The sequence below is a fragment of the Gordionus sp. m RMFG-2023 genome, chromosome 5, assembly GCF_954871325.1.
Source record: "Gordionus sp. m RMFG-2023 chromosome 5, tfGorSpeb1-WG-v2, whole genome shotgun sequence".
Classification (NCBI taxonomy): Eukaryota; Metazoa; Nematomorpha; class Gordioida; order Chordodea; family Parachordodidae; genus Gordionus; species Gordionus sp. m RMFG-2023.
Window position 1 is genome coordinate 28,473,109 of NC_088779.1, and position 66,228 is coordinate 28,539,336.

The 66,228-nt window shown below is 26.7% G+C and overlaps 1 long non-coding RNA gene and 1 other non-coding gene across 2 annotated transcripts; both read right to left on the bottom strand.

Annotated features, from left to right (window-relative positions):
• Positions 1–721: 721 nt before the first annotated feature.
• On the bottom strand, positions 722–793 carry Trnaa-ugc (transfer RNA alanine (anticodon UGC)). Its single transcript has one exon. It is a non-coding gene; the product is annotated as a tRNA-Ala (tRNA).
• Positions 794–36,187: 35,394 nt separating this feature from the next.
• On the bottom strand, positions 36,188–47,548 carry LOC135929524 (uncharacterized). The gene is made up of 3 exons (XR_010572607.1): positions 47,355–47,548; positions 45,438–45,609; positions 36,188–37,289 (listed from the first exon to the last, which is right to left on the bottom strand). It is a non-coding gene; the product is annotated as an uncharacterized LOC135929524 (long non-coding RNA).
• Positions 47,549–66,228: the final 18,680 nt, after the last annotated feature.

Genomic DNA, 66,228 nt, shown 5'->3' on the forward strand with positions numbered 1-66,228 from the left:
TGAGTTTAGGTATATGTCATTGGGATTACTCAGCCTTTTTTAAATGATAAAAAAATTCGATAAATTTAAGCAAAAATATTTATTAAAATATCGATTGTTAATTTATTGTGAATAATATTTCATAGTTTTTTTCAAAATATTTCTTTCATTGTTCTTCCTAAATCTCCTTTTTAAATATTTTAAAAAATATTTCCTTTTAAATGTTTTTTAATGCGGGTTTTCTCTAAATATATAAAAAAAATTTTTTTACATAAAACCTAATTAAAAAAATTATAATTTATAAAATAATTATATAATGAGTCCCCAAAAAGGAACCGCAATTGTGTCTAAAAATTTCTATTTGAATTATAAATACCATACTAAATCCCTAAAAAATTATCAAGTCCTTTATTTTTATCAGCAACCTGGAGTTTCTCCCCGGACTAATTTTTAAATATTTAACGCCATCTTTTAATAAAATTTTAATAATAGATAATTTATTAATTATCACCTCAGTGAAACTAATGTGATTAGATAGAATACAGAATTCCAAAATTTTAGTAATTATAACTTAATCTCATCTTCAGTTTTGTTCATTTTAAAAATAATTTACAAAATAATGTATAATTAAAGTTTAATTATTAAAAAAGTCTACAACTATTTTTTCTATTTAATTTGACAAAATTGTTTTATAAAAAAACAATGTAAAACTACTTTTCCTATTTAAAAAGCAAAAAAATATTGGAGGTACGGGGTATCGAACCCCGGGCCTTCCGCATGCAAAGCGGACGCTCTACCGCTGAGCTATACCCCCAAGTTCCATAATCTTCTTTTTTAAGTGATTTTATACTTTTATTATTAAAATTTATTTTTATTTATAGAATTACAATGATAATAAAAGGTATGTTTATCTATAACTTAGTCTTAAGCAATTTATAGGTTATAAAAAGGAACACTTTATATCAAGTTTTTTAATTTGAATTTGGTTTTCCTATTAAAATTCTGTTTTTTTTTTAAATTTCAATTATTGAAATGCTATCTGTTATATTTAGATTGACTTAACTCTTTGTTATGATTTTATTCTTTTTGCTATTTATAATCTTTTACTATGTAACTAATTGCCATGTTATTACTATTTATTTGACTTTATTTTTTTTTAAATTTCAATTATTGAAATGTTATCTGTTATATTTAGATTGACTTAACTCTTTGTTATGATTTTATTCTTTTTGCTATTTATAATCTTTTACTATGTAACTAATTGCCATGTTATTACTATTTATTTGACTTTATTATTGAACCCTTTTGAGTAAATATTAATTTGCTTAAACTATTTTAGACCATGATATACTTGATATAGTTTTAAAATTGTTTATTTATAGATTTACAGTTTACTCAAAGCATGGATATTAATAAAGAATTAATGGTCTGAGATCTAGATATGATTTTAAAATAGTTTACTCATAGATAACAGTTTACCAAATGCACAGATATCAGTAAAGACTAAATGGTTTTAGGGATTTAGACATTAAATTAAGTATCAACAATGCTAATCAATAAATTAGCTTATAGATGAAAAAAATATTACAGGAGAGGATAACTTTTCTCTATTTTATTTGTTGCTATAAGGTAAAAAATATCTTTTAGGGTTATATTAATAAAAGAAAGGAATTTTAAAAAAACCCCAATAAGTTTAGAATTATGAATTTAACCAATCAATGGGAAAGACACAACATTATCCTATAAAAGAGAATATCCAAATTAAAGATTTTAAATTAAATATAGGCATTTAATTTCTTTGGCACACCCATTTTAATATATAAAAATAACTAAATTCTTGAGAATAGCTAATGTGCTTAATTTTTGCATATATCTATTTACGACTATGACGTTCATGTGGAATCCCTGACATAAATGTCCTGGACAAAAAGACGCTGGACAAACCGGGCTAGGTTGGGTTGAAATTTAAAAAAAAAAATATTTAGCAGGTCTCTGATGAAAATTTTGTATAAATTTTTTTTTGCCGTGATCATATTATAGTCAAATTTCTTATAATATTTAATAACCTTACCACCATATGGTTCATTAATTCGGCATATTTTTACATTCTCTCACATCCTTTAGCTTACTCAATTGAAAGATACCTAAATAAAATAAGATATTGGTCTTAGAAGAGAAAAAATTTATTCAATTTATTATATAGTTTTTAAAGTCAAATATTGGAAATTTTGAAAATTTTTTTGATTATATTTAGCAACGAATTCAAGAAAATATTTTTTTTTTTGCTAAAATAATGTTTACCCTTGTCAATATTTATTTTTTTATAAAATTATTCGATGTATGGGCACAATTTTTAAAAACAACGTTCAAAGTATTAATTTATGATTTCGCCAAACAGTTTTAAGAGCTATTTAGAAGTGACCAAAGAAAGCAAGGTAATTAGAAAATTATACACTTTTAAACACTAGAAAATAAAAGTAGAAGCCCAAACCTTCCTGTCATCTATGAACAAAATCACTAAGCTTAAACAATATTATTTTGATAGACCCATATCGGGGCTTTTAACAACACTATATAAACACTATAAAAGCTTTAACGTAGTTAATGGCATAAAAACAAGCAAATCATATATGATTCGTGATAAAATAAATTTAGAGCAACCCTAGATATTTCCCTATTTGAATAACCACATAAATTTTTCCCCAATTTGAACACGAGATCATTAATCTATTTATTACATTGCCAAAGGTTTTTTTATACATAAATATATTTATAAATTTGAGTATAGTATATAGTATGTACCAGGCCTATCCAGGAATTTTCCAACTTTCCTATAGGGGAGGGGAGGGGGAAATACGATTAGGCCGGGGTTTCCCCTCATAGATTTTATTGGAGGTCTTTAGGTCCACCTATTGTATCCATTTAGCTATATTATATTTTTATAAAAATAATTTTCACTTATTTTTATATTTCTCTAGATATTTTAAATTATAGCCGTTATTTTTAAGAAAAGTTATTAACTTCTATTAATTTTTATTTCAAATTCTTATTATACATTTTTTTAGGGGAAGTGGGAGGGGGGGGCGGGTAGGGGAAAAATTTTGATCAGCCTAAAATGATATTTACGAGAACAGACAAATTTGCAATGACCCTTATAGAAACCTTTACTGAGTTTTATTATTTTAACTGTTTATAAGTTAATAAATAATATAATGTTATATGCGTTATGGTTTCCTAAATATTTTAAATATAATATTAAATTATTATGTAAAGCAGAGATCTGCAAAGCCTGACCCGATAAGTCCGAAATCCCGGGACTGGTGCTTTAAAAAAAAACCTTAACGGGTTGGGGCAAGACAATTCATATATAAAAACATCGGGCTGAGCCACGGAAATCTGCGATTTTGAATTTGATTAATATCTTTTGAAAAAAAAAACTAATAAATAACAAAAATGAGATAATTATTTTCATTTTATTTTAAGACCTATAAGGTAAAATCTTATAGATAATTATAGCAGGGGCACAGGACATTTCCTAAAATTTTAATAGACCAGCCCGACATTAAAATTCTTATATATTTTCTTGAATTTCAAGACATTATTTTCATTAATATCTATAACTAAATGTAAATAAATTAAAAATGCTTATTTCTTTGTTTTTTAGGTCTAACTATGATACGATATCTATAAAGAATATGGTAAATTCTCAAAAAATCAAACAGGTTATTTACATTTATAAAATAATCCAATTACAAAACAGAGATAAACACATTTGATTTATAAAACTGTTGGTATATATATATATATAGCCATATAGGAGAGATATAAAAATCTTGACTGACATTGGGAAAAAATAAATAAATATCATGACTAAATGAGCTTGGCCCTGCAAATCTATGATATAAAGTAATATTTTGCGCCCTCTATTGGTAACTTATTTATTTATATTTCTTAAAATATATAATATTTATTTACATTTCTATTGACGTTGTGCCGAACCGGGGAATAAAATATGTTGACTAAAATAGACCTATAAGTTCCTCACAGTACTTGATTTCCCAAGAGAAAAAAAAATTAAGATTTTTTCTTTTTTATAAGTTAATTTTAAAAGACGCAAAGGTAAAAAAAACTTTTATTAAATTCGAAAAAATAAAAGAAATTAACATATTTTGCCTAAAACTAGGCCTTTTTATACCTTATAATTAAATAAATAACAAAATAATTTTTTAAAATAAAATAATAGGACTCATCCTGAGTCTTGCAAAATTCAAAGCCAAAAAAAAACACGCCTATGTTACAAAGCCATATTATTCCGCGTAATCAAAAGATTATATAAAAAAAAGTATACAATAAAAAAAAACGATAAAGCACTAAATATGACAATTTCTAAAATTATTATATTATTAATTTCCATTTAAAATTAACAAATCATGTTAGTTATTAATGAAAGACCCCTAAATATTACAATGCATAAAATATTACAATAAAAAATATGTCATTTTTTTAAAAATATGACACAATAAAATTATAAATAAAAACTGATGATAAAATAATTTAGCAAATTTCAACTGCTGTATGTGGATGCGGAAACGATAACATGTCTAAAACTAGAATGTTACACACCCAATTTTTATCTATCTAATTCAATGTAAGAGCACAAAAGGACATGTAATTATTTGCTGTCCATATCTGTAGTAATCGAACGATTTGTGATTATTTAATTTTTCGATTTAAATTGTTATTTGCCAAATTATACACATTACCAAAGTTTATTTTTAATTGCTCTGTCTATGGAATATCCTATTAAAAGCTTGGTTATCTATTGTGTTAAAGGAAAATATTAGTCTTTATTAAGAAAATTAAGATGATTTTATATATCATAATTTCGTGCAATAATGCCTTCCACATCCCCAGCATCGCGTCATAAATCGAACCCTGTGACATCTCCTTACATATATGTTGGGATGTATCACCGATTTGAGATGTGTTTTTTCAAATTCGCTAAACATAAAAAAAAATATAATTCCATATATTTCATAATCCTACATTATTAGTGTTGTTAAATTAATACCGGAAGTTTTTTAAAAAATAATGTTTTTCGGTCTAAACCCCGGGTTGGGGCTCAGAGCAGGTCTGAGCACGAAATTGAGTTGTAAATTTTACGACCAAGCAAATTAACAACACTGATTCCACTAAAGTGATAAATGCGACGGAATTCAAGGTAGAGATCTGAAAACTTTGTGCCGGGCTGGGGCCTACTTTTATATAAAAAAATCGGATTCGGGCTGAGTCGGGCCCAATATTTTTCAAGAAAATCCGGGCCGGGCCGGGCCGGGTCGAGCCTTGGAAATTTTTTTTTAAATATATAAATTTATCAATTTTATATTAAATTTTTTAGGGAAACTAGACGCCATAATAACATATACCTTTTATTTTGAGTAATTATTAAATTCTATATTTAAATAAAATCGGGCCGGGTTTTTTGAAAAAAATTTCGGGTTCGGGCCGGTTTAAAAAAATTAGGCCCGATGCAGATCACTAATTTTAAGGCATAATTGGGAATTATTTATCTAGCTGAAATTTTTAAATCTAACCTATTTATCAGTTTACTTCGTTGGGGCGTTTCCCATTCCATTAAATTCCTTCAGAATCCTAACTTATGATTTGATTTATGGATATGATCTAGATACAAGTATCTAGATCCTGTATCTAGATACAAGTATCTAGATCCTGTATCTAGTATTAAAATGTGGTATCTGTATCTGCTAGATAGATTTTTGAATAAAATATCTGTATCTAGATATTGTTTTAGACAACGTATCTGTATCTAGATCCATTTAAAAAGTATCTTTTAACAACTCTGATGGGTATATATAAAGGATAGGAAATAGAATAAAGTAAAAAGAAATGATATCCACTCAGAAAAAATTTAATGACTTCTTTTACATTATTTACATACGATTCACTAACATTAACGAAAAAAAAAATATTTACGAAAAACTACCGATATTTATAAATAAATAATTTCGAATAATACAAATAATTCGAATCTATTAGACTTCGAAATTATCCTTAAAAATAAGAATCGAATCGAATTTTGAAAAACAAATAATTCGTTTTATGCCTATATAACTAAACTATGTGTCAGTTTTAAGAATATTTTTGAACTCACTTTGGCGCCATAAAATGATAAAATAGCAGTAAATTATTAAAATAACAATTAAAATCATTAATTTATAGTTTTATTTAATGAAATTTTAAAATATGAAACCTACATTTTTATTATAATAAAAGCAGCTTGATTTTTTTTTTGCACCTATGCAATGAAGGAGATTAAATTATTTTACAAAACAAATATTGCCAAGACAAATTCACAAAATTATCGTCACCACCACCCCCCCCCTCCCCTCATTCCAGCTATTAATCTTAGGAAGATTTGCTAAGGTATCAAAGATATTTTAAATTTGATTTTGTATAATATAAATAAAATATTCGCGGATCACCCTCATTATGGGGTTAAACTTAAAATGATTTTGATTAAACATTGTTTTTTTTAGTAAGATTTGACACGAAATGAATTTTAAAATAAATCAATTACTTTTCTTTTATAAAATAAAATGGAAGCCTTATTAGAATTTTAAGGAAGAACATTCTAGAAATAAAATGGGGGAAAAAAGACACTAAGAGATAATTATGTTATAAGTATTAGAAGTTAATATTAAAGAAATATTCCGCTTACATTTTTTTTTAGCTTAAAAAAAAGAAATTTACGAATCCTCCACTCCTAGTTCATACATCCCTCATTCAAATAATAATATTAGAACCATTAACAATGGTCTTCGTAAAATATAATTCGTTGCCATTTTTCCATTGAGGAATTGAGAAAAGGTAGTCATCCAAGTATAGATTTTACATTTTTGCAAAAAAACATCTTCTATAGTCCTTCGAAACTTTTTTTTTAGATGCCTAAATGGTAAGACACAAACTAACAGAGGTACTAATGAACTAAATTCTTAGTAGTAGTAGTAGAAGTCTGTTGATCTTCTGAATTAGTATTGTTAAGCGGGACCGATTTATAAGATTTTAGCCACTAATAATATTATGTGAGCCTCGAGATTTGGCAAATTCTAAACCTTTCTTACCACTTATGAGCAAAATATACAGGCTAGAATAATGTTATTTTGATTCGAACCGTTTAGCAACACTAATCTAAATGCTTAATGATTCTAAGGAAAGAATGATAAGTTGCAAGATATATTTTTCTTTAAAAAATAATTTTTATTATTATTTCTCGAATATACAATTTCCTATTTTAATAAAATAGTTGTTCATGATTATATATTATAAATATGTATAATTAATTGTAATATCCCTTGAGAATCCATATAGCGATAACAAAAAGTATTTTTATCCATTATAGAAAGAGCTTTTTAAATCATTATAAGCATCAAAATATCATATTATATTATTTAAGTTAATGTGCATTTTATTTAAATAAAATAAATGATTTTGTTTTTATATTTGCAATAACCAAAAATTTATACGCACTTTAAAAAAAAAATAAAATAGGCTTAAATATTTTTTAAGGAATTTGTTCTCCTGTTTTTTTAATATTAAAAAAAACAGTTTTAAATGTTTTTTAATTTTGTTTTATTGTGTTTTTTTTAAATATTCTTTACATCCTTAGGGTTTACACATTTCCCAATATTAGCTACTGTTATTTGATGGCAAATTAATCCGTCTTCACACTTTCCTTGCTGCCAGGCTACCCCACAGGGATCATTGATTTTCTATTTATTTACAATATGCATCATATTTTTATCAATAATGTATAAATTCTTCTTAAATGTCAATGTTACTTTTTTATATTGACTTAGTGATTTTTTTTCCCATTCCTATCTAGTAGGGATTTTCATTTATATATAAAAAAAAACTGTTTTCTTTAATGACACTACATGTCCCTAATAAAAATAAAAGAAAGGATAACTAGAAAAACGATACATTATATATTTTATGAAGTAACTCTTGGATATCTATCTACGCATTTTCCTCTTGATTGAATTGGTTTTCGATAACTTTGGAATTCGCATATCAACCCTCTCGAACATTTGCCCTCTGTAAAAAATGGTCCACCACACACCTCTCCTTTAATCTATTTATTAATATAATTTTATAATTTTATAATACTAATATACTATATTATAATAAATAGTAAATTTTGGTTAAATTATTATTATTTTATTTTTTTAAAATGAACGTTTATCGGATTAAAATAATTTATATTTAATATGATAATAAATTATTTTATAAATTAACTTTTGCGCAAACTAAACAACAATCACAAGCATCGCCAATAGTATCTCCTTTGCAATTAACAGGTGGAGGGGTATCGCATTTAACGGTTAGACTTTGACAAGGACAGCTCAATGCTTCCACGAATCTAATACATTTTATAAAAATTTCACAAAGAATCAATATTTACTCTAGTTTGTGTATATGTTAACGACAATGTGTTATTTTTTCAACTTTTTATCATTTTTTGAGAGAGTTTTTTTAAAATATAAATATCTGATTTTACCGGAAATGTATTGCATAATGTTTAGAATACCAATTGTCTGGAATTCATAAGATAGGTATTCTAAGCATGCTGGTTAAAGTTGAAAAAATAACACGTTGCCGTAAAAAACACATTCCCACTAACATATATAAATTTTAGAAAGTTTGATTAAGTTAAACGAGTAAGTTTAAGAGGGATTGTTATACAATAAACAATATTATAAGATAAATATCATCTTGTGAGCTAATCCTAAAATTACATAGCATTATAAGGTAAAATATATCGTCAAATTAATAAACTGATATACAATAATGAATAATTATAATCTCTTCCACATATACAAGTTATTCTTTTAAAATGAATTTCAAACTTAAGCATTGTCAGAATATTGAGTAGGATAATCTATCAATACATGCTTGTAGGGGGTCTAGAAAATCTGTGATTTTAGCAAATTTTTTAAAACTTAAATCATTTTTATAGCCTGCATTTTTTTCTTATTTTAAAGGGAATTGTACACCGGCATGTAAAAATTATTTTTCCCGTAAAACAATTTAAAATTTTTAGTATGAATTTAAAAAAAACATATACAAAAATTTATGGGAAAATTAGGTGAAATTCCCATGGTTGCTATATATTCTATTCTACTTCTATATACATTGCTTTAAATTTGCTAAAACTCCTATGACTTCCATTTTTATCGGAGCTTTTGAGATATTAAATTTTGAAGTTTGAAAGAAAAAAAACGTTTAAAGATCTATTACAAAGAAAAAGATTTGGAAGTTCAAAGTAAAATTCGATTCAAAATCCTGTTTAAGCAATCTCAAAAAAAATAATCTTCCTTTACAAGAAATTTTGATTTTACCATCCGAGATCAAATCTTTGAAGATTCTTAATCTTGAAGAGCATTTCAAACTCTGGATATATACTATATATATACACTTACGTGCTATAGAAACTCCCCAAAATTGTTGTATACATTAAAATTTTGTCGATTAACATTTTGATGAAATTAATTTTTTTGATACCAGTTACACCCAGATTTGATACAATTTTTCGATTTATATAAAATTTTATGACGAAATAATTATGATTAAAAAAAAGTAATATCTATTATTAGGGCGTGTTACAACTCCGAGATAAGTAATTTTTTTTTAAAAAAAGGGTGAGTTTTTCAATATTTTTTTCAATGACATATAAATGGGGGAAAAAAATAAACATTTAAATCTAGTTGATACTGCAAACGTTAACCATGCATTCATAGTTAGCGCAAAATACGAGGGCGGAGAGCGTATTTTGGGGAAATTTGTCGCAAATTTCCGCTAAACTATGAACGAAAAGGTAACTAAAAAAGAATTCATTAACGTTCGTTTCTTTGTTCATTAACAAAATACGTTTTCTTTCAACGTTCATACAAGGTAAGAAATCAAATCAGAGTAAAGTGTGTCCAACAAATTCATAACTTTTTCTCGAACGGACGCCCAAGTTCTTTTGTTTCGACAAACCCAAATTAAAAAAATTAATTAAAAAAATGAGCCGGTATTCATTATTCAAGATTTATTGACGATTATATCTTACTCACGTTATATCTTTCACAAATAGTAACTGTTTTATTTTAAAAAAATTCACTTGCAATTAGTGTTGTTAAATGCCTCGATTTGAGCCAATTTTTAAAAATGGCTAACTCAAGATTCTAGTCAGAAAATTTCATTGCTAAAGCCTTGAGATTTTGCTACTAGATGTCCAAACCCTTGTGCCATCTATGATCAAAATCTTCAGGCTTACGTTATTTCCTTTTGGATAAAGTATCGACTTGCAATGCCATTTAGTATCTAAAATTCATAGGGAGAGTATTCCAAACGTGATAGAATTCCATTTCCGGTAAAATCAAATTTCTAAATTTAAAAAAAAAACGCTCAAAAAGTTGATTTAAAGTTGAAAAAAAATAACACATTGCCTCTAACATAATATATTTTTTAAAATGAAATTAAATATTTAATATGACGAATGTCTACTTTATTTATTTAAAATTTATAAATTGGTATGATAATCAAAATTTAAAGTTCGCTATTTATGTTGTTAGCTATTCAATAGAATCAAAAACGTAGCAGCCTTGTTTAAATTGGAGAGGATATTATAAAACATGCAATGCAATAATAATAATTTTTTTCTTATTTAATTAATTTAAAAAATAATATATATATCTAAGAGAAATGTTTAAAGATATCATTAGACAATAAATAGCGCGATTGATTAAACAACTTTTCAAACAATGGCCATTTGTTGAGCGAACGACTCTTGAAACGTTTTGCAAGTCGACATCCGATTTCATTGCATTTATATCATCGCGGCAGACAGCATTTCACAATTCATCAGAAATCAAGTTTAAATGTTGGCGAATTTTAAGTTCTATGTGATTTTTCGGAAAATTATGCCTTTGAGGATCAGGACCACGTTCAAGGATTCCACTGAAATAATAACCAATCTACTCTTCATCCCTTTACTGTGTATTATTATGGTGAAAACAATATGAACAAACATAGTAATCAAGAGTGAACCCTATGGTATAACTTATAAAATCCTCCTGTGTCATTCTTTCAAAAAAAAATTTTTGACCGATAGTTTGCCCTAAGTTGGAAAATTTCCCCGCGGAATTGCCAACACGTTATCCTTGGCTGCCACGAATGCAGATACTAAAAAAAATGCTGGATACACGATTTTAAATTATTTAATTTAATATATAGCATATATACTATTATATTAAGTTGAGCAAATTAATATGCCTTATGTGGCCCTTTACTAAATGGGTTAGAATTAAGAAGCTAGGAATAAAAAAGGATTTATACTTAAAAAAAAAATTCTCGGAACTATTTTTATTTCTTAATTCAGTTAATGATGAAGGGGATTTTCTAAGTGACTAAAACTCGAAATGATCACACTGCATCCTCGTCTTAAATTTTTTTTTGCTTCTTAAGATTCATATTAGTAATTTGTTCAGAAAAGAATCCAAGAATTTTGACATAATGTGGACGATACCCTCTAAAATCTGCTGAGACTCATTTAGACTCTAGCTCAGATTAAATATCTAATTTTTCCGAAAATATTCACTCTTAATTGACAGGAAAAAAAAATTTAAATTAAAAATTAAAAGCATTCTAAAATATGTTGGGAAATAATTAGTGTTGTTCCGATTTTTATAAACGGCTAACTCGATATTTTATCCAGAAAAAATATTACACCATCCCGAAGATTTTGCTCAGAGAAGGAACAAAGGTCTAGAACATTATATGATCGAAATCTCGATAGGCAATATTTTTTTGGCCTAAAATATTGAGTTAGCCTTTTTAAAAAAAATCGGCTTAAAATGAGCCATTTAAACAACGCTAGAAATATTATACAGCGACGAACTTAGTAAATGCGGTGTAGACGCTAGAAACCTTGGTTGGGGAATAATTACTAAGCCTTTTTCTTCTTCTTTTCTTCTGATACATTACGATATCGAGCCATAATAATATTATAACTGGGAGGGTGCAATTTAGGTTTATATACTCAACTAGTGAAGGTCACGGTCTGGTCTTATCGGACCGGTTCGGACCACGGTCCTCAAAAAAAGATCGGTCCGACGTTGACCTTCACTATACTCAACATTAACCTACACTGATATTTCTGCAAAATGTGTATATTAATTTAAGATTCTTGGCATTATAGAAATCATATTATTTTCTTTATTGTAAAATTAAAATTAGGGTTAAAAGGCTTTTTTTAAAAAAAATTATTGGTATAATATATAAGAATATTATATGCTTAATATTAATATTCGTTTAGATGAAAATTGAATAATATTCTCATCTCCATAATGGGTTTAATAATTGTTATCAAAGACGGTTCCCTAGAAAAAAAAATAGGATTGTTTTTTAAATGTCTCACCTTTTTTTAATCTAATTAAATGATATTATTTTTATTTTTGTTTAAATCGATATAAAATTAAAAAATTGTATAAATAAATATATTAATAATAATAATGATATGACGTTAATCAAATAAATATATTTTTCCATTAAATTTAGTATTGTCTATAAAATCAAAATATTAACGACTAATAATTTAATTAATAATATAGTATATGATGATTATCTATTTATATAATTGAATATTAATTAGTTTTCTCGTTTCTGGAATTTGAGATAATGTAGAAATGTTGAAATGTGATGTTTGCAGTTTGGATCGAAAATGAAAAGCAAAAATACTTCGCAGCAATGGTTGAGAATAAACAAGTAGCCCATTACGTATAGGTATATAGGGGTATGAGTTGTAATAGCGTTATAAGTGAATATGATATATGATATCGTGATTAGACAAAATTCGATGTTTAATAAGTGAATCAATAGTAAAATTCTATTATTTTTAGCGTCCTTTGATTTGTTCGTGTTTAAGTTTCGAGATACACGATTAAATAATTTTAATGGTAAAAACGTCAGTTTACCCAAGATCTTGGACTCGTAATGCTCCGCGTTTATAGGATAATTGTTCATATTCGCAGTGCTTTTGAATGCTCGAATCCCTATAAAGGATACGTTATCCCTGGGAGTAGATATTAATGGGGTAATAGCATGTTTGTTTTTGTAAATAATTCTGATCATCGAGATGTGAGCTACCAACGTGATTACCATAGGTAAAATGTCATGAACCAACATTCTCATAATCGCAGGGACGAAAGAATTGTTTTTAATTAAGCAATCATAGTGAATCGGAAGATTACCCATTAGGTGCTTCTCTAGAACCATCCCACGCCATTCGGGAGTCGTTACTAAACAACACATTGTTACGGAAATAGTTAAAGCCCCCATAATTTTTCGAGATCGCAAGCAGTTCTTGTAACGGAACGGGTATTTGATAGCGACCCATCTGACTAGGGCCATGATAACCTTGATATAATTATTAATTCCGTGAAGCAGGTTGAGGATATTGGTGTGAAACCGGCAGCTGTAACTCAAAAAATGTACTGGCAGTGGAGAGTCCTTAAAAACGTAATAGACGGTGAACATAGAGGAGAAAATGATTACGGATATCATTAAATCCGTCAAGGATAAAAGGCGAATCAACGTGACCCACGTAGTTGTATCTTCCTGATCTGCCCAACCTTTCTTAGAGGCAAACCTTTGCACTCCTCTTTTCCTGGCGTTACACTTAGAATTTATCAAGCTCGTCTGACTAAGCGCGTAAAAATTTAATTTATTTGTCACCCACCTTATTTTCCCTCTGTTTATAGTGCGAAATATTTTGCTCAATATTTTATCCTTATCCCAAGATACGGAACAGAGAATGTAAATTATGTTAGCTACGATACCTATAAAGGAAATTAATAGAACTATTATCGGGAAACTGTACAACAAACGAATCTTTTGAGTATAAGAATAGTGAGGGCACGTAGAATTTCTTTCGTTAACTGTAAAATTGGCAACTGTCATTTCTGCTTAGAAGATTCTATTTTATTTTGCTAACTTGTCTTGATAGTAAAAAAAAAAAATTTTAAAAATGAATTTCGGATAATATAATTAATTTAATTCGAAAGAAATAAGTTGATTTTTTTCATTTATTCGTGCGTCACGTTTGCTATGTTTTAAATCTCATTAAAAATTAATTATATCAAAAGAATATTTTTTTTTAAAAAAATTTTCAATTATTTAAATGGGGGAAATTTGTATTAGCATTATGTTTTTAAATGATAATCAGTTTAACTGGTCCCGCTGGCAAACTCGGTAATGGAAGTGGGACTCAAAATGATAATGATTTTTTAAAAAATTCCAGTTCGGCAAAAATTTTGACCTTTATAAGGTTTCTGTGACATTAGAATATTTTTAATTGTGGAATTTGATGGGAATATCAACTACATATTCTCGAAGTTGGACTTTAGTTTATTTTTCATTTTGCTCAAAATATTCAATTTTAAGACTTCACGGATTCTTACATTTTTTTCTCTCTCTTTGCCCATCTTTATATTTAAAAAAAAAATATTCATTATTAATTTTTTTTTGAACATACCAACTTTATTTGCCATCTCGTTCGTATATCATTTTATGATTATTTTCAAATATTTAATTGTAATAAAATAATCGTATTATTTATTTTTTAGTGAAATAAAATGTGTTTATTTCTATTTCAATTGTCCAACACTTTGAATTCCTCCGTGGACAGAATATATGTAGGTATATAAATAGCAATATTTTGTATTTGGTTGATTGATTTCAATTTGTTTATTGTTAAAAAAAACATAATAATGATGTACCTTTAAATTTATCTAGTATCTTAAAAGTATTTTATTATTAGTCATCGAGATATCATATGTTTTAAAAACTTTGGGATAGTTATTCTAGAAGAATAAGACATAGTGATATAATATATTTAAGAAATTAATCTTATCAACTAGTTGAAAAAATCAATATATAATAGTAGTTTTCTAGGTATTTCTATTGGTTGGATTATATATCTATCCATTTCCACTCTTATTGTTGGGTGGACTATCAACTTAAATAACCGTTAAACGTATATCTTTAATAAAAATTTAAAACGAATTTCTTTTAGCTACATCGATCACTTGTACGTATAACGATCTCTTGTGACGCATTCTTTTTAGCTAAACGACTAATTCTCCGAAATACGTCCATTAATATTGATACCATTGTTTTATTGCTCTCATTCTTTGTCTTAGTGTCGATAGTCATCTCATACATCCCCTTCCCCCTTTATTTAGAATCTCTTTTCAGAGTTAATTAGACTGAATTATTGTAAAGGGTCGGTCTCCTCCGCTCTCCAACACTAATGTAACATTTAGAAGAATTAGAATAAGAATTGGAAGATTATAATCGTTGTCAAATAAGAAAGGTTAAAATAACATGATACTAAATCAGACTAATATCCTCGTTAGAACTAAACTGATACTAAATCTTTATTAAATAATAAGTTAAAAATATAATTAACTAAATTAAAAAAAATTAAAATAATATAAAAAAATTAAAATTAAAAACAGAATTCTTATGCAACATTTTAATGGGAATGCGCTGATATTACTTTTTTTATGAACCATAGGATTTTTTTCCTTCTAATCAACTTTAAGGCTTAAATAATATATATTTTTTTATCTAAGAGATATTATTATTTAGAATATGATACAAGTATCTTAAATATTGTATCTTTCTGATATTTCCAATAAAATGTTTGTATCTGTATATAAGATAGATATTTTTTATAAAGAATCTATATGTCTATCAAGATTTTCTGCATATTTCATTATTAGTTTATGGAGAAAATAATAATCGTTGATTCAAAATATGCAATTTAGATTAAAAAATGTCCTCATATTTTGTATAAAAACATCCATAACTTAATTTATGGGATTTTTGATATTTAAATTTTACAATTTTTTATAAACTATTATTGAACTATTGATTATTATATGATTGAAAATAATGTTATAATATGTGTCAAATTGATAACAATTAATAGTATTTGAAACTATAATAATTTAGTAATATATATATGTATATATTTTTAAATAAAATATCAAAAACATAAAATTCAAATTAACAAAATATTTAGTAAAAATATCATGTAAAAATATCATGTATACATGATAATGTTTCTTATATCATAAACTGAAGTGAAATTTATAACTGTACTATTTATTGAAAAATCATATCATCATATATTTAGAGGTAATTATTATGTAGGAAAAAAAATAATAAACTAACCTATTGCAGGATGAAAAGATTATGTTTAGCTCCGACAAATGGAATGGATTTCTACATGTAGGCTACTTTATTAAGTTCCCCCTCTCCCGTCATTAATATAAAAAATTTACCGATTTCTTACATAAATTTTATACCACCTTATCCGAAAATACTTATGTATATTGGTTACTATTGACATACATATAAAAATGAAATTCGTACAATTCATTCTTCGGCGCGTGATTATCTTTACCCGATACGGCTCATAAAATATATTTTCTAGGCAGTGGCGTAGCTACGGGGGTGGTTTTCGGGTTTGGACCCCTCCCAGAGCAAAATTTTTTTTTTAGACTATATGTTCAAAAGACTTAAAAGTGACTTTATATCAAATAAATACCATTATTATTTATATTTTTTTTGGTTTTGATGTTTGTGAAAGGATATTATATTACTATTGAAATTATTCTGGGTAGTATTATTATAAAGTCAATTGAGAATAATCTACTAAATTATGATAACATATTATTGATGCATTTAAAAAATATTTTTATTATATATTATCGAAGATATGGTTATGATTTGTAAGATAAACACGGCCGAAGGCCGGGCAAAAGGCCCGAAGGCCCGTTAAAGGGGCCTGTATGGACCCCCTCTAAGAAAAATTTCTAGCTACGCCACTGCTTCTACGAGTTGCTTAGCCAGGGGCCGACAATTTTTTGAAGGAATAGGGCATAGATTTACCTGACTAAGTTAAAAGATCCGTAAAAAAAGCCATGTAAATTTTTTATCGGCCCAAAATCTTTTTTGGCTTCTGCCAGTCTGGGCTGTGCCGACTTTTAGCAAAAAAAAAAAAAATTTTTTTTTAAATTTGTTTAATAAACCCCCCTTCCTCTTTTAAGTTATAAAAGAGTGTACCCCTAACCCTAAAGGGTTGCGATATATCCTAATACTAGTGTAATTCGGTCTAGAATTGGAGTGCCCCACTCGACATTTTCAAAATTTTTGAGTTTAGAAGTGAATAATAACTCATTTATTCCCGATATATATAAAAACAAAAAACTAAGATTATAAAATATTAATTCTTGCCAAAGTTACATAATAAGGTTGGTTTTCCTCTGTGTGATTTTAAACTTTACTGCTGATTTTTCTCATTTTAAACATTTGTGCAGGTGGAGCATTCCAATTCTAGGCCCGGCGATAAGACATTAAACATTATAGCGTCTTGGGTAAAAAAAAATAGAAATGTATCGAGTAGGGTGATGGAGGTTGGGTTAAAAAAATTTTTGATGGAGGACAAAATTTTTAGGGAGTGTGTAAAAATTTACAAACCGGAATTGGGGGTGACTTAGAGTTGAAACTGCGGACACTCACTATAGGGCAATTTATACAATTTTAAATGTATACTATTAACACTAAGTCATATACAATTTTTTTCTATTTAATTTTAAAAATTGTTCTTGTGAAAGGAATACCTATTATTAGTATTATCTTCTTTTTTTAAGTTTAATCTGGCAAAATGAATGCCTATGATCCGATCCGGAATCATAAGGGAAACAGTAGCGATGGATACGTTGATCTACAATTTTAATATAAATTCCTCTTCAATATGGCCAGCAATAAATATCTTGTAAGGGTTTTGTAATAGGTTGCCCACTTCTCAAAATTCAAAAAAATTTACAGATTTTAGATCTTCCGTGGACCAATTAAAATGAAGCAAGATCAAAGATTTATACAAATTTTGGGCAAAAAAAAGATTCTTCGATTGCTTATTTGAAGATTTTTTATTAAACCCTGGTTCTAAAGTGACTGAGTAGTTACATTTTCACAAAAACCTTAAAATTTTAATTTTAATTTAAAGAACCAAATATAAAAGACTAGACTATCACTTAATTTTCCAACTAATAATTTTCAGCTAAACTATTTTTTATGTTTAACGCCAACTATCGGGCAAAATTATATTAAATTTTATGATAGTTTACGAATTGCTATCATGAAAAATTTTAGCAAGCTTATTTAATGGAAGAATCAATATATATATAAAAAAAAAACATTTATTAAAAATTATCAAAAATATTTAAAATGGGGAAATTAAATTTTATAAAAATTAATAAAATAATATTAAAATGAAAATTGTTTAATTCAAAATTATAAACAATATACCACCCAAATATACAAATTTATTTATTCTTGAACATAACTTTCCTTTGCAACGTTATAAATTCTAATAATAATATCAGGGAAGAATCTGGAATTATGTAATAACATTTCCGGGAAATTTTTCAAATAAATTAAATTTCTATTTAAGATTATTAGTCCCTCTTGTGTTTAATTTGCTATCACATTTTCCATAATTTTCATCTATTTCTGTAAAAATCTATCATGTTTTCTTTCCAAGATGCCACAAATCTATACTTTTTATGCTATCTATATACTAAATTATAAATTAACAAAGCTAACGATTTATCAATTTCATATTTTTAGAATGCCCTATTTAATCGCTTAGAATTATAAAAAAAAAAATCCTTAAACTAAATCATCCCTGACTTTCCAATATGATTCCCTCCTTAAGTTTCTTCGAATTAAAATTTAAACATTTTATCGAATCCCTTTTAGTCCTAAAGTTATGGTCATTTGCCTATTTGCCGGCTTACCAGGGAGGACTTGAATTTCCACTCCCCCCCCACCATTTAATGACAATTTCTTATTTTCTTTTTTTTCGGATATCTTTTAATGACTATTTCCTCGCTTATCGAGTTAAACGATCCACTCTAGATCCGGTCAAGCAATCTTGGCTCACTTTAGTAATCCAAGTTTCCTACAACCCCGTTTCCAGCTATTTAAAGAGCTTCCTAGTTCCCATGTTTCAATCTGCACATTTAAAAAAAATTGTTTGTGTCCCGATCTAACTAACCTTCAACCACTTAGAAAACGCGAAAAAAATACTAGCAGCCACGAATGGCTAGACGCTATCCAGAGTAGGAAAAAGGAAATGTTACTCATGAATGATGAGTTATTGCCACGGGATAAATACGAGTCCCTTTCCCTCAGACAAAAAAAAACTCAAATTAAAAAGAAATTACAAGTGCTTCTTTTAAACAATCCATTATTCCCTTAATTCCTTTAACACACGTGACAAAACTCCCCCTCCCCTCTTATATTATACATCATTTATTAAAATAAATATTCTGCCATTGTTGATATTTTATTTACATTATACAAAAAATAAAAAAACATTATATACGGGAAATATTTTATTATATAAAAGGGTATGTTAAATTTTTTTTCTTCTTTTTTTAGCAATATACGCTTGTATTAATGCAATTTAAAATAATAGCTTATTCCGTCGATTTGGACCTTAATTTTAAAATTTATTTCGGACTGGGTCCAACTCCCGACAAAATTTTGAATTATTTAGGTTCTCTACGATGTTTTAGTGAATATTATTTTTTTTTATAAAAATAACCACGAAATTTTTCATTATCTTTCAAGCGTTATATGATTATTCAGATTTTTGTTAAAATTTGTTAATCTTCCGTCACTCCAATAAAAAAAAATTGGAACACGAATGAACTAAAAACATATTTCTAAAACTATCGAAATCGGTTATTAAAAATTTTACACAGCATCTACATAACAAGTGTGGGCATAAGCAGCTTGTTTTGATTTTTTTAAGTGGGGGGGGGGGGGGGGGGGGAATGTAAGCATCTAAGAGGGATAAGTTAAATTTATTGGGAGGCCAGGTATTAATGAAATAGTGAAAATATATTGCTGTAAAAATTTATTTAATACTTTTATTATAGATCTATTTTAATATACGTATATAGATTGGTAAACACAGACCAAATCTCTATATTTTATACAATATGATCATTGAGCAATTTAACAAAAACACTTATTTTTATATTTTTTAAATGTAAAGTGGAGATTAATGAGTATAAGGTTAATTTAAGATATTACTTGACAATTAAAAACTCGTAAAAGGTGAGGATCTGTCGAAGGTGGCGATGAAATAATACGTGTATAAAATTATAACTTATTAGAATGTATATATTAAAAGGAGAAAAAAATAATATTTGAAGATGGTTGTTATGATTTATGTAATATGCTAAATAGCCTGTATCCATAACTCATTGTAAATATATAGAAAGAATACTTCTATAAACACTCCTCATCTTCAAACTTTACTAAATCTAGTTTAGCAACCTCCTTGTCATAGTCATACATTTATTATTCAACATAAAAAACTAAAGAATTTATAAAAATAGGAATAAAAACCCTTAACCGAAACACTAATCCTAACTTACCCACAATCTTGAAGGTTATATTTATTGATTAGTTACCCTTTAAGATAAGTTAAATTTGAATAAATGACTTGTACTTTGCTGTGGTGGGGTGGAGGTGAAATGCCATGTAATTCAAAGATGCATTCTATATACCGTTTTAGAGCGCTTTGTCCCTAAAGCGAGCAGTTACTTTAACATTGGTCAAAAATTATGCTGTTAATTATATTACAAATAAGAAATTTCATTTATACTATCAAAGAGTAATAACTGTCTATCTACTTAACTTTAACAAGTCGATAATTATTTAAGTGTTAAATTTATTAATGATAAAATAGTCATTTCCAATATATGATCAAATAATAAATGCCCAACAGATGATTAATCGATGAAAAATATCTTTATATTTTTTAAAAAAAATAGGTTTAAAACATTATTGGTATATGATTAATAAAATGTCCCAAGTCTAATTCAATATAAAGCCAAAATTTTAATCACATTATTATCGTATATGAAGTAATAAATTCAAACCCCACGATTAATGAATAAAGATATCTAAGTTTTATAAGTTGATATATCTTCCATATTTATTGAATATTAATTCTTGCTCCTTTATCAAAAATAAAGTTAGTTTTATTAATATTAATATAATTTATTTTTTTATCCATTTCCAAATCCATTCTATTGTAATCATATGTGAATTAAGAGATCGAAAACAAATTATTTATTAATGTAAAAAAAGAAAACTTGTGATTGATAAAGTCAAAATTTAATAAAAACACATTTATAAAATTTTTATACTATTAAAAAAAAACGCAATGATTCCGTGTTTGTTTTTAAAATAAAAAATGTAATTTTAATTTTATAATGTAATGTCAGAAACCCCCTAATTAAACATACTATGTATAGGATAGACTTTTTGCTCCCAATTATAATGATAACACTAAAGAACTTGACTCTCAATCAATAAAAGATAGCAAGAATTAATATTTCCTACATAGATGGAGATTTAATATATGGTAAGATTCATATGAATTTTCTATTTTTATAAATTTTAAACAGAAACCTACTAATCGATTATATATTACATTGTTTTTATATTTTATAATTAAGTTCATATCAAAAGATAACTATTATTTTATTAGCATACCATATATTATTGTAGAAGGTATTTCTTAGCTGTTAAAGTTATAAATTGTTTTTAATGCGAATTTGAAAAAATTATATCTAATTATAATTTTTTTTACTTCCAATGGAGCCAATTTCGATAAACGGGGAAACTTATCGAAATAAATATTATTAAATGGATTAGTTAGTGTGCCTATTATATAAATAATATATACCTATTCCACGGAAAATTTCTGTTCTTCCTAAAGGAACAAGATTGAATTTATTTTTTTTATATTAATACTATTAAGATGTCGAATAAGTTGACAAAATTAGCCTTAATTAGACCTAGTAACCGGTATAAAAAAAAATGCATGGGGTTGACAATTAAATTTTTACCACTCCATGTTATTGTCAGTATTTTAATTTTAATATGACTCAAAAATTGCATAAAAAAATAGATTTGGCAACAAATTTACTATTTTTAAAAGTTAAAATTGTTTTATTTGGAGCTTTTAATTTTAAAATTCTTATATGTATTCCGGCTGATATAAATATATACAATATCTACCTTCTAAACTTTATATTATTACATACATCAAGCCTATTTATACATTGCCTGTTTACAAGAGATTGCCAGTCATATATATAACATATACAGACATAATGTAATTTCTAGATATATTGCTCAATTTCAATTTTGAAAAGCATAACTAATTTTTTTCCCCTATAGAACATAATATTCTTGAATAATTATAAGTCGATCTAATAATATCGATTAAATTTATCATTAGTCATTACATTTCGCATCTAATAGAACGTGAATAACAAACTTATCTCATTCTATTTCAATAATATTGATATTATATGCAGAAATATGAATTTTATTGAAATCGAGTTTATGATAACAGAATTAAGACAATTTGAATCAATTTGCTTTTGGAATCTTATGTGCATGCATAACAATATATACATAAAAAGTTATATACTAAATCAATGTTAACGAAAATGGCAAAATTTTAAGCATCATATTTCCCTAACACCGCAATAATATCCTAATTTTTAAGAATTTTTAATTAGTTTTATATTTTACTTTGATAATAGGCTTACATATTAGGTCTCTTTGAGCGAAAAGAGATCTTACCAAGTCTTTAGATATAATTAATTATTCTGTTTTGTTCGTCAGCAAAGTCCCCATCGTTATTTTTTTTTTTTTAAATAATATATTTTCTCTTTTATCTATCTCCATATTTAATAGAGTGTATTTTTTTTCGCTCCAGTAATATTTTCTAACAATATACTATGTTAATGACTAGAACTAGAGTTTAATTTTAATATTATGTAAAATTGACACTTTTGTTTCGCCAATTTTGGATTTGCTAATGGATATTCATGTATACTAATATATTTCACAATTTTCTTTATAAAATTGTTGATTAATAGAATTTCTTGAGGCCAAAAATATTTACTAAATTTTTTGAAGGTCATATCTAAAGCATAATTGATGCTCGCAATATCCTAATCTGATACTTCCTTTAGCATTAAAGGCTGCATCTGTTACCATTTACAATTATTCTTCTAGATAAGATAAAATTCTTCATTAAATGTCAAACTATTGCTTGGTTTTTCTGAATTTATAGAAAAATACTTTGTTTTTATTAGGCTTCTCATAATCTTTTTATTTCTTTCTGAAACAGGGATAGTAATAAAAAAAACTGGTGATTAGTATCTTTCTAGTTTACCTTCTTCATAAATTTTCCAAGTAGTTTCCAAACATAACTATTTTTGGTTTTATTACACGGAATGGCATATATCGTAGTAAATATTAAATATTTTTAAAATTATTAAAAAATATATAAATATAATAAATAAATGATGTTTGATATTTTAAATAATATTATTTTATAATAATTTTAATTTTATAATATTTATTTAAATTTTATAATATTTATTTTAATTTTTAATATTTATTTAAATTTTAGTATTAACGAATTATATTTTTTTTAACTAGGTTTTATGTAAAAAGAATTAATAAAATAAAGATTATTTCTTGAAAAAAATACAGAATAAAATGCCCAACACTGATGTTAAAAAAATAAGAACGGAATCCCCCTGACCCCTTGCCTGATCTAAATGGTGTTATAATATCATGTATTAAAATATATACCAATAAATATAATTATAACTTCATTTATAAAAACTAACAAATATTTATAATTGATTAAACATGATTACCTATATTCATTATTATGGTGCCATTTATATCTAGATTTATATTTAACACATTGTAACTGGTATAATATATATATATAATCATAACAAAATTATAATAATCATTTATATTAATCTTGAGTGTTAATAAGAGAGCTCGAATGGCTAGAGCCACTATTAGTTGTACTAGGTAACTTCTTATAAGAAGAGCAATCATTAGCTCACAGTTATGTTAGTACATTGTTCAATTTTATTGTCCATATAATTTGTGGAGATTCTAGCAAATACAGTTCCAACTCAGCTCCCTACAGAGCCAGCGCAATGAATAACCAGATATAAGCATTGATATCCCTTGAAGACTTTATAAAACCACGTTACCCACTACAATTCTGATAATAATTAGAATACTTTAATTTGGGTTGTATATGTTTAGCCTAATTTTGTAAATTTTATATTATACCCAATAGTAACATAGTAACATTAAAGACATTTTTTTCTTTCGTTTTTGCAAACGCGATAACGGAATTTTTTTTTTATTAGGAAAAATGTAAAAATTTTATATTTCTTTTTGATAATAAGACTAATCAATGTAAAATTTAATTGTAATTTTTATCTTAATCTTTTTTATAATCTCATATTTTTAAAATGATATAATCATAATGATTATGAGTTACCTATTCGTTCTACTCCTATATCTTTAATCATATTTTAAAAATTTCCATTAAATTATCAGATATTTATTTCTTTTATACTTGATATTCCATATACTGTAATGTTATATAAAATATTGCACATTTATATTTATATAATGTTAAAAATTAAATGTAGGCCTCCGAAAAATAAAAAAATATAGTTAAAAAATATTTATATAACCATACATAGCAAATAAAAGAATAGAAAGAATAATTTTCTCAAGAATGTTTAATTTATTTTATTATTGCTTTATTTTTTAGGTCTTATTTAGATGAATATATTTAAATTTCCTTCAAATTAAAGAATTTTAAAGATTAACATTAAAAATAATTCTATTGCACAACAATTAGTTCAGGGTCTTCCTTATTATAGACATTATTATAAAATGATAATAAATTTAGATTAAAATCGGATGTCGAAATAATTCTACGAATTTTCAGTATTATTTTATCTATCATTCCAAATGTGTAATTCAAATTAATTATATATACCTTATTCATCATCTTGTACTATATTATAATATATACTGTACAAGCAATTAATTAAAAATTTTCTACCTATGGTAAGGGTCACATTTTGGGTTCCCATTTCTAATAAAATCAATTTTATCATTATTTTACAAAAAATATTTTATTTTTTTCCTAATTTACTTATCAATATGAAGATATTTTGAGCTAAAAATAATATTTTTTCATATAGGTGAAATATCAAATCAAATGTTTAAAATCGTAATTTACCTCTGATAAAATATTCACTTTCAAAATTATAGGCTATACAAAATATTATACAGTTTTATTACAAAAAAAATTCTTATATAGATCTAACGGCTTACTATTATTAACTCTTTCTATAAAATATTTCAAAAAAATAATATTATATTTAAGATATAATAGTGCAGAAGCGTCTTAATACATTTTTTTGCTTACGAAAAAGTAATTGTAATTTAAAGAGTGATCTAAGAATTTTTTACCCATTATAACTCCTTCGCTGTCTATAAATAAATAATTATATCGAATGTAATTTCTAATTTTATATTTATAATTCAATAAATATACTTTTCTTGTCGCACTGAAGATCCATATCTGAAATTAAATCAATTTTTATTTTACATCAAAACTCTGTGAATTAAATATGGCTTACCCGAATCATATTCACAAATTACCGCTACAACTAAATAATATTGCATATGATATAAAGAAAAAATATAAAAATAAATTTTATCAATGATACTTTTTAAAAAAAAAATGAATTAATTTTAATTATGAATATTTAGCATCGAAAAATTAAAATTAGAATTTTAAAACTTTCCCGACATATTATAAAGATGATAGATTATCAAAAATAGGAGAGTGTTATTTTAGGTAGAAAATATCCAAAAAATTGGAGCTACAGATCTTTAAAAGAGATCTTTTTTGACAATAATTCTTACGATATTTATTTATCATTAATATGATGATACCTTGATCCCGAGAGGAAGAGTTATTATTTACTATTATTATTAAAATAATAAAAGAATTTATAATTAAAAAAAATTATTATCATGTAATCGGGATTTTTCCATTCCCTAAAAAAACATTGATTCCATTGAAGGATTAAACTTTTTTTTAAAAAAATGTCTAAATTAAGAAGATCAGCATGGGCCCGACCAAAACCTCCAGCATAATTTATTTTCCTTTAATGAAAGAAAACGTCCTAAATAGTTATTATATTTTGAGCTCATTTTAAAAAAAGGCTAACTCAATATCTAGCCAATATTGGCCTAACCCTTGAGATTTCGTTAATAGATGTTTGAACCTTTGTGCCATCTATTAGCAAAATCTTAAGGGTTTACGCAATATTTTTCTGGATAAAATATTGAGTTGGTCGTTTTTAAAAATTGGCTCATAATACGAACCGTTTAGCAACACTAAATTTAACTTAAAAAAATATTATAAAAACTTTATGCCGCCACCCGACCCAGCTAATAAAACAAATTAGCCCAAGTAGACCGGTTTAAAAATATTTAAGATGCCGATGTAGGGCCTAGCTGTACATGGCCTTCTTTCAAATTTTCCTTAAATAAAAGAAAAAATTATTTACTTGGATTGGCTTCCACGACTAATGATAAAAAAAAGATATTTAATATTTTTGAATAAAATGTATTTTTTAATGTAATAATTTTTTTACTTTGAGTACATGCTAAGATTAAAATGAGACCTGATAGATAAGTAAAAAATTTATTCATTTTATTTTCTTCTTTTTTTTGGAAAATTTAAAAAAAAAAATTTTAAGGGAAATTTTTATTGTTATAAATTTAATAAAATATTTATTATTTATAAAAATTTTTATCTTATAAATTTAATAAAATATTTATTTACAAAAATTTAAAAAAAAAAATTATTAAACTTGATTTGGATAAATTTAATGAACTTTTGAGGTCATGGGTTATACTTCAATTTCATAATATTTGTTTTAAAAAATTTATTTACGATTTTTACTATCAAGATCAAATGTTAAAGTTTTTTTTCAATTATTTTTGAAAAAAACATATTAAATACAAATTTTACCATAAGTTTCTCATATAATTTTTATACAAAATAATATTTGTAATATGTTCAAAGGTCGGAGTTCAATATGTGCGCAAACAAATATTTTAATATAATAAAATAATTTAAAAAAAAAAAATTTAAATTGAATGATATAAAATTATTTTAGATATAGAAAATATAATTTTTAATATACTTCTAATAATATAAATATTTTAATATATATTTAAGTTTATATGATTTTATAAATAAAATATATGTTTTTTTTTAATTTCATAAAAAGGACCAGATTATGATTTGGCCAAATGTAAGCCACTAGATTGGGCTTAGAGGTTCTAACAATTTTTTGTATTATAATTTCTAATCCAATAATTAGACATGAAGTGTGCCATTATAATTTATATATAAAATAACTGAAAAACTAACTGATGAATTGTAAGTATACCAATCAAGCATTAAACATTGGCGCACCCATATATTCAGTACTTATCTATTTATCTCTATAACATTATACAAATCAAGATATTTTCTTTTCTTCTTATATTTAGCCATAAACTATATATGGTTTAAGCATTTATAGTATACTAAATACGCACTAAATCATGTTTTAGGTTTTTAGAGTTATTGTTTTAGGAAATTTGGCTTGCCTTCACATTTCAAGAGTTAAGCCTTTATTTGATTATTTCTTTTGTGATTAGCGAAATTGATAAATATCAAACCAAATCTCTATTATAAATTTTAGCTTAATAAATTTTTTGAAATTAATTTTCTTACCAATATCTATTTCCCCGTTCCACCATCTACAAAGAGATTTGAGTAATAAAATGTATTAATAAACCACTACTTAATGCAAGTAGCATCGGCATATCTAGCCAAAAAGGAAGGGGCAGGAGAACCCCCTCCAACCTCAAATCAAAAAATTCCGTATAAGGTCAATTTAGCGAAACTTTTATTATACAAAACACCTAACCTTTTAATTTGATGAAAAATAAATTAGCCAATTTCTTTCTAGTCTCTTTTCCTCACTCATGGTTATATTCATATTACGTCAAAAAAATTACCCCCTTCCACACAAAATTAAAAATATTTTTCTAAATTGTTATGTAAATAATAAAAGGGAATTTCATTAAAAATTATTTTTTACATAAAATTGTTGTTCCTTTATCGGAACAGATAAAACTTGAAATCCAAATTATATATAACTAAACTAAATCTTTAATACATACATTCATAAAGTTATTAATCATATGGTATATTGCAGAAATTATAATTATTGATGCTATGGGTATTAGTATTAGGTAATTAACCTTATCCAATATTATATTAATCATTATAATAATTCATATTGTATAAATATTATTTTACAATATATTCCTACATTAATACATTTCCCCTTTATTGATTGAGAGGAACATCTATATCTCTCATTCGTTTTGGTGGCTTGTGTGCCCGCTCTCGGCTTGACGTTTCATCCGATTCCCTATGATCGCTGCCCCCATCACCTGTTCATTGTATCTGCTATCACACGGTTCCTTAACTGGTCAGTATGTTATCTCAGGATGTGATCTGCTGTCTCCATTACAAATGAATTTAACATATTCCTATCTTAGACTATTCCTTCTCTCCAGCCCTTACTTGTTTCGTTCCTTATCCAAACATGTTGACCAATATCAAATTTTCTTACACTGGAACTTGTGTCATGTTCTTGACTTTGTTTATCACTGGATTTATTTATCTCATTTACCTTTCTTTCAAGGTCCGAGCGTCTACACATTTGTTAGGATGGTATTGCGTAGAACGAATCTGGCAAATGTTTTTATCAGAATATAGTGGAAATTCTGTAGAAATTAATTGAGGTCCATTGTCAGTTACAATACTTTTAGGAACCCTAAAGGTTGCAAACCATTTTTTTAATATCGTTATTATCTCTCGACGATGTACTTATCATCAGTCTACCTCTGCCCATTTTGAATATAAATCTACTCCAACTAACCAATATAGAGAGTCAACCGGTCCTTTAAATCTAGATGTATATGCTCCCGTGGCTCTTTAGTAATATTCGATGAGCATAAGGGTAACTCCATTATATTTGGTCGATTTTTTTGACACCCAATACAAAGCTTTATATATCGTTCGATGTCCTCTTCACCTTTAGGCATCAACAATATAAAGATAGATTTTAGCGTTTATTCCAGGATGTCCCCAATGTGTGTTACCAATTGCATTTCTAAATTTAGTTGAAATCATCAAACCATTCCATTTGAATATTCCTATGGAATACTGAATCTTTCTTCCATCCCAAAACCTCTCCAACCTGGCACGATATGTCGTGCTACTCGTTTTAATATAGAATCTTGTACTGAAATCCTCTGTAGGTTTTTCTCTGAAACCTGTATATCCTTTAAGTTATCATGAATCGCCAAGGCGTGTTATGTTTCTCGATTCGATATAATATCGCGCAACGGTCCTATAATGCGTCGGCTATAAGATTCTCACGAACCGGTCTGTACTCCACTTTAAAATCTTTACGGCCATCTTCCAAGCCCAACGAGAGTCAGAAAATTGTTTGATATCTTAAGAAGATCCCTCTTTTCCTCGAACAACCGTTCCAAAAACTTATGGTCTGTCGGAAATAAAAAGTTTAGACGTGAAGAAATTATGAAGTTTTTTTCTTCCGAACAACAGTGCCCTTGCTTTATTGGAGCTTATTATTTTTCAGTCTGCAACAACATCCGAGACAAAAATTCTATTGATTATTCATGGTTTTTTGAAACTTGATGGCGTAAAACTACTACAAGCTCTGTATCTGAAGCATCACACTCCATAATTAACGGCATTTGAGCATTTTACGGTGTTAATATTTCTTCTGCTGATAACAGTGTTTTAATTTTGAAAAATGGTTTTATTCAGTTCAAAAATTTATAGTGAAATATAGTCGTTAGAATGGTATTCAGGAAATAAATATTTTCTATAGAATGTCAATGCCCTCAGCGTTAAAATTAAACATGAACAGGTTCTTATTCTCTTGCTTGGTCGCTGTCCAGTTTTTTAATCTAATTATTGAGTTCCATAACTGAAGGCTCGGACCTGTTTACCAGGGATTTTTCGATCTTATCTATATTTATAACATCATTGATTCTGGTTTGAGGAATAATTTTAAGAATTAATAAACTATTTTCTTACTCATTTTAATTAGAATACTAGAATCCTTAGATTGCGCCAATAAACTAATCCGCTTATACTAAACTATACATGCACAGGTTTATTCAATTTTTAATATATACATTCCACTAGGTTGTTAATCATAGTGCATTCTATCCTTCCACGCTCCGCCCGATCATGACTTGGAGACTCGTAGGCACCTCTTCAAAAAAAAATTGTGCCAACTTTCTTTGTTTAGTTAGTTTTTACTTAATTTTATTCTATTCTATTCGTTACCCTTTCAGCTTGTACATTGCATCGCTGGGATGGTTTTAATAGGTACTTATATAAATTTAATAAATTCGGTAAATCCAAATAAATTTTAAATGATTAATTTGCGGTATCTTCATTATATTCACTACCACTCTAAAAGCGGAATAATATATATATCGTTATATGCGAAACTAGATTTATATTTATATTAAGAAATATAGGTAATGGCCTATCATTTTTTTTTAAATATATATGTTTCATATAATCTGGAGTAAAATTTAAAAAAAAATTATGTTTGAGTCATGACAACTAAAAAGTTCCGATAAATTTACGAATATATCTAACTTACGCGACATAAAACACTCCTATTTTAGTGCTTAGGTAAAATTATAATCATAATATAAATATTACCGTGAATAGAAATTGTTAAGACTTTACTAATATTCACTTCTGGCAATTGGTATGGATGGCATTGATTGTCTATCAACACCGTTAAAATACATATATTTTTTCGATAATCTTTAGCTTATTTCTCAGTTCTTTTACAGAGTGTTCATATCCGGTATGAAGTGGAGAGGGGAGCATCTTCATATATCTTTAGGTGGTAGAGAGACTCATAGGAGATAGGGAGTAAAAGATATTTTTCGATTGGGGGATAAATCAAAACATGTCACCTTTATAAAAATGTTGACAAATTCTAGTTCTAGTAGTTCAAATACTTACTAACATTTTTTTTTTGAATTGTGTAAAACTTATTTACTAATAATACATAAAATAATTTACAAATCAAACATATTTCTACCGCAGCTCTAAACGGGTTTTGTTGTTTTTTTTTACAGCTATAGTTTCATGCTTTTACTTAATATCTTCAAGATTTAGTATGAAATCCTTTCCTTTGTAACGTGTTTAATCTTTAAAATTAATATAGCATATGGCCTAGTATTGTTAAACAATTCGATTTGGGTTAATTTCGTTAAAAAACAGGCCGATTTAAGTCAAAATAATATTATATAAGCCTCGATATTTGGCAAATTGGTGTATAAACCTTTCTGCCCTCTTTGAGCGAGTCCAGGCTTACATAATTTTATTTTGGCTAAAATCTTAATTCGAATATACTAATATTGCCATAGAAAACAAGAGCTAAGGTAATTATTATACTAATGCTTGTACTCTAAAAAATTTTAAAAAATATCTTTTTTTTATGAAAAATAATTATTTTTTGAAAAGGCTATCATTGATAATGTTAATGTAAGATATAACTTACCTAATATTCTGGATATGTGTGTATATATATAGAAATAATTCTCTCCTACCCAACATCTAATCTCGTTATAGCATATAACTCGTTTAGGATAGTAAAATTTAGCAAAAAAAGTTTAGACCAACGATTATACAAGGTTATAGAAATTACGATTCGATTTTGAATTTTGTAGGCAATTAATTCCATAGTCTTTTTATACAAAACATACGCTTAAAAGCCTTTATTAATTAATTTTTACAGACCATAATATTTTTTTTTTGAAACCTGAAATTTTTTTATGTGGAATTGACATTTTTATGCAAAAAGAAACCCATTTGGCGCAATCTTTAAAAGAGACCCTTTGTAACTACCTATTTCCAGACAATATAATTCACTGGTAAACATTTTAGACAGCTTCTTTGACACACATATATATATTTATTCTCAATTTAATTACTCGGAGTTTCAGAGAACTCTCTAGTTTTTTGAAAATGAGTTTCTAACTAAGACAGTTTTTTGAACTTTTAAGAGATTAAAGTTCCTTTTTTTAAGACAGCCACCTAATTGAATGTATGCTCATTGATTATGTAATATAAGGAATCATCTTGAATATTTTTTTTGTGAGAGTTCATTTAAATTCTCGTTCCATCATTTGGAACAAGATTTTAATCATAATCGTATCATACTATTATTATGATTTTTTTTGATTCACCTAATTGGATAGATGACATTCTTAAGATGTTAAAAGTAAGGAAAGGTAGACAGTGGAAAAGAGAGTTTTAAAGTTTATAACCTCCATGAAACTAGAATTGTTCTATCTCCTTATTTACTAGTTAAAAACGTACTTATAATATAATATTATTTTTTTAAACAAGATTTATTTTTTAAAATATATAGTTTTTAAACATAAAATATTTCTTCTTTCAAATACCTTATTTTATTTATTATTTTTTTTATATTTTAAACCCATTAACGATGAATAACTGTATATTTCAAAATTATATCGATTTGACGAAAATAGCAAACTATTTGAATATTATTGATGGATGAAAATCAATAGTTTTTAAAAGGTAGGGAAGGGGGGTGACAAATAATTTCTTTGACACCTTTTGAAAACGGTTCAAAGCAATTAAAGTCATTGATTTTTTTATTAATATAAATATCGAGAAAATAAAATTATTTGATTGTTTATCTATTTTTTCTAAAAAAATCATAAATAATTTATGATTTATAAGTAAAGTGGGCCTACGTGAATTTGAATTAATTTATGAATTATTAAAATGTTTTTTTCCCTCTTCTCTTCCTATAATTTGAAGGAAAGCTTTTATATTCCTATATGATATATTAATTTGTCGTATATTAATCAGAGAACCTACAGTGGTAGAGGTCCACAATGTCCGCCCTAAACCGGTACTCGATGGTCAAGACCGGGTAACGTATGATTTATTATGTCTTGAAGCGTGAAGTTAGCCAAACATACTGACATTAACTTTAAAATTTGTATCAAATAATTTGGTGCCTATTTTACATTTTTTAGTGCTTTGTCAACCCATTTGATAGGTTCAAGAAAAAACGCATTATTCGTATAAGAGAAGAAGAAAAAAATTGCTAAGATTAGAGCATTAGGCTAAGAAGGAAAATTATATAAGCACTGTAATGGGTGACAAATATGTGTGTTGATTAATACTTACTAATTTCAGGTTTTCCAGTAGATAAACAAAAAAAATAAATTATAAGGAGAAATCAAAATAATGGTACGTCTTAGAAAGAAAGAAAGAAAGAAAGAAAAAGAAAGAAAGAAAGAAAGAAAGAAAGAAAGAAAGAAAGAAAGAAAGAAAGAAAGAAAGAAAGAAAGAAAGAAAGAAAGAAAGAAAGAAAGAAAGAAAGAAAGAAAGAAAGAAAGAAAGAAAGAAAGAAAGAAAGAAAGAAAGAAAGAAAGAAAGAAAGAAAGAAAGAAAGAAAGAAAGAAAGAAAGAAAGAAAGAAAGAAAGAAAGAAAGAAAGAAAGAAAGAAAGAAAGAAAGAAAGAAAATTTAAGCTTTAATTGACATATTTTTTTATATATATTTAAAATATATATGAATAAATTTATCGTAATGAAATAAGTAGCAAGTTTTTTTTGCACTGTAATGGGTGACAAATATGTGTGTTGATTAATACTTATTAATTTCAGGTTTTCCAGTGAATAAACATAAAAAATAAATTATAAGGAGAAATCAAAATAATTGTACGTCTTAAGCTAATATAGTTCATAAAATATCGGATTTAAAATTGCGATTCAAAAATCAATTGTAAGGCTTCACTTTCCCCCATTCGATCTATCTATGTATTATTATATGCCATTGCCTATCTCCATACTAGTTTAACGTGATTTTAAAGAGAAGAAAAATATATAATTTAAGCTTCAATTGACATTTTTTTATATATATTTAATATATATGAATAAATTTATCGTAATGAAATAATTAGCAATTTTTTTTTATAAAAAAAAATTAGAATAAATATCGATTCTATGATGATCTAATTTGAACGTGGGACAGGCTGCAACTTATTAATTAGCTAAACATAATCAATGTTACGTTTAAGCAGAGAGAATTAATATATAGAGTGTATGTGTATTATTATTATATCAATCGCATCCAACCAAAATTAATAATATGCCATAAATTATTAATCAATTTATCTAGCGCATATTTTTATTATATATATTTTATTTTGCTTGATATTAATTATATTGTTTTATTTTAGGAAAGATATTATTCTACTGTATACACATTAGAAATTATTTTATAAGATATATACTTTTGATACAAAAAAATAAATGAGATAAACTATTAATTCTAATTAATGCTAAAAAAAAGAACCTTAAAATAATAAATATAGGAAATCAGCGCTGAACGGGTGGGTTAAACCCACCCGCACAGGTCCGCTTGTTTAATACGGGTGGTTTTTTAAAAAAAAATTTTATATGGACTTGCGAGCAAATTTTTTTTGTTTCATTATTCTAACATGTTTTCCCGTATATCTATTAATTTTAAAATTTGTCTAGGAGATATAAGCAAGATTCCTAATTTTTAGCTATTAAGAACCCTTCTCACATAACAGGATAACCTGGGCATACGAAATCAAGTTACCAGGGATATAAACTTTTATTATATTATTCATATTTGATTTGATTATTGTTGTTAACATTTAAATTACTTTTATATATTATGTATAAATGATAAAAACAAGAATTAAATTAGGGTGTCCAACAAAAATATTTCTAAATGACAAAAAAAAAGAAGTTAAATAACCGGGTCTAGACCGGTCTTTTATTTGAGGACCATGGTCCAGTTCGGTCCGAAATTAACGATCTTGCCGACCGTGACTTTCGCTATTTTCGAAACCCATGATCAAAAATAAGTGCATCCATCATTTTTATTGATTTATTTATCATGTATATACCCCTTCATATCAGTTGTCAGGGATATTTTCTTATTAAACTTTAATATCCTGTTTATAATAATTTATTTTATGAAAGGAAAGGAAAGGAAAGGAAAGGAAAGGAAAGGAAAGGAAAAGAAAGGAAAGGAAAGGAAAGGAAAGGAAAGGAAAGGAAAGGAAAGGAAAGGAAAGGAAAGGAAAGGAAAGGAAAGGAAAGGAAAGGAAAGGAAAGGAAAGGAAAGGAAAGGAAAGGAAAGGAAAGGAAAGGAAAGGAAAGGAAAGGAAAGGAAAGGAAAGGAAAGGAAAGGAAAGGAAAGGAAAGGAAAGGAAAGGAAAAGAAAGGAAAGGAAAGGAAAGGAAAGGAAAGGAAAGGAAAGGAAAGGAAAGGAAAGGAAAGGAAAGGAAAGGAAAGGAAAGGAAAGGAAAGGAAAGGAAAGGAAAGGAAAGGAATGGAAAGGAAAGGAAATTATGGGTTTAAATTATTATAAATTACATTGAAACCTTATAATTTCGTCATTAAATATTACACAACCAATTTTTTAGAACACTAACTTTTTTTTTAAATTGAATAAAATGCCTATCAACTGTTTGGGCAAAAAATTTTATTTTTTTCGGAATAATATTTTATGCGCGGCATATAGGCGAGAAGCGTGACTTTTTTTTCAAAAACCATTTAGCCACGATTGATAACGTTTTATTAAGAGACCATGAACAAAAACTATGGACGGATAACATGTAGACCGGCGGAAAAGCGTAAAACAATGGACCGGGCGGGCTAAGGGCGGTTAAAATCACGCCCTTTACAGACCTCTAAAATATGTGTCGTATACTGGAATACGGAATTCTCGGGGAATTCGGAAACCCTTAATTTTATAACTAATTATTTAATATTTTTTTTGTCAAATCAAATCAGTTTTACAAAGCCATGGTGAGAGGAACTAATGACATTTATGAAATTTCTTTTTATTAAAAAAAAAAATAATGAAGAATTTATATTTGACATTTAATTACAATTAATTTTATAAGGCCAAAAAAAATAATTTATCTAATATGAGAATATAATTTATATTAAAAAAAACGATATCCAAATTCTTTACAAAATAAAATAAATAATAAAATATGTTTACAAATATATTTTTGATTATTTTAATTTTATTTTTTATTTTACTTCCAAAACTGATTTATTTTATTTATTTTCTTTGTGGTAATGAATAATATATTAATGGAATGGAACCTTTTCCGAAATATATTTTTTGACTGACAGTAATATAAGTGAATGAAGGAACGCCAATCATTTCGGTGGTATACAATGCAAATGCTTCATTATAGCTAGCATCTCTCCGATAATATAATTTAACCAAAACATTGGTTAAACATTTTTCATTATCACATTCATATTGCTAAATAAGATTTAATTTCCAAGTTATTTTCAAAATTTTTCATAATAATAATAAAAAAAAAATTCCCGCGTTTTTTTTTATAACGCTTTTAATTTTCTTCGTTTTTTTTAATAACATCCCTAATTATTCCTAGTGTTGTTAAAAAGCCGAATTAAGATTTTTAGCTAACTTTATTATCTAAGCTAAGCTTCAAGATTTGGCAAATAAGATGCCCAAGCATTCCTGCTATGAGCGCCTTTAAGCTTACACAGTGTTATTTTGGGTTACATGCAGTCTATTTTTAAAAAAATCTACCCTAATTGGGCTTTTTAGCAATACTACTTATATTTCTTAATATATTATTGATTAACAAAAAAAAGTATATCATCAATTTTGGACGTAGAATTTTAACTTTACTTATATATATATAATTTAAAAAACATTTTTATAATATTATTTTTTTAAAATATAAAATAAACAAAAACACGTTATTATTTGTATATATATATATGTAAATATAATTATAATAAAGAATGAAAAATATGTTTTTTTGTTGTTTTGAATTTAAGAAAATTAACCGAATCTTAAAGGAGGCCCTCCCCTGCCAAATCTCAAAGGCATTCCCCTTTTGGACCCCTTGTAATCTCGATTCCGATCCAGGAAGTTCATCATGCTTCTTATCTCATCGTAAGGAATATCTGGGTATATATAGCCCCGGTTTTCCTCGCCCCATGGAGCCGTATTGGATTCTTCAGCTATAAATATGTATATTTTGAAATATATGATGATAATATTATATTATGTTTATATTTATATATATCTATATATATGCCATTGGATATCAAGAAAGTATTTTATCCTTTAAAAACCTGGTTATGAAATAGCTAACTTTTTAAAATAATTTTAACCATCCTTCCCCCCACCCTTAAAAATTTGGTGACAGAATGACGGTTCAATTTGGGATATCATTCATAGGGAATCAATAAATTCTTTTAGAAATTTTAGAATTTATAGTCCATAAAATACATAATATTACAGATGGTAAACTTAGTTAGGTTAATACAATATTTTCCCTTAGGAAAGGGAAGAGAGGGGGAGGGGGGGGGGGGCAGGGTTATAAAAACAATCGTATTATTTTTGTTAAGGAGGTTGTTTTGTTGAGGTACAAATTCTAACCTCTGGGAAAAAATTACCCAGTAACACATCTTGTAAACGCCAATCAACTCGTTCGTATAAAAAAAAATTAATGGATGCTAACTATACATGTGAAAAGTTATATAGAGATTTTTCCCTACCCCAACCTCTCAAATGAAACTCTTGTATCACGACATTTCGGCGTTGATATTTTACCATATGTTGAGCCCCCCCCTCCTTGCCCACCTCCTGATGAGTATAATAAAAAATACAATTCAATTATAAATAAGAATACTGACTATAAATGTAGATTAAAAGGATTACCCTTAATGGTACCCTAGAAGAAAGTGATCGAGTAACCCCCCACTTACCCCCCTCCGTGTTATAGAAACCCTGTGTGGGAATATGTGGCTAAGGCCTCTTACTAGCTATAGTTAGTATACATAAGGTAGTTACATGTCTATATAAAAAAAATCATATACTAATCGCAACGCCATCGCATTGTCCCCATGATTCCGATTAAATTTTACCCCAAAAAGGGGACTCGAATAATGATTGATATAGTAATATTAATATAAAGAGGATTAGAAACTCTTTTTTGGGCTCCCTAAGCTGCGCTAACCCTGCTTCGGTTTTAACCCTAGTCATCTCCGATTCTACTGTTTTTATATTTCCGGTTCTACCCAAATATAGAATATTTTCGATAATTTTGGCCCTGTTTTCGCAAACTGGACACCTTCATTGTAATCATTTTCCCGAATGATTATAAATGGCCAGATAAGTTTTGAAATCTCGCGATTTCGAATGTGATATACATTTTAAAGTTCGAAAAATTATTTAAAAAAAATAATATATATATCTCAATCATAATAAAAATATATATTATTTTTACTTAAGCTAAAGATTAAATGTATTCTAATTAATATTTTTCCTTTAATTCTGACAGAGATATGTATCGTACCCCCCCCCCCCTTTCCTAAATTTTTTAACATAAAACGTGCCTATTTTCCCCCCAAAAAATAGAATGTTTATATGAAATGAATTATTTTTTATTTCTTAAAACCCCCGCAAAATGCAAAATTAAATTAGTTTATAAATTATACCTATATTTTATTTTTTATTTTAAAAAAAAACTAAATATATATTTAAGAAAGATTTACATTATCTAGTTATTGCTGGTTAATGCCTTCTAAGCTAGTAAAATTTTCTGTAGAGATTTTATATAATTTTAATTTTATAATAGCCATTTTTTAAAACTTAAAAAAAAAATTTGAATTATATATATATTTAATAATTATGCTTTACGAATATTAATTTATTATGAGGAAATTTTATTAGACGTTTTTTTTAGAGACGAAAACACCACGAGCTGTCGTGGAAACTCATTTGATTTGCTTTATGTTGCTAAAAAGTATCGAGAGTTACTTTTGATTTAAAAAAAAAATTATAACTTGGTTATATTTTAGTTTATACTTTGTACGTAGTGTAGTGTTGTTATAAACGACTCAATTTTTTAATAAAGGTTTACACAACGTTTTGACCATAAAATACTACGCAGAGCAGGATTCTCAAAGATGGCAGAAAGGTATGGATATCTATAAATGAAATTTCGAGGGCTTGCTTCAATATGTTTTAGCTGAAATATTGGATTTATCCATTTTTTTATAAATTCGAGGCCCTTTAAACAACACTAACTTGTATGCTATATTTATACATATTACATCTTTAGAAGATAATTTTCTAAGTTCAAAAGTAACTGGATACATTTAGAGCTACTTTATTAATTTTTTTTTATGTAAACTCAAATACTTTAGTTTTTTTTAAAAAAAAAAAGCTTCCCTAACACTTTATACTAAATCAATTAAGAATTTTATAGGCTAAAACTATAAACTAAGTTTAAAACGGGTTATACATTTTATAATATTATATTATAAAATAAACCGTAAATATTTTTATCAAAAAATTTAATAGATTTTTTAACGATAATAATAATAAAAAATAAATTTAATTTCAAATTTCATGATTTATTGTAAAATGATTAAAAAAAAAATTTAATATTATAGATTAGTTTAGATTATTACTAAGTATTAGAAACTATTTTTTTGGATTAAGCTTTTATTTTTTGAAAAAAGTTTTTATTACTGTTTTCATAAAAATTATTTATATAATATTAATTATCCTTAATTATCCCCTTTTTCGCAAAAAAAAATATTAAAGGATTACTATATTGAATTTATACGTTAATTGAATTACGAAGTGAGAGCGAAAAAAAATTGTTTTATATTATAAAAAACTGTGTTTTTAAAAAAAAAAAAATGAACTGAATTAAAGTTTACAAATGGAAACGTGGGTGTTTACAAATAATAGAGGATGCTGTGGGAGGGGGGATGGGATTATACATCAGATATAAGAATAGTAAAACGCGCTTAACGCCTTTAGCGTTTTAAGAGTGTGTCCAATAATCGTTGTTCGAACCGTAACTGTGAGTACCGAACTATCTTACAGGTCCACAACCTCCGTATCGAACTCAAGAACTCAAAATTAAATTCGGAAACAAAAATCGAGTATAATTTTTATCAGTGATATAATTTTTATCGTGCTATTATTTGACGTATATAGAAAAAGGAAGGATATAATAAATGATAGGATTTTGATATTCCAATCTTATTTATTTTTATTTTTTATTTAACCCAAAAATGGGATTTTTAAATCATATGGAGAAAAAATGCACAAATTTGGGTTTGATGTTAATTAATCTTAACAAGGTTATGAATATGATAAAAAAAAATTTCCAGGTTAGCGTTTTACTTTTTCAATTTTAACATTATTTTTATGAGCGCGTTTTAATAAATTTAAAAAATTTGATTAAAACCTACTTTTTGTTACTTTTTTGAGAAAATTTTGGCAAAAAAAAATCTGATTAAAACCTATTTTTTATGATTTTTGGGGGAAAATTTTGGCCAAAAAAAATCTATTTTTTGTGATTTTTTTGGGAAAAAGTTTGGTCAAAAAAACCTGATTAAAATTAATATAATTTAGTTTACAAAAATTTTTCTTTTTAAAAGAAGAATTTGTTTTAACGACGAAAAACAGGTCTCTAGTGTTGTTTAACGGCTACTCAATATTTTAGCTAGAAAAAGGGCTTAGCCTGCAAAAATATTACCTAAGCCTCAAGATTTTTTTGCTAATAGATCTCCAAACCTTTGCTCCTTCTGCAAACAAAATCTTCAGGCTTGCGTTATAATGAAATATTGAGCTAGCCGTTTGTAAAAATCGGCTCAAAACGAACGTTACAACACTAATGCCTTGGCTCTAGTATGAAGCATATTTTTTTTTACACTAAAAGAGACGATGAAGGGCGCTAAGTCCACTGTATAAGCGCAGATTGTGCTCTAATTTAAAATATTCTAACCTCGATGTACAGCAGGTCAAACCCTAACATAAACGTGTAAAAGATCTGAAATGAAGATTTTTTTTGCGAAGATAATCTGATAAGTTTTGTTTAGAAACTAAAGATCATTTCTGTTTAAATTTTTCATATATTAAATATAATACAGCCCTCCCATCCTCTGTGTGTAGCTGAACGTGTGTATAGCGCAGCTAAAGCTGTGTTGAGCACTTAGCGTATTATTTATATCTAAAAAAAAAATTATTATATATAATTATTTAGTAACTTTTTTTTAAAGTAACCCGTTACTTTATTTTTGAATAGAAAAGTCAGTCTGTAGAACAAAATTAAATAATAAAATATATAGCATTTTTAAAAAAGTCGCATAAGTGCTCTCATGCCAAAAATTACTAACTCCGGGCCCTAATTAATATTGAAAATGGACACCTATTGAAAAAGGACATCATGTGACTAAAAAATGTTATATAGGCGGTCTTAGGATATGGAATCTCTGAGGCATCATTTACTGAGGCAACGATTTTTTAAATTTGAAAAATCTGATTTAACCGACATGTGTCCACACTGTGAATTTCCGGAATAATTTTCCTTAGAACTTCGTATAAGTAGAATTTTTACAAAGAAAAATACACAAAGGTTTATTGGCTAAACGGGGAAGGGGGGGGGGGGTAGGTATGTTCCTATACATGCTAAAATGTATATCAGGTCAAATCCAGATTTTTCAAATTTAAGAATCTTCCCTTAGTAAATAAATATTTCAAAGACCCCCCCCCCCTCCATGGATCGTATACCAATACGACATATATAAATTTAATTGAATGCTAACAAAATTTGGTCACCCTACACCTACAACAATTAGGGAATTCTAGCACAGGGGTGGGGGTAAGGGAGGGATGGGCAAAGGGCAGGAGAGATGGGGGGGGGGGGGGGGGTAGTTTTGATTAACTAGAAAGAAAGAAAGAAAGAAAGAAAGAAAGAAAGAAAGAAAGAAAGAAAGAAAGAAAGAAAGAAAGAAAGAAAGAAAGAAAGAAAGAAAGAATTGACTTGGTAGGGGGTAAGATGGTAAATCCCCAGGTAATAGAAGTCGGACAGTTGAATCTTAAAATATTGTTTATAACAAGCGAAGCTCACTTTTTATATTTTTAAAAAAATTTATAGTCGCGCCAATGCGTTTTTTTCAGCCAATGTTTTATTATTTTTTTTAAACTTTAAATCATTTTTTGAGCGCGCTTTTTAAAAATTTAAAATTTTGAATTTACCGTAGATGTATTTCCATCATGTTTAGAATACCTACCCCCTTGAATTTCGGGCAATTTTTTCCACCACATTTTTCAAACTTAAATGTAATTTATATTAGAATTTTCCACATATATATTATATAAATTTTGAATGATTCAAAGGTTTAACAGCTAAATTGTCTACATTTCATAAGATAAGGGGTATGCCAAACATTATAGAATATATTTCAAGATTTAAAATAGAGTCGTAAAAACAATACATTTCCGGAAAAAAAACGCATTGACGCTAACGTATATATTCGCCATCTAATTAATAAAATAATCCTCCAAGATATAGTGTTGTTAAATGGCTCGTTTTGACGCGATTTTTAAAAACGGCTAACTCAATATTTCATCCAGAAAAAAATATTACGCAAACCTGAGGATTTTGCTCATAGAAGAAACAAGAGTCTAGATATATTATTATCGGACTCCAGGGTTAGGCAATATTTTCCTGGCTAAAATATTGAGTTAGCCGTTTAACAACACTACCTACTACAAGTATAATATTTTTAAAAAAAATTTAAAGGTATATTAAATAATATAATCGATTTGTGAAAATAAATTTTTTCAAAATTTATATGTAATAAATCAATATAAAAAAAATTTTTTTTGAATATTAAATTCCACAAATTAAAGATAATTCCTTTGCTATCATTTGGCGCCACCCAATTCCACTTCCGTTATTTGAATTTTTTAAAAAAATTTTTTTTATAATTAGCCTTAAAATCGAAAATTTTATTATTCGACTTAATACAAAAATGACATGTTATTTTTAATTATTAATTATGTAATATCCTAAGTAAGCCAATGATATATGATTATACCTAGAACTGACGATGCATTCATAATAATTGCATTTTAAAGCGCCGTTTGAATGCACATCAGCTAGAACCGCCTTTTTGGTAACCCATATAGTAAATTATTGTCATGCTATAAACTACTATTAAATTGATAACTTGCTTCTCTTATTATCTCCATGATCATGCAATTCTTTAATAAAATTTGCGTCAGACATAGGAATTAATTGGCCTCTCGTTCAAAATTATGATTAACCAAAATGGCGTCCCCAACTACTTTTCATTAATGTACACTTTTAATGAATGCATCTTTAATCTTAAATAATAGTGTCACTATTTCGCATTCGGTTCCAGATTTTGGAAAAATTGAATTTTTTTAAAATTGATTTATAAAAATTTGAAATTATGATAAATATTATATAGATATACGGAAATAAAGTTTTAAAAAAATGTTCCACGAGGAACATATAAAATACTTATGACTAATTTCAAATTTATGAATTTTTCAAATATTTTTCGAATTTAATTCGATCTAATAATGAAAAGAACTGAAGCTATAATTTTAAACAAGGTTGGGTAATTAAATTACATAAGGGAAATCTAGTTTTTGATATCTCTAACTAATGTTATTTGAATTAGTCATCTCTGCCGACCAACTCCCGATAACCCTTTCCTCGACGGGCAATGTAAAGTTGAGAAGAAGAAAAAAAAGCATTCTATCTTGACTAAAAAAAAAATTGAACTTCTTTCTACGTGGGGACGATATACATGCATTGAAATGCACGAAAAAAGTGTGCGAACTCTTGAAGTGAAAGGCATTTAACCTTTCAATGATATTGACTACAGCTTACTTGATTGTAGGGTTACACTGATTAAGTAAAGCTGACTTTCACCTAATAATAATATATAAATCCAAATAGTGTTGTATCACAGTATCTAGGCACACCGTTATATATATATATATACATACATTATATATATAAAATGCGTCATATCTGGAGGTATTTATTTATATCTATTAGGAACATTTTGAATATAATTTTAATTTTTACTTATTAAAAATATCTGAATAGTAGCGCATAATGCTTGTTAAAAGGCTCATTTTAAGCCTATTTTTTAAAACGGCTAACTCAATATTTTAGCCGGAAAAATATTGCCAAAGCCGCAAGATTTCGGTAATAATAATGTTCTAAAGCTTCGTTTCATCTTTGAGCAAAAAATCTTCAGGGTTGCCTAAATTTTTTTCTGGATAAAATTCAAAACTCGTAGTAAGATTTTAGTTTATTTAAAGAATCGTACCAAATATAAGGGTTTGGTTTACATAAAATATATCTAAACTCTTCCTATCAAGTGTTCAAGTAGACAGACCTTTTAATGTGGATAAAAATGTATACTTTCAAAGTCAAAAAAAAGAGTGTGCCTTAATGTTAAAATTTTTTTTAAAAAAAATCTATACCATTATAATTCGTATATGTTAGCGCCAATGTTTTTTCTGGCAATGTGTTATTTTTTCAACTTTAAATCATTTACATGATATTTTTTAAAACTAAATAATATAATTTATATTAGATTTTTCCATATATTTTTTATCTTCTTTTTTTATCATGCATATGGTCCCACAGTCGTGGGGTTTGTTTTGATAAGTTTCTTCCATCTTAATCGACGACGGCCTCACGTGTGCAAAAAGTGAAGGGTTAGAGTCGGGTCGGAAACCGGCCGTAAAAAGCCACTCCAAAATGATGATAGTTTCAAATAAAACTTTCCATATATTTTTTTTAATATAAATTATAAATGATTCAAAGGGTTAACAGCAAAATTGTCTAAAACAATTCATAAGATAGGTATGCCAAACATAACTCGATATTTTAGCTAGGAAAATATAGCCTAAACCTGGAGATTTCGCTAATAGATGTCCAAACCTTAGTACCCATTTATGAGCAAAATTTTTAGGGTGTGCGTTATTATTTTTTTTCCTGGATAAAACATTATAGTTTAACCATTTTTAAGAATGGGCTCGTATCGATCAATTAAACAACACTAGTATTTTAACATGTGATTAGCGGTTATACTAAAAACGATCCTAAAAAATTATGCACACATAATTATAATTAAAAATGTACTCTTGGGGGGAAAATTGTATCTGTATTCTATATTTATATCGAAAAAAAAATGTGTATCTTATAATAATTCCGATATTAATGCTGTCCAACAATTTATAAAACTATAAATCATTTGAACATGCGTGTTTAGGGGAGTAAAAAAATGCGAAAAAAAAATGAAAATTACCGTAGCGTTTGATCATGGCACCATTGGAGAAGCAAATTAAACTGGACATCGCAAAAATCACTAAAATAAGAATGCTCGAAAAATAGGCAGAATCCTTCGTGAGTTGCATTTTTTTTGTATTTTTTTTCAAAAATATTTTAGGTTCGCGCTCCTTTGCTAATTAACACGTGTTCTATTATTGTTAAAAATATTATGTTTATAAATTATCCCTTGAAACTTTGCATTAACAAATTTGTTTATATATTTGGAAACGAAAATTCGAGTTAAAATTGCTTATTAGCCAAAGGCATATAAATAATACCTAGACTGACGTGCAAAATCAGCTGGACCCGCCATTTTGGTAACCCATATAGTAATTATCCTCGTGTTAAAAAAACTACTATTAATTTGATAACTTTGCATCCTTTTATCTCGATGTTCAGGCAATTCTTTCATAAAAAGTTTTGCGTCAGACATAGGAAAAAATTGGCCTCTCTCTTTTAAAATTTTTTAATATGATAATGCGTAACCAAAATGGCGTCCTCCAGCTGTTTTTCATTGATGTACTACACTTTTAATGAATGCATCGTCAGTCCTAGGTATTATTAAATGTCATTACTTATTAGCCCATTTTTTGTTGTTGTTTTTGGTCAAATCGATATTTTTTTTAAAAAAAAATTTTTTATTGGCCTAAGTAAGCTAATTTAAATAACAATTATAGCTTTAAATTATTTACTGAAAGACGTTCTTTAAATTTGAAAAATCTTATTCCACCCCCCCCCCCTTATTTCATTCCTTTTCATTCCGACACTCAGCATTTGTATTTTGTATATATCTCCTTTATGATGATTTTCATTCTTTCTATTTAGTTATCTATTTCTTAATTTGATATATATATTTACATATAAAATCGATGAAGTATCTGAAATTCAATAATACGACTTGGAATCTTCTGGCAGAATTAAGATTTTTTCAGTATTTTATCCGACAATGTGTTGATAAAATATTCTTAGATCTTTAACCTTGATCATAAGAAGTTCTCACCTTTTTTAAAGACTAATTATATAACTTCAAATAACAAAAAATGATTCAATAAGCCAACCGCATCGTATCGCGTGAGTAAAATTAAGTGTATTTATTCTCTTAATTTTCTTTAAAATTTATTACGACATTTGTACAAAGAAAATAATTATTTTAGATTAGAGTCGGGTTAATTGTGTTAATTTTATATCGGACTTTAGTCTCTTTTTTCAGCAATGGTGCCTCGATGCTTAACAGATCCTCTTCGACTTCCGCCTGTAGATCGAGACCATTTATTTTTAAGCCAATTATTACTCAACTCATATTTTCGACTTTATATTGCACGATTTTAAAAATGGCGTGTTGCATAAATAAGCCCTAATTAGAAGGTATAAAATGCTATCAATTAAATTTCGAAACAAATTTTCTATATATTTCACACTTATTTTTTATTTGTCGATAATATAGATAGCCTCTCCCCAGGAGCCTAACAATGGAAGGGGAAAAGGCGAAAATTTTTCCCACCCTGCCTCACTCCCACAGGTTCCCCCCTCCCCAAAAAAAATGTATGGAATATACCTTTACAGGGAATAATTTTGAAAACTCAAAATTATTTTTTTTTATAAAAATCTAATATAGCTTAAGGCCTACAATAAGTGGAACTTTAAAGATCTCCAGACAAAATTTATGGGGAAAAAAAATCATCTAATAGTGCTTCACCCGACCATTTTTTTAAGATAAAATTTCCAAACCTGAACTTGTAGTGAATCTGGAAGAAATTTTTGTCAGGTCCAGAACCCCCCCCCCTCCCATAATTCTGGATATGCCAGAGTGCCTGTCTCCATCCAATCAGTTTCCAATCCTACCCATCAATATATATTTTATTTTAAAATATATTTATTATCATCAAATTTTTACCTTTTTTTTTGATAATATTAGCCTTGATCTCGACTTTTGTTGCTTCTTATCACAATTCAAAATTTGGGACAATCCAGGGTATTTTTAAACTATTTTTAAACTATTTTTAATTTAATTTTATATTTCAATAAATATAAAGAATCAAATTTATATTTTTTTAAAAATTAATATTAAAACGTTTAAAAGTGATTTTTTAATTTTGTTTTATATAAAAATTATATTTTTTTTTTCAATATATATAAAAAAATAATACAAAATAAAAATATTATATTTTTATTTTTATTATTTATTTTTTTATTTATATAAAAAGGTATATTTTGGAAAGATTATTTATAAAATGATAAAAATTAAATTAGCGCTTTTTTATCTTTATTATTAATTAAAATTCCGTTTTTTTTTGCGCCCCCTTGATTTTTTATCGCTAATTCAATTCAGAAACATCCATATCCGGTTTTGAACCCGCCACGGAGCAGATCACGTGACATAGAGCAAAGTAAGCTACAGTCTCCCCCCCCCCAGTCTACTCATAAAAGGCGATGATGGCGAGAATCCCTTTAAATATCGAATATATAATGATTTATATTATAAAAGATGGATAACATGAACCAATGACCATGTATGTTGACTATGAGGATCTTTCTGGGAATTTTAATAATTCAACTGTCACTCCCCTAACTGAGTCCTGGGCATGAGAATCCTGACCGATTCATTATTAAACTGAGCGGGGGTTGAAATATTGGCCTGCTTGTCATTTGTTCAAATAAAATTAAAATATGGGTGCATTATTACTAAAGTAATATTTTTAAAAAAAACTCATATTAGAATTTTAGGGCATAAGACATAGGTGTATCCAAGATTTTCCTATGGGAGTAAATTTTATTGGAGATCTTTAGTAGTGTTGTTAACACGGCTCTTTTGAATAACTTTCGAAAAAGATTAACTCTATTTTTAAGCCCGAAAAAAATTCAGGTTTAGCTTAGATATCTTCTAGACATATGTATTATCTATGAGCAAATATTTTTCCGAATAAATTACTGAGTTAGCCGTTTTTAAAAATCGGTTTCAAAATAAAGCATTTTAACAATACTAGTTTTCAGGTCCATATATTTGTAAGGCCTATTAAGCTATATTATTTTATTTTTTATAAAAAAATAATTTATAGTTTTCTTCTTAAATATTTTCCTAAAAATTTTTGAATTTTTATATAGTCATTATTTTTTTTATATAAAGTTATTAACTTTTTATTACTAATTTTTCTTTCAGATTCTTCTTTAAAGTGATATATTGTATACATTCTTGAGGGAAAGGGGGGGGGGTGTGAGTTGTGTAAGGGGATATATCTTAAAAGGGTGTGTGGGAGAATTTCTCCCAATTCAACCTTGTTTTCGCTCCTGGAATAAGACATCGTATTATATACTAGGACATTATTATTCAATATTCCTGAGGAAAAGGCGTTCCCGAAAAACAAAAAAATTATAAATAATCAATTTTTCCAACCTCCATTTTCACATTTTTTTTTTTATAAAAAAAAGACACTTTAAAAATAAAAAATATATTTATGAAATGAATATATTTTTTAAAAAATAATTATTTTAAATTTAAATAATTCCTAATTTCAAAAGTGTTTATAAAAAAACTTAAGAAGATTTTTGACCAAAATGAAAATTTCGTAATTCAAAACTAAATTCTTTATTTTTCAGTTTTTTTAAAAAAACAAATTTTTTTAAAATTATTATTATCGTTATACAAAAATTTATAATTATACCGACTTTCATAAATTTTACGAAACTCTTTTTTTTTGAGTTAGGAAAAAAGAAAAAAAAGAGAAGAAAGAAAAAAATTTACTTTTTTATAATAAGAAAATATTTGAAATTTACATAATTTATAAAGATTATTTTACGCATTTAATGACGAATTTAATTCGGCTATTTTTAAATAAATAACTAAAGGTGAGATCATCTTCTAAAACTTCCCTTATTCCTTCCTTCCTTCCTTTCTTCCTTCCTTCCTTCCTTCCTTCCTTCCTTCCTTCCTTCCTTCCTTCCTTCCTTCCTTCCTTCCTTCCTTCCTTCCTTCCTTCCTTCCTTCCTTCCTTACTTCCTCTTCCTTCGTATTAAACGTTAAATAACAACCAAAATATGACATTTTTTTAACAAAATATTATGTCAAAAATTTATCAAAATGTTACAATTTTTATAATAGATTTTTTTTAAAAAAAATAACACTTTTAGATTTGACTTTTTAATAGAATTTATATTTTTTTTAAAAATTGGATATTAATTACAAAATATATATAAAGATTCAATTAAAAAAAAATAAATGTCGTGATGATGTTTTATTTTATATAAATATAGTTTTATATATAATTTGTCAAATCTTTTAATTGCAATTTTATAGTTTGATTAGCTAATTCATAAATCAAAACCTGTTAATAAAATTAAGCTTTTTTTTTGCTTTTGATTAATGTGAAGTGATAATTACATTAGCACAGCCACATCATTTTTAAGTAGTTTAGAAAGTTGTTTGTGTTTGTTGCTTGGCAAACGTGAAAGCCATATAATTTAATGATCTTTAATATAAAATATCTCTGAAAAATAAAATAAAAATAAATGTTATACCAAAAAAGGTATAACAAATATTATGTATTATTTCGTTTTGATAACAAACTTATTAATTTATATTAAATATATTGTTTTTTTTTTATTGAAAAGTAAAATATTCTATATTATTAAATTAATATACCTGCAATTATTATACTAATATACAAAAAAAAACTTTATAAATTATTTAGTATTTGTCATAATACAATTATTGAGTTGAGAACTTATCAAACACTGAGGGTAGATTATCTATTGTTTTATTTTGTAAAATTATAATTTATGATTTACAACTGTTTAAAAGGTTTTAATTTCTACTTTACCTCTAACATATTAAATGCTTCTTTGATAAATAATAACGAATAAAATTACATCTTTTTATATAGTTTTATTTACTAAGGGGAAAAAAAAACTTTATTTTAACTAACATAACAAAAAAATAGATACAAAAAAAAAAAATCTTCTAGAAGAATTCTGAAGATTTTTTTCGCGCCAAAATTTAAGAGCTAATAATTTCCTGAAGATGGAATTTTTTTTAAAAAAAAAAGAGAATTCTTAATTGAGATTTCGATCAAATTTTGTTAAAAATTAATTCTGTAACACTTTTGTAATTTTTATATGTCAAAAAATATATATATTTAATGATAAAATCATAAATAAGAAAGAAAGAAAGAAAGAAAGAAAGAAAGAAAGAAAGAAAGAAAGAAAGAAAGAAAGAGAAAGAAAGAAAGAAAGAAAGAAAGAAAGAAAGAAAGAAAGAAAGAAAGAAAGAAAGAAAAAGAAAGAAAAATATTTTTAAGCCTGGATATCATCCTTTTTTTAATGATAGATTTTGACTTATAAAGTAATAATGATATCTTTTCAAAAAACGCTTAAAAATGTGCGTTTTTTTAAAAAATTTAAGGAACATCATTCAGAATAAATTATTAGGAAAAGCTAATTAATTTTAAAAAAAATTTTTCGAGGGTCTGTGTGACGACCCGTTCCGAGTATAAATTTTAAAAATCGAAATCCAAAATTAACCACACCAGAATAAATCACGGTTTGAGTCTAACCATTCGAAAAAATTGGATCAGAGAGGAGAGGAGAGGAGAGGAGAGGAGAGGAGAGGAGAGGAGAGGAGAGGAGAGGAGAGGAGAGGAGAGGAGAGGAGAGGAGAGGAGAGGAGAGGAGAGGAGAGGAGAGGAGAGGAGAGGAGAGGAGAGGAGAGGAGAGGAGAGGAGAGAGAAGAGAAGAGAAGAGAAGAGAAGAGAAGAGAAGAGAAGAGAAGAGAAGAGAAGAGAAGAGAAGAGAAGAGAAGAGAAGAGAAGAGAGAGAAGAGAAGAGAAGAGAAGAGAAGAGAAGAGAAGAGAAGAGAAGAGAAGAAGAGAAGAGAAGAGAAGAGAAGAGAAGAAGAAGAGAAGAGAGGAAGAGAAGAGGAGAGAAGAGAAGAGAAGAGAAGAGAGAGAGAAGAAGAAGAAGAAGAGAGAGAAGAGAAGAGAGAGAGAGAAGAGAAGAGAAGAGGAGAAGAGAAGAGAAGAGAGAGAGAGAAGAGAAGAGAAGAGAAGAGAAGAGAATTGTATATTTTTCATTTATAAATGAAAAATCGATTTTTTTTAATAAAAAAGAGAATTCATATATATTTAAGATTAGTTAAATACCTCAAAAGTTTACGTTAAAATTGTCTGAATATTGCCCAGGTTTGAACTAAAGCGCGTATACTGCCAGCCAAAATCAATTTTTTTGTATAAAATGAGTCAAGATTGAGAGATTTCCAATTCCTCCCATGTGATTCCATATTATATTTGCTACATACTCTTATTTTAACTATCGAAAAAAATAAATCAATATATAAATCAGGATCTTTAATGAGCCATTAGGGTATATCTCCCATCTTTTAAGGTTAGGGGTACTCTTAGTTCAAGAGTGGATACAGCTGTTTTAGTAAACTTGGATTCTCACAAGTAGTGAGAATATATTTAAATCTGTTAGCTGCTTCTCCATTTCCCAACCTCATAGGATTTTCCATCCTATGCTTATCATTCTTTTCATAAAGGGTTTAGACTTTCTATTTCCCAAATCTCTAGGTTTACATTATATTATTTTAGGCTGAACTCTTAAACGGGTCGCTTTTGAAAACCGGGCTTTAATCGGGCCGGTTACAAACACTACTTAAAATAATATATTTTTTAATTGAATAATCTACAGTAATACTACGTATATAAATATTACATCGTAGAAGGAGCATATCATTTATAATTAAATATCACCTCTTTCTTTGCTAGAACATATAACAAAGTGATTGAGGATGAAATATCGTTCCATTTATAATTTTGGCTTTATTTTATAGTAGGATCTTATCAAAATATATTATTAATATTTTTTTGAATGATATTTTGAAGAAGAAAAAAAAAAGATACCATTCATAATTGTCATATCGATATTTAAAAAATGTCGACTGCCATGGAATCCCCGCAAAAAAATAATCTTATAAACATAATGGCTTAATATATAGAAATTTCCTATCTTCTCGATTAGTATATTTTATATAATCTTCCAAAAAAAATCGCTTTCAGTGTTATTAATTTGAACCTTCAAAACGGCTAACTCAATATTTTAGCCAAAATATTGCCTAAGGCCTTAAGATTTTCTAAAATATATGTCTAGGACCTTTGTTCCTTCTATGAGCAAAATTTACAGGCTTGGATAATATTTTTCTGGATGGAGTATTGAGTTAGAAGTTTTTAAAAATCACTAATTCAGTAATACTCATTTTTAGAAATAAAATAGGGATTTAAAATGGAAAATGTTAATGTATTATTTTTTTCTACCTTCCGGTTACAAATTTAATAATATAATTTTAATGTGGATTTAACATTTTATAAATTAAATTTATAATAAAAAAATTTTTTTTTAAAGATCTAGATACAAAAAATTATGATAGTTTGTATCTAACATCTAGATATACTTTTATAACAAGTATCGAAGATACATAAAAAATAATTTAAGTTCACCTTATTGCCAAATGACCTAAAAAGTTGGATAGGAGGGGGGGGGAAGGTAATACACAAAAAAAATCGAAAATGGCGAAAAATAAAAAAAAACACAGCATAGGTTGCCCCTTAGTTCAACAGCTGTTTAGCTAAAAAAGTAAGTATAACCTAAGTTGTAAAACCGCCCAATTTGAGTCGATTCTTAAAAACGGCCCGGACCGTAGCAAGAAGGTGACCTCTAAATTGGCCAGATCTAACCAGAACATATGTTAAACGGCTCGATTTGAAAAAGGGTCACTAACTCAATTATTTTAGTCAGAAAAATATTGCCTAGGCCTCGAGATTCCGCTAGTAGACGTTCCAAATCTTTATGCCACTCTTGAGCAGAATCCTCAGGCGTGCGCGATATTTTTCTGGATAAAATACTGATTTTAAGCGTTTTGCTCAAAACGAGCTTCTTAGAACTGCGATAGTTAAGTGCCAATAATAATTTAAACAATTTAGCACAGTTTTTTTCATCTGGCAGGCAGGAAGAAGCATACGATATTCTCGGCAGTTTCTTCACGTATCAAAATCGTAATTATAAATATTTTATCGAAAAAATAATTTTAAAAAATGGTTTTAAAAAAGAAAAAAGGCACCAAAAAATAAAAATTAAGAATTCAAACAGGAATTTATTTTATTATTAAGAAAACAACAAAATAAGACAAACCCTTATCAAAAAGGTTATCAATATTTTTGTTTTAACCAAAGAAAGATTCTTATATAAATGTATTCTATTTATTTTTTTTTGATAAAGGATTTAATAAGATTTTCATTTTTTTATCTTCTTCTCACATATCCTCTGGGATTTGGAATCAATATCTTAAAATTTTGAATCATTTTTATAGAGTAAGAAGAATCTTAAAATTTTTTTAAAAAAAATCTGATTTGACCAATATAAAATTCTTTTATATATATATATGTATATACATGATCGACCAATGAAAATTGCTGTTTTAATATATTTTTAATAAATGAACCTTAAATTTAATAATTGAGGACGTTTGTCGCCTTACCGAGTTAGCCACCACTTCCTTTACCCCTCATTCATAGTTTAGCGCTAATTGGAGGGCGAATTAAACAAAATACGTTATATTTTTTATATAATCTTCCGCAGCGAATTCGCGCTAACTGTGAATGCGGTGTATTAAATTGAACGCGTGCCCAACTGCGGCTATAATTAATTTAATTTAGAAAATTTAATTTTGTATGATTTTTATTTTTTTTGGGGGCAGGTTTAGTTCTTGTATTGGTAAGTTTCTTTTTTTTTTCTTTAAACTACTAATAGTTTATGATGTATCCTTGGAAACATAAGATCTCAGGTTCAATCCTGGTTAGGAACGTAAAAATTTTCAGGTTTTTCTTCGATGAATCATGTGTTAAGATGTATGATAGGATAAATTTCTGAGCTAAGAAATGTCACCCCGGTCACCGACAGGCTTAGACAGCCGGGTGCTGGGATTCGTCCAATAAACGAAAATGAAAGATGACAAGCTGACCTCGTAGGCCATCTAAGGATGATAGCGAATAATATTTTATAGGATCAGCAATATTAAACCAAATTTATAAATATACGGACTATCAATTAAATATATGAATTTTTCTAAAAGCAAATAGAGTGATGAGATAAGAAATATATAAAATAAATTAGAAAATCAAATTTTAATTTTATCGAGTAATAAAAATATGATTATTTTTTCGAGATTGGTTTGGTTTGGTGTAAAGTTGTTCATTTTGGCATTTATTTATATATCAGCAACGCTTGGAAAGATTTATATCTCTAAGTGTACTTGTTGAAGGTATACAAAACAAACTTTCTTACCTAAATTATATAAAAATTATAGTTATTTTAGTTACAAAATATGTATCTATAAACATTCTATGGAATATAGGACAATAAGTAAACTAATACTACCTATAATATATGTTAAATATTTTATTTATATATCTCATCGCACTCATTATCTTTTTATGATGATTTCCCTAAATTTAAATGTTACTTTTATTAGGTAATAATAATTTATTTACATTTAGCGTCCATGTAGAATGTTTTGTTTAGACTTTAGACTATGAAACTTATTTTCTTGGAGAAGAACTAGCAAACTTCTTTAAGATAGCAAATTTAGAAAAATTTTGGCGCAAATAAATATCATCCTATGGCTTTAATATAAATTAACGGTTCGATTTTGAACCAGTTTTTAATAACGGCTAACTTCAATATTTTAGCCAGAAATATATAGCCTAAACCTCAAGATTTTGCTAATAGATGTACAAGCCTCTGTGCCATCTATTGCCATAATCTTTGAGTAATTTTTTTTTTTTGGATAAAATATTGAGTTCGTTTTTATCGAATCGAGCCTGTTACAATGTGTTATTTTTTGGGCCCGTTTTTTCCCTATGAATTTCAGACAATTTTGCCGTGTACGTTTGAAATCGTTATAATTATATTAGTTTTTTTTTTTTTCGTAAGATTTTTCAGATAAAATATAAATGTCTCGATAGTTAAACGGTAAGATTAGCTACAATTACTAATATAGGTTATTCTAAACATGCTGAATACATGATTTAAAATTGTAAAAATATCACATTGCCGCTAACTTAGCCGATCAACAATCACTACTTGGAATTGTAATTGGAACTCCCTATGTTCAAGCTTGTTTAGCATTTTGTTTTCTAATAAGCCAAAATAAATATATACAGATATATCGGAACTATCAGATTTATTGATGATTCGGATTTATAATAGTTTTTTCTATTTCACTAAGAATCAATAAAAAAACCTGCATTAAATGTAGAACCTTTTTATGGACCTTGAATTCTGACAAAAATTTTTATTATATATTTTTTTTTAAAACTAAACTAATGAAGTTACTTTCAGGCATAACTAGTAGAGAGAGTTGCTATTTCCATAGTTATAAATAGGGTGCTTCCATACATGTGGCTAAGAGTCAATAAAGATATATACAATCTATTATATAATTTAATTTAATGAATATCAGGACCCGGCCCGGATTTTATATTTTCAGGCCCAGCCCGGTTTTTATTTAAATGAACCCGGGCTCGAACCTCTCTAGGGTGACAGTTACTTTTCCCATTTTTTAAAAATGTTTTACAATTTTTTTTTATTTTATATTTTTTTAAATTATGGTTATTCTGCTAAATAATTTATATAAAATATATGAATAAATTTTTTTTTTAGAAAAAAATATATAAATAAATGAATTTTTAAGTATTATATAATATACATCATTACATATAGTATTTTAGAAAAAAATTCCGTTCCGCGCCCGCCATATTAAAAATTGGCGGTGAAACCGACGCGAGCATTAGTTTAAACAGCGGTTGCGCAGGTCTACATTTTTTTTTTCCTTTATAGAGTTATGATTAGTCTGTATTATCATTAACGCTCTTTTGGATAAGAAGTACCTAAACATAAAGGGTTCATGATTGGCACTGTTCGGGTGATGATAGTTCACTTAGTCATATTATATTGAATATTTAATGAATTAATAAAAACATTTGTGTTTTGATCGGAATTTTAATTGATTGACATTCATTTTTTCGTAACTCTAATTATCCCTTCTCAAAATGACGGCTGGCTAGTGAGAAAGTGCTGCCTCTGTATCTTCCATTAATGTTCTTATTTATAATCATGATTTTATGTACACGAAATACTAGAAAATAATGATATCCTCAACAACAAAAAAACTAAAAAACTAATTATATTAAATACTTGAAAGATAAATTGAATATGGTAATCATGTATTAACTGTATATTAAATTTTTATACGTTACATTTAGGAAGGCTACAAAACATAATGTCGTAAATTGTGAGAAACATTATATTTTTTTATTTAATCGGATAACATTTGCATAGAAAGCGAAATATCTCATCAAAGGTGGACACGTCGCATAGAAGGAAATATATTTTGATAGATGTTCAGATGAGCACAATGACATTAATACCTAGACTGACGGTGCATTCATTAAAAGTATACATCAATGAAAACAGCTGGGGACGCCATTTTGATTACTTATATCATTATCAAAAATTTTAAACGAGAGGCCAATTTATTCCTATGTCTGACGCAAATTTTAATAAAGAATTGCCTGGATCAACCAAATAAGAAAGAAACAAGTTCAACTTAATAGTAGTTTTTAACATGAGAATAATTACTAAATGGATTGCCAAAATGTCGGGTATAGATTTTCATTTCGACGATTTCAAATGCATTATTATGAATGTATCGTCAGTCTAGGTATCATTATATGTCATGGAATGAGCATTAAAGTAAGTCCATTGGAAACCCCCAGGATTAAAGATATATCGGATTGATAACTAAATTATTGATAGTTTTGGTATTAACAATTTTTTTTTGAAAAATCGTGAGTTTTAATGGCCGAGTTTCAATATTTCTCCCCAAAAAAAATTTGAAAAAAAATTAATAATGCGTTAAAACAAACTTCCTTGTGAGAATTTATAACAGCTAGATCATTGGTCTAGCAAAAAAAGAAAAAATGTTTATAAATGATGAAACTGCAGCGAGGTCTCTATTGATTTGAATTTTCGAGTAATATGAAAATCCTCTGTATATTTATACAAAATCATTACATTTTTATACGAATCATATTCTCATATTATCTTTTACCAAAGTTATTTGTGATAAAATTAAAAAACAATTAAATAAGGGCCCTTTGTTTTTATATGTAATTGTAACACATCTCTCTTAATTTAGGCTAACAAGTTGTTAAGAAACGACAACACCCTATGAATTTATATATCTGTGTATAGATGAATATCCTATTTTTTGCACGTCACCTCAAATGGGGGTGGTTGGGGACAAAGTCTCAAGTTTGGGACCCCCCCCCCTCGATAAACACCTCACGAGGTCCTTGGCTTTCCAGTTTACCCTTACAGTTCTCGAACGACTCCAGTATTTATAATTGTTAATGGGGGAAGGGAGGAAGGGGGGGGGGTGAGAAATTCCAGGAAATTCCAGTAACCATATAATCATCCATCTTTTTCATTTTTTTTTTGATAATATTGATTGATTTTCATATTTTTCAATTTTTTTTTTTTTCGAATGAAAATATAAGAAAATGAATTGCACATTTTTCTCGAATAATTTTCAAATCGAATTCTAATTATAAAAATACGAAAAAAAATACAACGCTATTAAAAATTTATGGGAAAAAAAAGTGTTTTATAAATTTATAAATGATCCATCACTCGAAAATTTGCAAAAAAAAGATATAATTTCCTGATATTGCACTTAATCATTTTTCGCGATGAAGAGAGATTATTAAATTTATTATTGTTTTTCCCTATCTTTTTTTTTGCACAGGATGTCCAAAATATCCTAATTTTTTTTTTAAAAAAAATATAAAAAATTTAATAAATTTTTTTATATTTATTTTAACAATTTAAAAACAAGTTATAAATTATTTATATATTATATTATATTATATTATATATTTTTTTTGTTATATTAAGGATGATCTGCTATATTATAAGTTAAACTATTATTACTGTCGTTGCGTTGGTGTAGTAATATAATAATATCATTTTAATTTTCGTCTCTAATTATAGTATAAATAGCATTACATCTAATTCTATAAATGACATCAATTTTTATTTTGTTAATAATGACTGATTAATTTAAAGTGGGGGAATAAAAATGATATTACAAATGTCTATCTATTCGTCCATTTAGATATAGTAACTTTAATAATAATAAAGTTAACAAAATGGTCTTAAAACATTTTTTTTATATGAAGATTAAGAATTCTCAAAATGTACGCATTAAAATATTTTTTTTAAAAAAATTGATATTTGAATATTGGCAGCAATGGTGTAGTAAGTAATAATCTTCAAACTGAATTATATTAAAATATAAAAATATATAAAATTAACACAAATTTGTTGTCTCTACTGAAGATTATTCTTAAAGCAGTTCCCTAATAATACAGCTCAAAATCCTAATATATAAAATACCTGAAGTATAGTTGTAATTCAACGCATATTATGTATGTTTAGGGTCAAGTTATAAATTATAGATAATCCTTTAACTCCTATTTATATAAACATGATTTTAAAAATCATTTAGGCCCCCCCCCTCCATCTCCATTCGGTAATTTTCCTATTCACTTAAATCATTTTAAATTGATGTAACCCCTTTGAAAAAAAAATAAGTAAAATTAATAATTTTTTAGGATGTAAGAGAACGCGTTCCGAAAGGTTTTAAAACATGGAAAACGGAAAAGAAAAACATAAAAAATGGCTTTTTCCGTGTTCCTAACCTAAATAGGTCTAGAGGTTCAATTTTTTAATTAAAGGCGGGATTTGAAATTACATCTTAAATTATTTAATATTGATGAAATACAAAAAAAAATGGATATTTATTTTATATTATACATCAATGACATATAATATTACCTAGACGGACGATGCATTCATTGAAAAGTGTACATCAATGAAGAACAGCTGGGGAGGCCATTTTGATTACCCATATCATTATTAATTTTAAATGATAGGCCAATTTTAAGGAAGCAAGTTAAAACGGGTTACCAAAATGGCGGGTCCAGCTAATTTGCTTTCAACTACGCTTTCAAATGGATTACTATGAATGCGTCTTCAGTCTAGGTATTATTACATGTCATTGGTTTACATCGAGTTTAGCCATTAATGAAAAATGTTTGAATTAAGTCCTCAAAAAAAGATTGAAAAACATTATTTAAAATGATTCAAAAATAGAAATAAAAAACATTTGTTTTGTATATGAAAACCTTTGACAGTTTAAACTTTTCTTTAATGAATATTTAATTAAATTTTTCTTATAGTAGCATATTCTTTTATAAAAATTCCTTCTTGATCCAAGATTTTATTAATAAATGACAATTTTTAATGAATATTATATTAATTTTTATTTTTGTGGCCATTTTAGAAACAATAATTTTATAAAGTAAAAATTTAAAAAATATTGATAAGAAATGTTTTACTACATATAAAAATATATTTTTTATGGTTAAATAGAAGTAAATTGTTCACAATTTCACTAATTAACAATAATTAATATCATGGTTGACAAGTAGGTCAATAGATGTGGTCAAATACAAGCAAAAAATCTGACGAAAAGATAATCAAAAATATATTTATGTTATCTCACAATGCTGCTTATTTTTTGGATCCTCAATATCATGGCGAGCATCTTACTAATAGTGAATTTATTGAGGTAGGTGATATAATTACGAATTAGGTATTTTGTATTTTACATGGTGGTGATAATCAAAATATTTCAAGTGATATCAAAACTTCTGAAGTAAAAGCGACATGCTTAATATCAAACTTTGTGGAAAGCAGTAACTTCCATATGAAACAATCAGATTCAGGGCTCAAGTTAGTGGAATGAGCCTTTATCCACCACGCCCTTTAAGAGAAATGACTTAAATTATTATTATCTTTTTTTTCCTCTTACTTAGATTAATATATTTATACTAATTTCTTATTATAATATATCATGACAAAGTCATACATAATGTTAAATATATTTCAGTCATGTAAATATAATCTCTAATAATTATGCAAATATATCAATTATATTTTATATAACAGTAATACAAAACATTTATAAATAACAATAATAATAAAAAAAATAATTCTAGTTCTACCTATTTCTTTAGGAAGAAATTGGCCGATTCGAGATAATATTCTTACTAAAACATAAATCGATTGAAGATCTCGACAACTGGAAAAATGATTTTAAAAATATTAAAGAATACGAATCAGAACAAAACCCTCACGGAGAGGCTAACTAATGAATTTAAAAAATATTATTTATTCATTTTTACTAATTTATTAAAAATATGACCGGGTATTTGACCGACCGTTAATATCGGCCAATTGACCGATTGACCGAATAGTAATCGGTAAAATTGTGATTTAGAACTACGGATAAATATTTAGAAAATAGGAATAGTATATACAGCCAAAAATCGTATCCGCCCTAACAAAAATAAGATGCCTCTTCCCATATAAATTTAACTTGCCCTCCACTACTGAGGAAATTCTGGAAAATGGGATGCCATGTTGCGCCTCTGGAAACGTAGTGAACATTAGGATCACTATGAAAAAATCATTCCAAAATTAGGAATGAAAATATTTTTTTTTAATCTAAGACCAAGTTCAAACTTGATCCATGAAGTCACAACTCTCCTAAACTATATACCCGTTTTTTAAAAAAAAATTATTTATATATAAAATAGTCATTTGAAAGCTTCTTTTCTTTCTTTCTTTCTTTCTTTCTTTCTTTCTTTCTTTCTTTCTTTCTTTCTTTCTTTCTTTCTTTCTTTCTTTCCTTCCTTCTTATAAACTTACATATCTCATCACAATAGATCTACAGGTTAAGAAATTTATTGGTAAAACAAAGACGAAGTATAATTCAGATTTAGAGGTAGCCTAAATAATATATAAATTCAAATATGACATTAGGTCCAAAGTTGACTTTAAAAAAATAATTTAGATACTTTATTAGGGCGATTATGCATTTATAATATTTCCTGTCAAGAGGCTCGATTTAGCCAAAGAAAAAGATTAAGAAAGCTTGGATATTACACTCATAGATGACGAAAAGTTTGGACATCTATTTAACAAAGTCTCGAGGCTAATGTAATCTTAATTTGGCTAAATCGAGTCGTTTAACAAGAACCAGCACACTTGTTCGCTAGTGATACGAAGAATAATTATTATATAAACATAATGCCAGATATTATAATAAAAAAATAAGAAGTATACATTTATTTGCTAAACAGGCAAATTATACGCCTAATCGCATTTTAGATTAGAAATTAACATATAATGAATATATTACAATTACTTGTTATTTTATCAGTGATCATAGATTATTATCATAACCAGCACCCTCTAACAAACATCGGAATGATGGGGGGGGGGGGATTTTATCGAGGTATAATATCCATATTGTTTAGTTAGAGGTCTTAATGACTGTGATTAGCAGCACTTTAATGCAACATTGTTTTACTAAATAAAGTTAAAAAATTAAAATCCTATCCTTTACCCGCCTTTACTCTCAATTCGATGTGTAGGACAGAAGTTATTTTAAACCTGAATTATATTAGAAAGAAGTTTATTTATTAAATATTTAAACGGTAATGAATGGTATAGATGTAAATTTAAAACGACTCTAATTCCATATACCATATAACTTAATGAATTAATATTATAAAATGCATTATATATATATACATTTTTATTTAGGCATAACCGTTTAATAGATTAGATTCTATAATTTTACAATTATATATTTTATAATATTTAAAAGCATTAATAAACTAAAATATTATTCATTCCACTAAAGTGATAAAAAAAAATATATATTAGAGTTTTGTATTAAAATATATATATAAAAAAATTTATTTTTTATTACTTTTTATTAAATAAGATTAAGTTAGGATAAAATATGTTTAATGACTTATTTTTTTTATGCCACCTTAGCTTGCTTGGCTTTCGATCCCACCATTAAATATCCAAAATGTCATTTTTTAATGCGTTATTCCTTCAGTTTATGCTAAAAAAAAAATACGAAAATACTTAAAACTTCTATTACGTTATAATTTATAAATAAATATATACACGACATAAAATTAAAAAAATTAATAAAATATCAAAATAATTTTTTTTTTTTAAGGAATCAACTATTAAATATATAAAAACTACTAAAATATATTTTTTAAATATATATATATATAATAAAAATGTATTTAATGAAAAATACATTTTAAAAAGAATAAAATAGTTTAAAGAATAGTTTAATTCATTAATATGGCACCATTCAAAATGTCATTTCTTCGAGAATATTAGAATGCTTAAATTAAGATTTTTACAGATTGACATAACATAAGATGCAACCAGCTATTTAGCTATTCCTTAATTCTTAATATAATTTCTTGATTGGAAGTTCTATTCAGAAAAAAAAATGATTAGAAAGTTGGAACAAATTTTTTGTAGGGAAGGGGTGAAGGGATAAGGTTTTAAGTGTCCTTATCTTAAATAATAATATTAAATATTGTTCCTTTTAATGGACTCTGGCTGGCTAAAAAAATGCTATTCCAGATAGCTAATCAAAATTTTAAAAAAAAATGGAACTTATATAAAAACAAAATAATTTAATATAGTTGAGGGTTTGACGATAAAATTTTATATATTTTAATACATTTTAATTTCCATTTTCAAAAAATCCATTATAGGATTATATAAATTTTGAAACAAAATTTAATGCGATTTATTATATTTATATTATATATATACAAATTTAATAAATTCTAATATCTATTCTATTTACATTTAAAAAAATTATTTTAAATTGCGTTGATCAAGTAATAGAGATGTGATGTTTGAGAGAATGAAATATATTAAATAATTATAGTACACATTTTAATTATATTTTTTTCTAAACTTTATATAATTTGGGTTGGCGTTATATTAAAATTTTTTAACTATAAAATACTTATCTAGATTTAGTTATTTTAAAAAAAATATAATCATCTAAATCCCTGGAAATCATAAGTAGATTACAAGTTTAAAAATAACTAGAATAAAATTTTGTTGATATTTTTAGGAATGTTACTACTAGAAGGCCAGAATTTCATATCACTCATTATTAAATTAAAATAAATTACTTAAAAATTATACTTGCAGAAAATGTATATTTTGAATTGGTGGAATAGGATATAGGATATTTAGGACCAGGAGTAACTTGTAGAAGTTAAAACAAATTTTTCTTTACCTTAAAAGATCAAAATATCTGCTGAAATATTGATACTCCATATTTAGCTATATATGTCTCGTAAAATATGGAGGAATGTTATGAAAAAAAATCTCTAAAATTTAAATCAAATCATTTATAAGTGTTCATTTTTTTCTAATTTGTAATAGGCTGGATTTCAGGAATAGTATTTCTGCTTGTTTATACTGTATAATAATCCCTACCCCTAGAATTTCTGGCATATCATGGGATGTTGGAATAACTTTATCATACAAATAATCTATGACAAAAGATTGATTCATTTAAATTGAATTGAGAGCACAGTTGGTAGAAATTTATCACAGTTATATTAAAGAATATTTTAATTTATTGCATAATAGAATCTTGCAATCTCTTGGACCATGGGAAAATCTCTTATTTTGGATTGTACACTCGTCTCACCCTTCCCCGTCAATATAAACAGCAATCTGCACTCTAGCAAAGATTAGAAAATATAAAAACCTCAGCAATTTTATATTCTCGTGAATCGCCACTTCCGCCCAACGGACAGTTTGCTCCTAATCATCTCCGGTCTCTTAAAAATAATTTAACTCATAGAATAACATTAAGAACATTAGAATCTAACATACAATTAAATATTTTTAAATTCAATTATTGTTTATTTTCTAGGAACATATTTATGCTTTTCATAAAATTTGTTATATTATTTTTTTTATAAGTATATTTTTTTTTATATAGCGTCATGTAATGTTATTTAGTTTTATATTTAACATTATATATTTCATATATAATAATGGGACATTAAAAATAGAAAATAAAATAAATTAGTATTTATAAAAAAGTTTAGCCTATACCAAAAATGCCGTTCTTGCAACTTGGGCGGTAGGCTAAAAATAAATCGATTTCGCAAATATTTAACAGTTGCATTCATTTAAAGGTTCTTCAAGACTTGAGATGTATAAAATGTTTAAGTGGATAATATATATACCCTTATAGCATATTGTGATAATAATTATAATTTATTATCAAGCCCATAAGACATTAAAAATAAATTTGGAGGCAGTGTTTGCGGGGCAGGCCAACAAGAATGGGGGAGGATGGCAAATTTATTATTTATTTGATGGTGGGTGTAACAAAAATTTAACTAACTAATGAGGTGTGAGTCAGAAGCTTTAATTTTGAGAAGTGAATCCGAAATTTTTCTTTATTTTTATAATGTTAATATAATATATTTCATATAGAACCTTTAATATGATAAGCCCGGAACAAATATGAAATATATTTTTATTAGTTTATATAAAATATAATAAATTACTTGTAATATACATTAATATAAAAGCATGGTAATATTTCCAAACAAGTATAAGAAATTTATTTGTAAAAAGTAAGTAGACATATAGTTGATATCCTCTATTATATAGAATTAGTTACAAAATACTAGGTAAAATTCACTTTTACAGACATATTTGACAGTTAGAGAATATATTACAGTTAAAATTTTAACAAATTTTACTAATCAATACTCTTTATAATAAATATTGCAACAATTTGCATTCACTTATTTAACGCCATCTATTTATATTAAATAAAATATTAAAAATTAATTTTCATATTATTTATCTCACAATGTCTTTAAAAGATATTTTCTGATGTCCTTATCAATATTTTATATTCTGTAAAATATATAATTCGCTATATTGGTAAATACTTGATTGTCATATGAAAATTGATAAAATTAGATATACAGTAAATCTAGGACATATAATTTTCCACTGTTTGTATTGTCTTAATTTTTTTATTTAACTTATGATTTAATTTTATCAATAATTTTATAATTATATTTTACTTTTATTAAGATAAATAAATAAAATTACTCACTTTATAAAAAATTATAATTGATATATTATATTATTTAGTAATTTTATGGATATGTTATTAATAATTATAAAACATTTCACTTTTGTCTTAAAACTTATCTTATATTCCATTTCTTAAAAGGCATTTTTGGTTCACTTTTTTATATATAAATGCTTTTTTCCAAAAATTATAAATTATGATGAAAATTTTTATAAAAAATATTAACTTTTACATTCTTTCTTTCAAATTATTGTTTAAGTTATATGCATACATTTTGGGGGTCATGGAGTGGGGGGAGGATTAATGGGGATATTTTTTATTAGCTTAAAATGATATTCACAAAAAGTGATAAATTTCTGAGGGGGGATTTCCCCTTGCCCACCCCCCTGGCTACGCCTATGTATGTGGTATTTAGGGTATAGAATCCATGAGGATTTGGAACAATTTAAAATCATTTAATGAGAACAGTGGCGTAGCTACGGGGGTGGTTTTCGGGTTTTGACCCCTCCCAGAACAAAAATTTATTTTTAGATTATAAGTTCAAAAGACTTATAAGTGGTGACTTTATATCAAATAATTACCAATTTTATTTTTCTGGTTTCATGTTTGTGGAAGGATTTTATAT